We start from the raw sequence: 72,089 nt of genomic DNA, 5'->3' as shown, positions 1-72,089 counted from the left end.
TGCCTTGCAAGGTGCTTGGCAGAAGGCGGCTGGGGGGACAGGAACATGAGGCCATCCCCCTAATCAGAGCTGACTTCTGGGAAAATTAAACCCAGCAGGCCATGCGGGCCCTGAGAAGATTCCTTCCCTGCCTGGGTTGAGGTGCCTCTGGCTCTGTGCTCGTCCAGGGGGGAAGGCTCGCAGTTCTGTCAGAGGGGCAGTGGCTGACATTTTCACGGGTGCTGAGTGTGTTACTGAGGTGCATTTGGCAAAAGCAACAACAAAGGATGAGCTATTTGCAATGTTCAGTCTGCATGTCCTCTGACAGATTTCCGTGACAAGCTCTGGCTTTCAATACCATGAATGTCCAGGGAAGCAGTGACAAATACTCCAGCTCCTTCCCAGGTCATTTGAAGCCGGTTTACTGCAAAGGTAGAGTTGTCCCAGGAAGTTGCAAGGAACTCCAGGGTAAAGCTGATCCCCAAGTGTGCATTGGGGGGTGGGGTGGGAGCTAGACTTCCTCAACTTTACTATCACCTTCTGAGTTGAAGGATAGGCCCAGAGTGCTCAGTCTCTTGTACTCGCTCTCTCTCTCTCTCTCTCTTCTCTCTCTCTGTTTCTCTATCCCCCTCCCTCCTTCCCTTTTTCCCTCCCTTTTCCCCTTCCCTCTCTTCTCTCTCTCTCTCTCTGTTTCTTTCTCCCATCCCTTCCTTTCTCTCTCTCTATTGAACTTGTACCCTAAGCAGCCAGATGATAGCGCCCGGGGGTCTTCCCCACGCACCCCAATTTGTCCAGAGAGCCCTTTGAAGGCTGTCATGGGTCCGTCTCCACTTAAAAAGACCCTTTCTCAGGAGGATTTAAAGCATATGCTTGGCCAAGGCTGTCAAAATGCATCACAGAGATGGTCCCAAACTGAGCGACATGCACCCCCTGGTCCCGATCAAAGCCGGGGAGGCAGCTTCCCACTCCCTGGGGGTGGTGGTGCGGACGTGGGGGGGGGCAGCCTTGAGGACAGGCCGGCACACACACCCTCCCACACCACAGGGAGGGGCAGCGGTCCAGGCTCAAAGCTGGGAAGCCCAGGCTGGGCTGAGATGGGGCACTCACATTTAGATTCAGTCACAGCTGCTTGCACCCAAGTCTGGGGGTTGGGGCAGGCTGGAGTAGCCTCGCACGCAGATGAGGGGATGTGGATGTGGCTCACGTCCAGGAGACAGGCAGGGGACGTGAAGACCCTCAAGTCCCCACCTGAGGGCCATTCTAGCTTCCTTGCTTGGGGACCAAGCCTGGTGTCTGCCCAGGTGCCTGCTCCCTCTGGCCACAGCTGAGCCCAGAGAAGCCTGAGACCAAGAAGCCCAGAGACACACATACCTCACCCACCTCATCTAGTGGACCATGTGGAGGGAGCGTCTGAATCTACAGTAGGGTGACCCAAAATATTTCTGGGTGTTTTCCTACATAGACATCAGGCATCTCATTGCTAATGAGCATCATTGCTTATCTGAGAAAGGTGAGGACTTAGGTGGGAGGCCCAAGAAATTGGGGTCCTGGGGCTGGAGTGATAGTACAGCAGAGAGGGTTTGTTTTGCATTTAGCTGACCTGAATTCGATCCCCAGCATCCCATATAGTTCCCTGATCCCCACCAGGAGTAATCCTTGAGTGCAGAGGAGCCATGAGTAAGCCCTGAGACCTGCCAAGTGTGGCCCAAAAACCAAGAAAAAAGACTTAGGATCCCAGACTCAGCAGTGATACTCCTGTGTGGATGAGGTAACCAGGTGCCAGTGGGGTGATGCCAAATAAAAGGCTTCTGCTGTGACCACAGGACAGATAATCCCTACATCTGGGAGCAGAAACTCTAAGGGGTAAAGTCACTGGGACTGACTCTGAACACTGTCGCCATACCTGGAAGATATTCTATGTGGTTTTCTACTGGCCTTGTGGGGACATTTGCAGAAGAGGGCGCTGTATCCAGGAGAGATGTCCAGCAGCTGTATTTTGCTCTCCTGACACCCCATGAGAACTGAAGTTGTGGAGTACAGGGTGTGGAGTAGAGGGGTCATCCAGAGCCCCCTCTCAAAAGGACCTGAGCTAGCTCTGGTGACCTGTGCCTGACTGAGCAGACTGAGCGTGGAACCCCCTAATTATTGTAGAGTCCTCATCCAGCTCAGGATGGTAACTGCTAGGCAGGTGGCCAAGAGAATTTTGGGAGCTGACCCTCAGGGTCGAGTCTCAGGAGGAACTTGGAGCATATTGGGGTTTGGCTTCAATGTCTTCAGGAACAATAAAACTCTCTCTCTCTCTCTACCTCTACCTCTCTATCTCTCTCTCCCTCTCTCTCTCTACCTCTCTCTCTCTCCCTCTCTCCCTCTCTCAAGCTGTCACTTGCCACTGAGATAGCCTCAGCCAGGCTCTCCCCACCAGGGATGACAGATGAGAAAGTCTCAGATTTGTGCAGGAAGAGGCTGAGAAATCAAGCCTTCTCACACCCCACAGTGGTGTTGGGGTGGGAATTTTGATCAGAAATGAGAAAATTCATGGGGTTGAAGTGATAGTACAGTGAATAGGAACTTGCCATGCATGAGGCTGGCCTGGTTCAATTCAATTCAGTTCACTTCATATGGTCCCAAGTACCAGCAAGTATGGCCCCCAAAATAAACCAAACCAATTAAAACAAAACAAAAGTACCAATTTCTGATAAAGATGTGGAGCGCTAGGGTCCCCATCATGTCTGGAGGCAGTAACAGGTACCACCAGCATCTAAGACAGAGTTTGGCATTTTCGTGTAAAGTTAAACATATATTTAGAATGATCTAGCTAGCGCATCTCCCAGGTACTTACCCAAGAGAGCTACAAACACAAGACCTGCAAAGCCTCATCTGTGACTGGTTAGGGAAGCTTCATTCACTGCAGCAAAGACCTACAACCAACCCAAATGTTTGCCAACAGATAAAGGTGTGGCACTTTGGTGAATTGAATGCCCACTTGACAACGAAACACAACAGTGTTTCACAGTGCCATGTGGAACACACACTCTGACAGTCCGCTTACATGGCTCTTTAGGGAGCGACGAAGGGCCGCTCGTGAGAGGAGCAGGCCATCAGTCACTTAGATCCAAGGGGAGAGGGAGTAATGACTGAGCAGGAGCAGATAAGCATGTTCTGTGTGTTGTTCTGATTTAGCCTAAATTAGTTCTGTGTGTTCTGAATTGGCGTGTGACACAGGTGCACGCACTGTCATGACTCATGTGAATGTAGAGTGGACATAGGTGCAGCATCACAAGTCAACTTTGCAACTCTGATCTGGACTTAAAGACCACCCAGACATGGAGCAGTCTTCACCACAGCTACCAGGGCAGCTGGGCAGCACTGCTTTGAGGTGAAAAGACCCTTTGAAGTGAAAGACCCTTTGGTAGCCCTCTGCTGGGATCCTGTGTTAGTTCACCACCCCCCACCACACCCCCACTAGTATTACCAGCTTGGACAATCCTTGGACGTTTCTGGTGGGCTCAGCCAGGTCCTAAGAAAATAAGAGAGATCTGCTGGAGTCTGTGCCCATGACTGTGCCAGTGCCCGGTCAAGAAAGCTACATGGAATCTCCCTTCCAAATTCTGGTTACCCTTCATCCCCCCTTTCAAGGTGTCCACCTGGACTGAGCCATAAAAACAGGTTGAAAAGTCTCCAGGGCAGCTCCTCCCAGCCCAGGAACTGCCCTTCGATGACAACCCTTTTGCTAGGACCGCCCCTTTGCCCTGGCCACGCCCCCTCGATCGTGGCTCCTCCCTTGTCTATGGCTCCACCCCTTCTCATGATGACTACTGTGACTAGCACCACTAGCACTACTGTGCACTTACCTTAGGTTCATGCTCCCAGCATGGCTTTATCTTTTCCTCCTGCCAGTGTGAATGAGAACCCATTGGTTTCCACTTATTGCATACAAAGAAACTGAGTTGAACAAAATCCAGAAACATGTAAAAGCCACACCACATTGGAAGTAGCAGGATCCTGAGAACTAAGCTCGCCAAGCAGGATACAGGTCCCCCATGTGGGATTCCCCTTCCCCAAATACCCACTGTTGCATTTCCAGCAACGGTTCTCCTCCCTGGAATTCCAGGGCTTCCCCTGGGAAGGTGCAGGCCAGGACACCTTCCCCTATGATTCTTCCCGCTGCACCCCTAAACTCCTGATGAGTTCATAAAGAGAGTAATAAGCATAATGCATAAATATTATGTATAAATAGAAAATATTTATCCATATACAGGAAAGGATCTTAGAAGTTCCATGTGAGAACTCCTTGACCCCAAACCTGGATTCTCGAAATCAGCTCAATTACAATGGGGGCGTGCAGGAGTCCTATGACTGAGAGTATTTAGCAGCATCCTTGATGTACAACACACTTGCTACCTTCTGTACATCCAGTTGTGCAACAAGGATTTCTCCAGACTTTGCTATCCTGGAGTGAAGAAAGGGTCCACGTCACCAGGGGAAGATCCTCAAAAAGGAAGCCGCCTTTGTTCTGATCTATCTGTCAGTTCAATGTGACTTTGAGTGTCATAACCCTTTGTCCTTCAGGCAATGGACTCGTTTGCTTGTTCTAGAACTTGATGTAAATGGACTTAGGCGTCCACACTCTCTGGATTCTTTCACTGCGTGCATGCATGAGATTTGTCTCTGCTGCTGCTGCTCATTGCAGCCTCATTACCTGGCACTTTCCCTTGTGGGAATGTGTCCTGTAATCACTCAATTCTGTGTCAAGGGCTGCTTCAGCCCAGAACCCTTCAGCCAAGTACCCCCTCAGACCACCCCCATTCAGACCTTACTGTGCTTCACTGGAATGAATATCCCGGATGGTTGTTTTGGTGCTGGGGATCAAACCCAGAAACTCATATATGCTTGACCTGTGCTCCATAGCTGAACCCCAGCCTCAGCCCCTATGATGGTTTTTGAGAAGTTACCGGAAATCAGCTCCAAATCTTGCAATCTTTTAACTCATAACTTGAGTTTCCCCTAATGTGGACATGCCCAGTGCCCCACCACTTTGCCCACACCATGATGGGTAATATAAAACTTGTTATTGAGTCAAGAGTATATTTTACAACTTGGCATGATTCATTTACCTGCACACCTTGGGGAATCTGTCCCCCCATGGTATGAGCAACCTCTATTGCTCTTCACTTTCCAGTCTGGTTCATTACTACCTCATTGTTGGTTGTATCTCTGGCCTCAGGACATGACTTAAACCTGTTTCTTGCCCCCACCCCTGGAGTTATGCATTGAATGAATAAATGAGTGATTCTGATGGGTTTGTTTCTGTACGTGTTACATACATTTCTAACTCACAGGAGAGTGGGTTAGGAATTCACCCAGGGGCTCCTGACCAGACCCTCCAGTGGCACATGCAGCTTAGTATCTTGTCAAGCTGAGAAAAATAAATCAAAAGGAACTTATTTCTCCTTCTCATCTTCCTCATCATCTATTAATACACTGGGTTCTAGAAGCTGCTTGCAGGGCCAGTGGGGTGGCAGCAATGAACCCCACTTCAGACTCCCAACCTGCTTTGTGGGGTGGCTGGAGCTCCAGAAGGTTCTCAGGGCTTTTTGCTCTGTTGCCTTAAGAAGTAATGATTGTCATAATACTCTTCACAACACACAGAGACCATAAGTTAGGGTTCTGGGGTGAAGATACTGGCAGGCCAGTAGGCTAGGCTTCTTGAGCCTGGCAGCCTGGGACGGGTCAGCTGTAGGCATTTTTCTGCCATGAAATGGCGTTAGTGCTGGTGACCATGATTGTCACTGCAGAGCTGCGGTCATGTGTCTGATTCACCTGGTGCATGAGGCTCAGTGCTTTTAGCTGCTGGGGTTTGTTTAAGGCCAGCTCTCAAGTCTTGGCAAGCGAAGCACTGGCTTCAGATGTGAGTGATGGCACAGGGTGGGCAAGATGGGTAGGGGGTACCTGCAGGAACACACACTCATGGCCTCACATGACATTCAATTCTTTTGTCCAAAATGGAAGGAAGGTCTGATGCATGCAAGAATGCATGCATTCTGCTTACTACAGAATCACTTCCGTTGTCCCTGGCCAAACTGAGGTGTTCTGCTGGCCTCGTCTTGTTATCTAAGGATGAAGGGGACATCAGTTCTCTTGGACAGAGATGGGGGCTCAGGGACCGTCAGCAGTATGTCCATCACCCCTGCTTCCAGGTTGAGTGCCCCACCTTGCCAGGGCAGAGGACAGAGCCTCATCCTTGAAGGTTAGGGCCATGGAAGCCCAAACCACTTTAACCATAGAGTTCAGGCAGGACCTAGTAGTGGGGGGCAGGTTTTTACAGGATTTTGACTGGAACAGGGCCATGTGAGAGCTGAGAGAATTAGGGCTTAGATGAGCAGAAAGAGCCTTTACAGGGGCTCATCCAGGGGCTCTGTACGAAAGCCCATGTGGGTGATGGACAGCCCTTTCCATATCCTGAAGCTTTGTCATCTGCATGGCTTCCTGCAGGATGTTTTCCAGGCTCAGGCCTTTCAAACAAAACACAAGACCTGCCACCAAGTTAAACATTAGTATTGAGTGAATGTGTCTCAACCCAGAGTAGGGAGAGATGTGCCAGCACTGAAAGAGCCTTGGTGGATGACCTGACATTCTGGTCACCCTGGCAGTATCTCTGAAAATCTGAGAATCTGCAACTCTCCAAAGGACTATCCTACCACCTTTCCCTTCACCCTGCTGGCTACCTGCCTGATTTGCCCCCAAAAAAGGGGCCCTGAGGAGATGTATGTAGAGTGTGTGTGTGTGTGTGTGTGTGTGTGTGTGTATGCGCGTGCACGTGACGTGCAAGGCTGGCACGGGCACTCGGATCCAAGCCCAGTATCCTTCCCCTCTGTACAGCTGCCACTTCTGAGAGCTAATTGCCCAGCGGGGTTAGGATGTGACTTCTGGGCCCCATGTCAAACCACAACAGAGAATGTCTCCCTTTCATCGAGGGCTGAGGGAGCTGCCTGAGCCCGGGAGGAAGGGAGAAGCCTCACTTCAAAGGCCTCCTGGACGCGAATTCCAGCCCCGGTTTCCAGGTTTGCGTTTGGCTTCATTTCTGGGATTCACTTTGCTCCGAGGACTGAGGTTTGGTTTGTATGTGCTGGGAAGAGAATAGTTGCTTCTTTTTTCCTCTGGGTCAGAGGGTAGGATGCTAGAGACTCTTTCTATGAGACAGTCACCTCCTGACTCCTCCACCACTAGAACCCCAATGTTCACAGCAACACTATGACATGTCCCCCACAGGGTAAATGGGAACACTGAGCACTGAGTACTTTGGGGGTTGATGTCTGAGTCTTGCCAGGCTGCTGGAGAGAGGGGGCAGAATCAAGGTGCTTTGCGAGTAGTCCCTGAGTTTCTGGACTCCATTCAGCCCCCAGAGCCCCCAAAGCAAGGTTTTCATGGTCCCTGAGCAGCCCTGAAAAGAGACACAGGGATGCAGGGTAAAGTGAGAGTGGCAGTAATGAGAATGAGTCCCTTTGTCCCCTCAAGGGGCAGCACCCCAGTCTCAGGCCCCTGCCTCAAGACTTATGCCACCCTCTTCTCTTTTCCCTCTGTGGCCAGCAGCCCAGAGCTAGTAAACCAAGGTACATATCCCCCATAGTCACTCCAGAATGAGAGCCCTGAGTGCTGTAAGGGGAGGCAGAAGAGAACCCCACAGATACCCATCAACCACTCAGGCTCTCTGGGCCACTGCTTTAAGGCTTGGGGCTTGGGAGTTGTGGAAAGGACAGTGGGGAAATGAGTGTAGCTTTGCATCAACACCCCATGTGGCTGCTGTGATTCCTCTGTGTATGGCCCAATTCCACTCATGTTTTATCCCCCAATATCTGTCCCACTCAGCATCTTCTCAGGGGTCCTGTCTCTCTAGGAGAGGAGAGGAGAAGCCTTAGGGATCCAGTGCAATTGGGAGCACTGGGATGCATGCCCTGTGAAGGATGTACCGTATTAGCCGGCGTATAAAACGACTGGGCGTATAAAATGACCCCCTAATTTTGCAGTTAAAACATAGGTTTAGGCCTATATTCGCTGCATCAGACAGAACGTTCCTGTGCTGCAACTATATGTACCACAGTGAGCCAATCACAACAAGCAAAGGTTCAAAGGTTATATTGTAATAGACTTCCTCTCTGACTCTGGCCAATCTGAGCAGGCTTTTGACAGTGTAGATTTGGGTCCAGAACATTGTCTAATTTGCATGCATCAAAAGCCTGCTTGGATTGGCTGAGTTAGAGAGAGAGGTGGTCCGAGCAGCCTTGCAGTGATCGGTGCAGGATCGAGTTGGAAAATTGGTTTTGTGGCAATATTCAGACAATTATCGTTTAGCGGCATATTGAAACATTTTTCGGGATATACTCAGCGTATAAGACGACCCCCGATTTTCGGTTGACTTTTTTTGTTTCAAAAGTCGTCTTATACGACAGAAAATACAGTATGCCTCTCTGGTCTATCCAGTCTTTCTCCTCCTAAGACCAGAGACCCATGAGCCTTGGCCTACAGGCTTGTTTACTTGTTCAGGGGTTGTGAGAGGAATAAGTGGTGGTGGCAGTGCAGGCCCAGAGAGCTCAAAGGACTGTGTCTGTTTGAACTAAAGGACCCACTGGCATTCAGCTGGCCTGGAACTTGGGTCAGATCTCGCCTGCTTCAGGGGCTGGAGAAAAAGTACAGCAGATTATGTGCTTGCCTTGCATGTGGCTGAGCTGGCTTTGATCCTTGACATCTCATAAGTTCCCTGAGCATGACCAGGAGTGATTGCCGAGTGCAGAGGAAGAATAACCCTAAGCATTTCCGGGTGTGGCCCCAAACAACAAAAAATCTAGCCTGAGTCAAATTTCCCCTCTGGCTCTATCCTTTCTTCCCATCATATGGTTCTGGCTGCTCTTTATCCATTCTCCTATCCCTGAACCCCCAATCCTGACCTGGCTGAAGACTCCCCTTCACCTCCTCTGCTCTTTGCCCTCACACCCCATTCTTGTCTCCCCATGTGGGCCCCACGTGTGACACTTGCACTACAGAGTTCTGGGAGCAAGTCTTCTGACTTACACTGGAGCTTTGTGACACTCTCACCCTTAGCAGGGTGAATATTCCCATTTCGCATGTCAGCTCCAGAGAAGCCAATGCTTTGCCAACAACCCCATCTTCTCTTAATAGCGTATGTACACCTGCTTCCTATGTTGAAAGTTCCACAGCAAAGGTATGTGAATATAAGTGGGGTGCTCCATTGTCAGAAAGGAGGGGGTGATGGCCTTCCCACTCTCCAACCAAGATCCCTGGACTTGGGAAAGGGCTCAGAGCTTTAGTGTTAACTGCGCAGAATTGAAAAGAGGAAGTTTGATGAGGTCTTGCACCAAGGTCACCTCTGTCCCTTCCAGCTTAAGAGACCCTTTGCCTATTGTGGAAGCAGGGTTCAGGGTCTCACTCTGCACCTTGTTGGAGGAAGAACCCAGAGGCTACAGGAAGGGATAGCACTGGAGGGTACCCCGCCCTCTGAACAGCTGGGTCCCGACGGCGGTCCCACAGCGCCACCTAGCGCCTCCATGGGAGAACACGAGGCTTCCCGGCGCTGCGTGAGTTGTGAGCGTCTCCTGGGGCCTGGAAAGGATTGCATGTCTGGTGGCCTAGTTAGGTCTTCCCACAAAAGCCTAAAGAGGAAAAGGGGAGGTGTTCTTAATAGAAGGAAGAAGGATGCGGTTTCTTTCCAGGAGGACAAATGGGAGCTGATTCCTGGAAGGGCACAGATATTCAGGGCATCCCCTAAGTACACATTTGGCTTTTGGCGTTTGGCCTTTGTATTTTTTTGGCTTTAGCTGGAACTGCTACTTTTGCCTCCTGCTTCCATCCTCTCTCTGTCTCTCTCTCTCTCTGTGTCTGTCTGTCTCTGTCTGTCTGTCTGTCTCTCTGACTCTCTGTCTCTGTCTGTCTGTCTCTGTCTGTCTGTCTGTCTGTCTGTCTGTCTGTCTCTCTCTCTCTCTCTCTCTCTCTCTCTCTCTCTCTCTCTCTCTCTCTCTCTCTCTCTCTCTCTCTCTCTCTCTCTCTCTCCCTCTCTCTCCATATCTGCAGCCTCTCACCTGGGAAGTGCGTGCAAGTCAGACAACCAGCTTTCTCAAGAAAGACATGTATTAACCTGCTGAAAAATATCAGCTCTCTGGCTGAGAAATTCCCTGAGTCTAGATCGATAGAAAAATTAACTTGTGACAAAACACATGAATTGTGTTGATGAAATTTCAGCTCGGAGAGTGTGGCCATCTGTATTTCTTCTTTGAGGAAGTGTCTGTTTATTTCTTTTCCCCATTTTTTGATTAAGTTAGAGGTTTTTATCTTGTTAAATTCTGTTAGTAACTTGCATTTCTTGGATATTAGCCACTCATCTGATGAGTATTGGGTGAGTAATTTCTCCCATTCTGTGGGTAGTCTTTGTATCCTAGTCACTGTTTCCTTTGAGGTGCAGAAGCTTCTCAGTTTAATATAGTCCCAGTTGTTTATCTCTGCTTCCACTTGTTTTTCCTCCTTGAAGGTGTTTCCTCTTTCAAGATGTCTTTAGTCTCAATGTCATGGAGTGTTTTGCCTATGTTTTTCCTCTATATATCTTATAGTTTCAGGTCTAATATCAAGGTCCTTAATCTATCTTTTTTTTGGGGGGGGCACACCCAGCTGTGCTAAGGGGTTACTCCTGGCTGTCTGCTCAGAAATAGCTCCTGGCAGGCACGGGAGACCATGTGGGACACCGGGATTCGAACCAACCACCTATGGTCCTGGATTGGCTGCTTGCAAGGCAAACGCCGCTGTGCTATCTCTCCGGGCCCTCCTTAATCCATCTTGATTTGACCTTTGTGCATGGTGTTGGAGGTCTGAGTTTGATTTTTTGCATGACTGACAAGTTACCCCAACACAGCCAGTAAAAGAGGCCTTTCTTGCTCCACTTTGCTTTTCTTGCCTCTTCATTAAAGATTAATTGGTTGTATGTCTTGGGATCATTCTCTGAATACTTAGATCTATTCCATTGACCTAAGGGTCTGTCTGTATTCCAATAACATGCTGTTTTAATTACTATTGCTTTGTAGTACAATGTAAATTTGGGGAAAGTGATGCCTTTCATCTTCTTTTTCCTAAGGGTTGTTTTAACTATTCATGGGCATATATTATTCTGATAAATTTCAGTAGTTGATTCACTCATTTGAAGAATATCACAGGTATCCTTAGAGAGATTGCATTAAATATGTACAATGATTTGGGAAGTATTGCCATTTTAATCATGTTGATTCCCCAATCCATAAGCAAGGGTATTTGCTTTTATTTCTTTATGTCCTCTTTTATTTCTTGAAGCAGGGTTTTTTAGTTTTCTTTGTATAGGTCCTTTACCTCTTTAGTAAAGTTGACTCCAGATATTTGGGTTTCTGTGGTGCGTGCTATTGTGAATGAAATTACTTTTTTAAATGTCTATTTCTTCTCTATCTTTATTTGTTTATAAGAAGCCATTGATTTTTTTTTGTTTTGTTTTGTTTTTGGACCACACCTGGCGGTGCTCAGGTTATTCCTAACTAACTGCTCAAAAATAGGTCCTGGCAGGCACGGGGGACCATATGGGACACCGGGATTTGAACCAACCACCTTAGGTCCTGGGTCAGCTGCTTGCAAGGCAAACACTGCTGTGCTATCTCTCCGGCCCCGAAACCATTGATTTTTGCGTGTCAATTTTGTAGCCTGCCACTTTGTTATACAAATCTATTGTTTCTAGAGTACTTAGGGTTTCTAAATATAGTAAATCATCTGCAAACAGATATTTAGATGCACTTGATATCTCTTGCCTAATTTCTATGGCAAGTACTTCCAGTATTATGTTGTATAGTACTGGCAAGAGGGGCAGCCTCGGGGCCGGAGCAATGGTGCAGCGGTAGGGCGTTTGCCTTGACATGGTTGACCTAGGACAGACCGTGGTTCGATTCCCCCTGGTATCCCATATGGTCCCCCAAGCTAGGAGTGATTTTTGAGCGCATATTCAAGAGTAACCCCTAAGCGTCACCAGGTGTGACTCCCCCCAAAAAAGAGGGGACAGCCTTGTCTGTGCCAGATTTTAATGGAAAGGCTTTCAGTTTTTCTCCATTTAGTATAATATTTGCCATTGGCTTGTGGTAGATGACTTGTATATATTGAAAAAAGTTCCTTCCATTCCCATCTTGTTGAGAGTTTTTATCATCAACGGGTGTTGGTCCTTATCAAATGCTTTTTCCACATCTATTGATAGGATCATATAGTTTTACTTTTTCTTTTGTTGATATGGTGTATTATGTTGACTGATTTACATATGTTAAATCATTCTTGCATTCCTGGAATGAAAACTACTTGGTCATGGTGTATGATCTTCTTGATGAGGCACTGAATCCTATTTGCTAGGATTTTGTTAAGGATCTTTGCTTCTGCATTCATGAGGGATATTGGTCTGTAATTCTGCCTTTGTTTGTTTGTTTGTTTGTGTTTTTGTGTTTTTGTTTTTGTTTTTTTGTTTTTTTGTGCCATCTCTGTATGCTTTTGGTATCAGGGTGATGTTAGCTTCATAGAAACTATTTGGGAGTGATTCTGGTTTTGTTTGTTTGTTTGTTTTCAGTTTTCTGGAAGAGCTTGAAAATGATTGTTAATAGGTCCTCTTGAAAGGTTTGAAAGAAAATGCAAATCAATCATCTGGGCCTGGGCTTTTATTTGGGGGAAATGTTTGATTACAATTTTTATTTCCTCAATAGTTATGGGTCTGTTTAGATATGCTAGATCATCTTGATTCAACCTTGAGAGATTGAGTCCAAGAGTTTATCCATTTCTTACAGGTTCTCTTTTTTTGTGGCATAGAGTTTCTCAAAGTAATCTCTGATTACCTTTTGAATTTCTGTAATTTCTCTAGTAATCTTCCCCTTTTCATTTCTAATTTGGCTTATTAACTTTCTCTTTTCCTTTATTTGTGAATTTTTTCTGGTGGTTTATCAATCTTGGTTTGTTGTTTTTTGTTTTCAAAAATTAACTCGTTTTCTGTCACACCATTGACAGGAATTTCTATATTTCTATAAAGAGAATAGACTTAGAAGGCCTGCTAGGATGCCATTTCTTCTTAGCATGGATGGCTATTTCAAATACTCTCAAGGAATTTTCATCAGAAGATCTGCTGGGATGTTTCTCCCCTGTGTGGATTACTGGACTATTTCTTTAGAAATATTTTTGAAATTCTTGTTACAGTACTGACATTATATTTCCTTCACATATAATTGGCCTATAATTTATTCTACCTTCTGCTGTGTGTATTACAGGCCAAATATAGCCTTGATTAAATTTTTCTTTACCTGGAGAATTTCAACACCAAATTAAAGACACTTAGAGACATTTTTCTTCTTTCTGTCAGTTTTAAATTTACATTGAAAAGTCTTGGCCAGAATGTAGCATTGGGCTGTTGAAACTTTTTACCAGGTATAAAATCTGCATTTCTTTAGATATAGCCTGTCTCTTTCTCCTACTCCTTATATACAAAAAGAGTCTTTTTGCAGAAATAGAAAACCTGACAGAAAAACTTAGATCCTTGCTATCCCCAAAATTTTTACATCTGAAACTAGCTGGGCAATGTCTGCTTTGGGATGTTAAAACTAACATTCTCCCTTTTAACTCAGGACTCTTACTCAATATAGTCCTTTTCTCCAGAGCTGCATATTCCCCAGCCAGACATTAAATTTTAGAACATGCTGTTTCATCTAAGTAGATTCGTGTGATCTCTAACTCAACAGATCCAAAAAGCTAGTTTGTGGCAATTTTCATTGATCTTTTGTATTGCTTTTTGTCTTTTCAGTTTAGTACTTTCTGGTATAAACTTTATTATTTTCTGTCTGCCTATTTTTGATTCATTTTGTTGATCACTTTCTAATTTTATAATCTGTGTCATTAAGTTACTTATGTAGGCTCTTTCTTCCTTCCTGATGAATGCTTGCAAACTATAAATTTTCCTCTTAGTTCTACTTATGCTGTGTCCCAGCAATTCTGGTAATTTGTGTCTTCATTCTCGTTTGTTTCCAAGAATCTTTTGATTTCCTTTTTGATTTAATCTCTTTGACCCATTGGTGTTCAGTAATGAGCTGTTTAATTTCTAGGTGTTAAAGTTTCTCCACTGTGTCTTATTGTAATTCACTTCTACTTTCAGTGCATTAGTTCTGAAAAGGTAGTTCATATAATTTCTATCCTCTTTACTTTATGGAGATATGTTTTATGGACCAGCATGTGGTCTATCCTGGAGAATGATGTCCTCAGCAGCAGTTGCTCTGCTCTGTTGGAGAGGTTTTCCAATGAGGTTTTCATTTCACCTACCAAATTTTTTAGTCTTGTCATTTCAATTTGGAGTTTTATCATTTCTATTTTCGTATCCTCTTGATTCTTATTTATGGTTTGTTCTATTTGACCCATGCTTTCTTTGAATTTTATAAACACCCTCCACATTTCTTCTCTAAAATCCTTATCTGAGAGGCTAAATAAGTAATTGGTAATTGGTATTTTTTGGGTCATCACAGCTGGAGTCAGTATTGTTTTCCTACACATGCTTGTACAAGTTGTGCTAGGGTTCTTTAACTAAATGAAATGTGGGCAGTGAAGTGGAGCAGCTGTGCTCCCCAGGACTGGGTCTGCTCGCCTGTGTTGACATGCAGTGATCCACTGGTGGGGAAGGGGGCTCTGCCTGGTGCTGCTGGCTGGTCGGTTGGGGTCCACTCATCCATGTTCAAGTGCACACTACTTGGTGAGCCCTTCTGAGTTGGCATGCTGCTCTTCGCTGGTGTGGGAGGGGGCTCTGCTCTTCCAGGTGGTGTTCATTCATGTGCTTGGTTCCACTGAAGGGTCTGGCACCGATGTTGTGCTACTCTCGAGAAGCAGGTTCTGCTTTTGGGGGTAGATCTATGATATGCTCTGCTCCCTGGAGGTGGAAGAGGTTCTGCACTTTGGAGTGATGTTTGTCTGAGTGTCCAGTGCCTCTGGTGGGACAGGGTGGAATCCACTTTTAAGTAATTTGGGGGATTTGGGGCCACACTCAGTGGCACTCAGGAGTTATTTCTGGTTCTGCCCTCAGAAATTGCTCCTGGCAGGCTCGGATTACTATATGGGATGCCTAGAATCGAACTCAGGTTCGTCCAGGGTTGGCACCATGCAAGGTAAATGCCCTGCTGCTATGGTATTGCTTTGACCTCACTAATTAATTTTTTTGTATCATGAATGGTTTCTGAATCTTGTAAAATATTATTGATATGATATCTTTATACTTCTTTTTGTTGATATGGTATATTGCACTGATTGATTAGTTTATTGAACCATCCTTGCATCCTGAGATAAAACCACGTCATCATGGTGTATAATTTTGGTTTGAGGAAAAGTATTTAACTGTCACAAGCAAAATGTACAGAGCAAAAAGCACACGTGAGGTAAGTCAGAATCTGAGTATCAATGATGTATTCAGAAACTCAACTACAATTGCAAAGGAAATAAAAACAAGAATAAGAAAATGTGATTACATACATTTTTAACGTGTTAACACAGGAAATAAAACTACCACAAAATAATAAAAGCAATTGTGACAAGATGTTTGCACATCATTCACCTGAGGAGTTAACTTTTAAAATATACCAGTTTTAATGACGGAAAAATACCTTGAATTCACAGTTCTTAAAAGAAGATATGCAGATGGCCACAGACACATAAAAGTGTTCATTATCAGTTATTATTATGGATAACAATCACAATTTATATAGACTATTCTCATACACATGAGTTGTTATCTCAGGCAGTGAAAATTTATTTCAAAAAGGTTGGAAACAAGTGTTGGTGGAGATAGGGATAAAAATTAACTCTGGTACACTGAGAAGGGGTGTGTAAATTGATCAATTTCTATGGAAAATGCTAATAACTGGGCATAAATCCAAAGGATACTCAAATATTAATTCAAATATCTGGTCCAATATGTTTATGGCAGTATTATTCTCAATAGCAAAACATGGTATCAACCTTAATGCCCATCAGATGACAGGATAAAGAAGTTATAGCAAATGTATTCATTGAAATACTATTCTGCATTAAAAGTCAAAATTCTGGGGCTGAAGCAGTGATGCAGTGGTAGGACATTTGCCTTGCAAGCAGCTGACCTAGGACAGATCACAGTTCAGTCCCTCAACATCCCATATGGTCCTCCAAGCCAGGAGTGATTTCTGAATGCATAGCCAGGAGTAACCCTGAGCGTCACTGGGTGTGCCCCCCCCCCCAAAAAAAAAGGCCAAAATTCTGCTTTTGGGGAAAAATAGGCAGGCTTAAGGTAATTATGCTCAAATAAGTATGTGAAGTCATGAAATGATCAGAGGTCTTCATTTATATATGGAGTATATTTACCTACCTAATTCCTAGACTCATTGGAAAAAAAATCTGTTGGTTACCAAAAAAGGGAGGAAGTTAGGAAGAATGAGACAGAGGTCCTTTTTCTTTCTGGGAAGGGCACTCCACGCAAGGCTTTATCAACTGGGTTGATTGTTGGATGGTTGAATCTTGCAGCACAAGCAGGACTGGAGTTTGGGGCATCAGGGCCACACCCAGAAGTGTTCCAGGAGGACTAGACTTTGTTCCTTGTCTAAGCATTTGATTTCTGAGCTAGTGTCCACACCAGGACACGGGTCTTTTGGTGGTGGAATTTCTCTGGAACTTGGAGAAGAGCAATGATTATTAGACATTCTTAGAGATGTGGAGTTAAAGTCTTAAAATTCCAAATATTGTAAACCAGAGATGAGTAAACAAATGATAACATTTGTTTTAATTATAATTTTAATTATAAAAGTAAAATACATTAAGAACTATAACACCGATACATTTCACACGTTCTGAGGGAAATAATGCCCCCAGGAGAATGATTTATTATTGGACTAAATGCAGTTGGTAAATTTGGGGTTATTTGACTTGCTGCTTGTAAAATGGAAATCCTAGGATAAAAGCGTTATTTGAGATATCTCGTTATCACCATGATTGCTTTTAAAAATAAAACTTGAACGGACAACACACTGTTCAGAAATCAAATCCCATCCCCTGTGTACAAAAACCAAGTCCAAGATGTTCGCATTACTTCCTGCGCCGCCTTTCTCAACGAGACTACATTTCCCAGGATGCAAAGGGTGCGAGACCCGGACATGTTCCCAGCCTTTTCCGGCGCAGGTGGGCCCGTGTCATCATGGCCACCCTCAGGGCTTCGGGGTCGCTGTGGCTTCTTCTGGCGGCTTCTCGGAATGCAGAGCAGGTACGTTTCCGGGCCCGAACTCCGCTGCGGTCCAGCGCCCTGCTCCAGCCGCTGCTGGGGCCCTGCGTGGCGGGAGGGCCACGCCGTCTGCTCGGCTCCGAAACGGGTAAGTGACCTGCAGACATCTGCCGGGCTGGAGAGATACTACAGTGTTAAGGCGCTTTCCTTGGCATGCAATGCCTGTTCTGTCTGGGCATCCCCTGCACATCCCCTACCTCCAAGGAAGGAAGGGAGGGAAATCAATGTTGCTTTTTCATTTTCTGACTTGAGTAGCTAGGTAGAGAGCAACCCACTTATACCAAGCCTGAAAAGATTAATGTGTTGGATTAGATTTTTTTTTTTAGTGGGAACAGGGTCAGTAGGGGTTAGAAGGTGGAGAAATGGCAGGAATGGATGAATTGAGGTGATGAGAAGGCAGGTAGAATTAACCATCTGTTTTGATCACTTAGTTCACTTTAGCTCATTTGTTACAGCCATGGCCTATCTTTACCTATTTGGAAGGTTGTTAGAATCCTGAAAAGGTATGCAATGTATGCAGTATATATGAGACAAACTCTGTAAATGGTACCCACCACTACTGTCATTATCAATGTTACGACATTAAATACTATTTCTGTTTCTCCCACAAGGCCTTTTGGGGCAGAAATTGCCCTTGTGATATTGAATGCTTATCAGTGTGATATAGTATTATAAGGGTTTGGGTTTTGTTTTTGCTTTTTGGGTTTTTGGACCATACCCAGTGGTGCTCAGGGGTTACTCCTGGCTATGCACTCAGAAATTGCTCCTGGCTCGGGGGACCACATGGGATAGCAGGGATCGAACTCAAGCCCGTCCTGGTCAGCTGCTGTCAAGGCAAATGACCTACCGCTGTGCTATCGCTCCAGCCCCAGTATTATGTTTTGAATGAATGAGTGAAAGAATTTTATATTTTATAAATTTTATATTTTATATTTGGTTTTTGGGTCATACCCAGCAGCGCTCAGGGGTTACTCCTGGCTCTATGCTCAGAAATCGCCCCTGGCAGGCTCGGGGGACCACATGGGATGCCAGGATTCAAACCACCATCCTTCCACATGCAAGGCAAACACCTTACCTCTATCCTATCTCTCCGGCCCCCAATTTTCTAGATATTGTCCATACTGACATAGGCATTATGTAGTCATTTCTGTTAACTCTTCTATTACAAGTCTTATCAGCTTACTGTTGTTGTTGTCTTATCCATTAAACAGAGTTTGGTAACTCAGAGGTCAAGAAACCTTCATTTATGGATGAAGAAGTTCAAAATTTACTCATCAAGATGACAGGCTTGAATTTGGAGAAGATTTTTAAGCCAACTATACAACAACTGAAGCCACCAACATATAAGTTAATGACACAGGCACAGTTGGAAGAGGTACACAAAGGCAGGGATATTAGTAGAATACCTTCCTTTTTTATTTTTATTTTTATTTATTTTTTTTTTTTTTGAGGAGGGTGGGGTTTTGGGTTTTGGGGTCAAACCTGCTAGAGACTGGGATGTGGCATTATTGAACCAGGGTTGGCTTCATGTAACGCAAATACCTTTTTTTTTTTGTTTTGCTTTGATGTCACACTAGCAGTGCTGTACTCTGTGCTCCTGGCTCTGCTTTTGGAGATCACTCTTGGGCAAGACTTGGGGGATCATAATGGGTGCCAAAGATAGAACTTGGGTTTGCCATGTGCTAGGCAAGCACCCTATTTGCTATCATTCTAGCTTCCAAAATACCTTTCTTTAGAGATTTAAGCATTATTCTTGAGACACCACCAAATACTAGTAATTGGTTTTCTATAAGGACTGGTGTGGAGTATTCAAGGCACAGAACTGAGAACAGATATGTAGTCAGGGGAGAGGAATGGAGAGGAGCTAGGTCACTAGCATGCTTTTGATCACATGGATTGGTTCTGGGTAAGGAAGCAGAGCCACCTCCATTCCAAACAAGCCCATGTATCTGCCCTTTGACCTGCTTGCTCCCGTCTTTTCCCCTCAGAAACAATTTCTGCTCTGAGGCTGGAGCTTTGGTGGGATGTGGAGATCCTGCTCAACAGCATCTTGTTCCCAGATACCAGTGTCTCATGGAGACCAAGTGCCTCTTGGAAGATGCTTTGATGTATAAATAAGTGAAAATGATTCCTCTTCTAACTCACAAGTAATTACTTTTCCTAGCAAAACCCTTAGTGAACCAGTAGAATATCAGTTGATGAAAGTCTCATTTGGTCTGTCAGTGACTACTGTTCCCAGCATGGTTAGAGCCATGTGAACAGTGTTTAAGAGCCTGGGTTCCAGGGGCTGGAGAGACAATACAGTGGATAATATGTATTTCATTCCCTGCCAGCACCTCATTTGGTCCCCTGAATTTGCCAGAAGTGTAGCCAGGTGTGGCTCAGATAGCACAGTGGTAGGGGACTTGCAAGCAGCCAATCTAGGACGGACAGTGGTTCGAAGTCCGGCATCCCATATGGTCCCCCAACCCTGCCAGGAGCAATTTCTGAGCACAGAGCCAGGAGTAACCCCTGAGCGCTGCTGGGGGTGACCCAAAAACAAAACGAACAAAACTAAAAACCCCTAAGAAACCAAAAAGAGCATGGGCTCTAGAGCTGAGTTGCATGGGTTCACTCCCAGTGCTGCAGTTTTCTAGAGTCTTCCAGCAGGTCCTTTAGTGGATGTTGATAAGGAAGAAAAAAATTCTAAGTCCCCTTCAAACTTTATAAGGCAAGGACCTATTTATGTACCTTATATATTGTTTTACTTTGAGTTACCTTTTCTAAGAGCCCATTGATAAGTGAGGAGCTTAATATACTTTATCATTTGTGCAGTTTTCATCTAGAATGTGTGAGAACTCTCACACGTGACTCCTCAAGCAGCTATGGGCATTGTATGAGCCCGATAGTTCAGAATATCTGAACAGTAGCTGACATTTAGTCAGCGACCAGTAAGTGAAATTATGCTTTTCCAGACACTTTTCGTGGGCCAGCTCAGAGCATATGTTGCTGATCTCAGAATGGTTGATCTTGTAACCGGTGCTGACTTAGCCACATGACAGACAAAGGCCAGGGTCTAGGCACCTAAATCTGCTTTCACACTCTGACTCATGGCTCCAAGGTGTTCTCTCGTTCTTAGCATTTCTGATTAGTATCTGATTTGGTCAGATGATCTTTTGTTTTGTAATCTTACAACTCTCTAACATTTTGTTAGGCTACAAGACAGGCAGTTGAGGCAGCTAAAGTACAATTAAAGATGCCACCTGTTCTGGCTGAGCGAACTCCCATCAATGACGTGTTAGCAGAAGATAAGATTTTGGAAGGAACAGAGGAAAATAAGTACGTGTTTACTGATATCACATACAGCCTGCCACACCGGGTGAGTCTCTGTTGGTTCATAGATTTGAAATAGTGTGTGAGGGAGGGACCAGGTTTGACATGTGACATAACTGTTTTTGATGCTTCCAAACCACAAAGATGTAGGGTATGGGAGGAGGGTGAGAGAGAGGAGAGAGAGAGGTGAGGGGAGGAGAGGGGGGGGGAGAGGAGAGAGAGAGAAGAGAGAGAGAGAGAGAATGAGAATGAATGTGTGTGTCTCTTAAATTAGGCTCATTCCCTGACACTTTCTAGGAAGCTGGGGAGTTGTTTTCCTACAGATTGTTTTTGATGCCCCCCCTTCCACTTTCCAAAGGATTTTACTTCCTAGACTTCAGTAAGAATATAAGCTTTCCACTAATAATTTTCAGATGCCTCTGCTGCTTCTGTTGTAATTTTTAGTTCCTACCTCCTCTTGTCTTGATTGCTAGTTCTGTAAGAACACACTGACCCTTTAAAATATATCAGTCTTGGAACCAGAGGATAGTACAGTAGGTAGGGTAGTGGCTCTTTCAGTCTGTAACAGTATCTGGAAGATGTCAGGTGCCAGTTCAGTGGTACAGACAGTGGGTAGACTTCAGAGGAAGATGATCCCAAGTATGGGATTCATCATATGGAAGAATGAAGAAAGCAGAGACAGGATGTGTGTGCATATGACATTTTTGTTGTCCCTTTTGTGTGAGAGTGTGTGTGCATGTGCACACGCGCGTCATCTATCATATTCTTGTCCCCTGATAGTATGGTTCTGAACAAGACCCACGTTCTTGGTTTATCCTTTTTATCCCAGGGACTTTATAAATGTTGGTTCTAGAATAATGGCTAAGACTATGATGATGAAATGCACAGTTTGTAAAGATCTTAGAACAAGTTTTTCCTCAGTGGATAGGTAGTCTAAAATCAGCCTTTTTAAAACGAACATATTTTGTATTGAAACCACTTTTTTTATTTTTCCCTTTTTGGGGCCACACTCGGTGACACTGAGGGGTTACTCCTGGCTATGCGCTCAGAAATCACTCCTAGCTTGGGGGACCATATGGGACGCTGGGCGATCGAACTGCAGTTCATCCTAGGCTAGCACCAGCAAGGCAGACACCTTACTGCTCCGGCCCCTAAAGCCACTTTTGACCATGACTGGCACTTAGTGAAAACTTTTATATGAAATATTAATGATAATCAGTGGTACAGTAGTGATTAGGACAGGAAGCACCAATCTGTCCCAATCATTGAAATTTAAGATGATCAGTGAAATCACTTGACATTGTTGATTGCAAATTTTCGTATAATGGAGCTTTTTTGGACACTGGAATTAAAAAGAGGTCCTCACAAACTCAGACTTGATTGTGGTTTCTAATGCAGGAACGTTTCATCGTTGTCAGAGAGCCAAGTGGCACACTCCGCAAAGCCACCTGGGAAGAACGGGACCGGATGATACAAATCTATTTCCCAAAAAAAGGTCGTAGAGTTTTAACACCAGTAATTTTCAGGGAAGAAAATATCAAGGTAAGTAAGTTGGTTAGTTAGTGGTAATGGTTTCTGGTTTGAACCAATTAGCTTTAGTGGTACTTGGCATTTTGACAAAAACATAAACTTTCTTAATGATGATACAAGTAAGATTACCTGTCCTGTAGTTGCCTTAGCTGGGCTTGGTGTCCAGGAATGGAAACTATGAAGCCTCTGTTGTCTCTTGGTGCCTCCTCATGTGTGCACTGGAGGCTGGACGTGGAGGGGCAGGACTGCACAGGGTCAGGGCAAATCCAAACTACGTGCTGAGCCTACGTGGTTCCAACCTCTGCCTTTGTTTCAGAACATGTACAGCCAGGACCGGCATGCTGATGTTCTCCACCTCTGTGTTGCCCAGTTTGAGCCAGATTCTACTGAATACATTAAAGTGAGTCTACTATATAGTCTCTAAAATATGAACTTAAGTATTGTTGTGGGTAGGATTTTAATCTAGCACAATGAATTTGGTCATGTTTTGATACAGGGGAGAAAGGAAATGCTTGAATATCTTTTAATATGCTGCATTCTGTTAAGTTTTGTGGTATGGAGTAGAGAGGATGGACCTGTCAAAGCTTGCCTTCCAGAGATGACTGGGAAAGTGGGGGGAGAGGCATGCAACTCGTTCCACTGTGGTCTAACATATTAGGCACAAAGGGATTACAAACTGCTCACAGAAAAGACTTCATGGGGGTGTTTCAAGAGAGTTCTAGAAGGGTCAGGGAAGGTAATAGTACCTTCTTGGGCAGTATGCTTGCTAATAAATGTATTTATTAACATTGCTTTGTATTTTGTTTCTGAAAATGGCATTTTCTGTGGACAGTTTCATCATCAGACCTATGAAGATATTGATAAACATGGAAAGTATGACCTGTTGCGTTCAACAAGACACTTCGGTGGTATGGTGTGGTATCTTGTAAATAAGAAAAGGATCGATGGTTTACTGATTGACCAGATTCAGAGAGATTTGTAAGTATGAATTTAGTAAGCAGAGTAATTTTTAATACCATCTCAATAAATCTATATTTCAGTGTATATATATTTTGTGGGGTGGTGGGCTCCTGATGTTGCTCAGAAAGTCCCAAGTGACCCTTAAGAGCCATTCTCAGCCAGCCATACAAACCAAGGATACAGCACCTGTTGATGCTTGAGGATGAAACCAGAGTCAGCTAAATGCAAAGCATGCACCCGCATCCCTCAGGCACTCCTAGGTAGTCCCTCCCTGTCCTCAGCTCCACTGAGTGCAGTTCCTATTAAAGTCCACATTCTACGAAATGTCCTTGCATGGCTCCAAAGTCTAACTACAGAAGTAGGTGTAGTAATTATGTCCATCATTTGTCTGTTGGGGGTCCTGATTCACAGTCCTCCCTCCCTGTAAGTTAATGACCTATGCACATGAGGTAAGACATTTGGGTCCTGATGGTCCTGTGGATACAAAGAAGCAAAGTCCATATTTGGGACATGTCAGTTTTTATAGGAATAGCATTCATAAAGGCAGTTGGTTTCCATATGACCCAGGTTTGTAGAGCAAGAAAATACTTTTGGTAACCCCATAGAAGCAAGGAGCCTGGGGGTGGCGACTTGCAAAGCACTAGCAGCGATATTGCCTGTGAATCAATTTGTCTAGTTTCTCAAATATAATCATTCTGACACTGTTAAAGAAATGGTAACATTTTTGTGTAAAAAAATTAAACTCAAAAGTACATCCCTTTAACAGTTAAAGTGCATCAAAGCGGGCCCGGAGAGATAGCACAGAGGTGTTTGCCTTGCAAGCAGCCGATCCAGGACCAAAGGTGGTTGGTTCAAATCCCGGTGTCCCATATGGTCCCCCGTGCCTGCCAGGAGCTATTTCTGAGCAGACAGCCAGGAGTAACCCCTGAGCACCGCCGGGTGTGACCCAAAATCCCCCCCCCCAAAAAAGAGTTAAAGTGCATCAAAGCATATTAATGTGTAATATTTATTATCCCATCTAAGCTTGACCTCTGTTTACTGAAGTTGTTTTTAGGGAGGGAATGTACAAGTACATTCTTGGAGGAAATCTTGCTGCAAATCTTCTGCTGGACAGTAGGGGGCGCACACCCTCACCAACTTAAACCCAGCCCAGAATTGGGATTCTGCCTGGATTTCAAACTTAATTTCTTCTGTTGACTTTAAATTGAGATCCTTCTAAAATCTTATTGAATATGTAAATTTACTTGCTTTTAATTTTCAAATATGAGTTTTGGGTAAAGCTAAATAGTTTTATGTGAAGCAAGCTTTATACTCTCGTACAAAGGCATTGAAGCTTCAAGTATGATTCTAATTTATGGAAACCTAGTCAAGCTTTCTAGAGGGCCAGATGCCAACGTTTAGAAGAAAATTTTTATTTGGGGAGGGTTTTTTTTTTATTTGATTTTATTAGGCTACAATAAAGCACATACCTTTGTTTCGTTTTGGGTCCCACAGAGCAAATGCTCAGGTATTACTCCTGTTCTGTACTCTGGTGGTGCTCAGGGAACCAAATGAGATGCAGGGGATTGAACCTGGTTGGCCACATACAAGGCAAGAGCCTTACCCACTGGACTATCACTTCAGCCCTAGCACATAGTTTTATAACAAACATTTGTGAATGATATGTTCTGGAAAATTTGACTTGTGTTGTCTGTGGTCCTGAGATGCCATTAGGGGTAATGAGGCTTGTATCAAACAAGAACATTTCTCTAACTTCCCGTGACTTCAGAATTTCTTCCCCTTTCCATTGTCTCCACATGTGTGTACTCCAGGTCAGAGACAGGAAGCAGGGAAGGTTTATGAGTGATCACATTAGAGAAAACACTGAGGTATTGTGCACAACTTGAAGCCAGTCGCTTACAATATGTACAATAGAGATAGAACCTCAAGAGCACAAGCATTTGGACAGGATACTTTTAAGGTCACTCTAGTGCAGGGCTTGAACCTGGGTGTCCTGCAATGCAAGCCTGCCCTCAGCCCTTTGAGCTCTGAGTGATTCATTGGTGGAGGAACAGGAGACATTTTAGTGTTACATTAGTGTTAGAAAAAGTGGGGACTCATAATCTTGTTCTGGTGCCCTCACAGGCCATTGTGGATTACTGCAGCAGTGCTTTCATTCTGTCTCATGTGCAACTGCATTTAATTTGTAGGGTGCTTATGCCACCAGGGGCCTCTGAAGAAGGTGGCTAGGGAGACCTCCCCTTAAATGCTGGGGTGGCCTCTTAGAGACCTTTATTCTTATAAATTCCCAGTGAAAATCTGTTATCCGAGTTATCCTTGCTCACAAGTAACACTGAATGAAGGGACATTCCTACTCTCTGCTGAAGTGTGGCTTAAGGAAATGTGTCACCTTTAGGAAGAGCAGGCGATTCAGTCTCCAAAGTAAGAATATGGCCACATTTAGAATATATTCACTTTCACCAACTGGACACTCCTATGTCAACTCAGTTGATATAAAGCCCAGATTATCCAATTTTACTGAAAATGCCTTTGAAGATATAAAACTGAAGCCCTTTAAAACTGGGCTCAAGTAAAGTCTGAAATACCAGTTAGTTGTCTATTGGCATATACATACAGCTCTGATAGTACTGTGACACATGGCCCAGGCACACTCCCCCATCATCTTCCTCAGTGACAATGAGCTCTGTCTGTTGCTCTAGAATCGATGATGCCACCAGCTTGGTGCAGCTGTACCACATCCTCTACCCGGATGGCCAGTCAGCCCAGGAAACTAAGGCACAGGCTGCTGAGGGATTGCACCTAATTAAGGTAACGGGGAATAACCGAAGCGGATCACCTTTAGTGGTAACGAGGGTTGAGTATGGAACACTAGGGGGCTTGAGCATCACGTGCTTGAGCCCTTCCATTTCTTCAGCCTATCAGGGGTCTCAAACTCAATTTACCTAGGGGCCGCAGGAGGCAAAGTCAGGGTGATCCTTGAGTGCAAAGTCAGTAGTAAGCCTTGAACATTGGGGGGTGTGACCCAAACAACTAAAAGAAAACAAAAAGATTCCTCTAGGGCAGGGTCACAAAATGTTTGGGCCATGAGTTTGAGACCCCTGGCTAGATATTAAAGAAGAAGGGGTTGAGGCAGGCGTGAGATCAAAGTGGGAATACCAGAAATCTAGGTACATGGGTAGAAGCCGTTTAGTCCTTTGCAGCAAAGGAATTACTGTCAAGGCAAGTAGAGGATGAGGTGGTGCTTGAACCCAGTGCAGTCTCCAGCTGCATCACAATCACATTCTTGCCCACGTGTCTAGGAAGGTAGAGGCTGGTGCTTAGTTATGACCAGGCCTCAGTTGCTCTGGATTTGGAACTGCATGCCTGTTAAAGCCAGGGGGCTGCACGACCTGATCTGTAAAAGATTCCATGCCAAGAATTTCAGGATGGGATATCACTGTGATAAACCTTGTGGCTTTATCCTAGTGTCACTTCATGCAGACTGCAAGGTGTTACCAGGCTCATTGAGGAGAGGGCCAGCAGTTTTGAGCTCTCAGGTGGGAGGAGAATGATTCTGACTCGATGTGATAGGCCATATAAAGCAGACGTTTTTGAGAAAAGTATTTGTTACAGTGAAAAATTACTTAGTGCTTTTTATTAGTTAATCTTCCCAGGTTCTGTGTCGGACCTAATGGATTTCATTTTGCTCTAGCAGGAGGTACTGATTTTCCTTTTTATATATGAAAACAAGCCAAGAGATGATAGAATATATTAAGGAATGGTTGGATACTGTATTTTGTGTATTTTACTAAAGTAAACATGAAACTTTGATTTTTAACTGAGCCTGAAAACTTTACATAGTATATATAAGCTTACAACTTTTTTTTTTAAACAGGTCTTTGCAAAAACAGAAGCACAGAAGGGACCATATATAGAATTAACACTGCAAACTTATCAAGAGGCGCTCATTAGCCATTCTGCAGCTTCCTAAAAAATATTTTTAAAATAAATTTCATTTTACTAAAGCTATGGATTTGAAGATCTTTGTAAAGTTTTTGTTCTTAAAATTTCACAAAATGGGCCCAGAGAGATAGCACAGCGGCGTTTGCCTTGCAAGCGGCCGATCCAGGACCAAAGGTGGTTGGTTCGAATCCCGGTGTCCCATATGGTCCCCCGTGCCTGCCAGGAGCTATTTCTGAGCAGACAGCCAGGAGTAACCTCTGAGCATCGACGGGTATGTCCCCCCCCCCAAAAAAAAAAATATTTCACAAAATGCTTCTTATAGAAATAAGAAAAACTATTACTACATTATTTTGCTAGGTTACAGGAATTGGTAATGAAGGTCTATAATGACAGTTCAGTATTTTAAAAAAAGTATTAACACTTTTCATGTTAACAAATTAGCCAGTGGCTCAGCCTAATGAGGCCGAAACTAAGATTTCAGATGAGGCATCTAGAGCAAGGTCAGTACTGGACAAACCGGACAAACCCATGAGAATCAGAACTCTACAATGAGGAAAACAATGCAGTGAGAATAAGAAAAAAGACTTAGAGAATCATATAGATTTCAGTTCTAAGAATTGTGATAGTATTTCAAAAGGTGACTTGTACAGAAAACATGTAGGTTAATCACTAGATTGAGTCTTCTAAAAGTAGGAGCCTATTTTCATTACTCAGAAAGGAAGCTCTGACGTATCTTCATTAATTTAAGAGTTTATGAGATTATGATAATGACAATATGAAAAAAAATTAAGCTCATGTCTGTTTAGTTTAACAAGGAAACAGGGATTTGGATACTGCTCATAACTACTATGAAGAATCTCCCTCCCAATTGTCCAGAGTGTTCACATATAAAAACTTTAGGAGTTTCTCAAAGTCCAAAGCACTGTGGTTGGTGTGATGATCAGATCTAGCCATAATGATCTATTCAGTCGGGTAAATGGGAAATATTACTTTCAGTCATCCGAAATATCTTCATCCAGGTTGATATCTGTTGTGTCAATATCTTCTAGTTCCAAATTATCCAAATCTTCTTCCAGTTCAAGTAAATTCTGCAAGGCAAAAGAAAGGGTAAGTTATATAGTACTATGTTAAGATTATGTGTTTCATGAGGCAGATTAAAACCTCAAGAGTCCAGTCACACTGTACTCATTTCATAGGCCCCACCCTGAACCTGATAACATCACTCAAAATGCCAGGCACATTCTCACAGACACACGTTTCACAGACATTCTTGGGGAGGAGCTGGAGTCCAGTGGGAAGTGTGGCTCTGAAAGCGGTACCTTTTCATCCTTTTTGGCTGATTGTGAGGTCTCAATGATAAGAGTGGGAGAAGTAGGTTTCCCAACCAGTTCCTGAAAGGCCAAGTAAAGATAATTATGAACACAGGAATCTGACGTTTCCTCCCAAGGGAACAAGCTCAAGATTAGAAGAAAGAGTATGTAAGCCAGATCCCCAGACTATCTGGTGTAGTCCACTGACCTGTTGAGCTGCAGTTCTTGAAGGCTGGAAGCCTTTTGCCTCTTCTATGACATTTCTCTCTTCATTTGGCTATCAGAAAATAAAGCCATCATGAAATAGTCATCTGTGAATTTGACCCAGATCCCACAACGTAGCTCTTAAGGGAACAGTTAGGGCTATAGTACAGATCAGAACCTGAAATCACGGCTGCCTAGTCCCCTGTGCCCTCTGCTGTGACAGTGAAGGAGGCCTGGCCCTAGCCACTCACCGTGACCAGTGGGTACTGTTTGGCAGGCAACAAATCTGCATGTGTTTCCTTCACCCACTCTTCCACTACAAAGGCTTCTTTTAATCCAGGGAAGAGGTTTTCATACTCAGTTGGATCAGCCAAGGATTCTGCTGCCTTCTGATTGACTTTTGAGAGGCTTTCTCGCCAGAGTTTCACCACCCTGTTAGATTCCAAGGAACCAAAAGAGGAATGAATAAATATGCTCTGCTTTTAGCGGAAACTGTTTCTTACACAGTTAAAAGCCCACCTTGAAACCTGACTGGGTAAGTAAGTCCGGGCCAGGAAGGCAGCTTCAGGCAACCGTCCAGTTCTAATCAAGAGCTCCAGGCAAGCATCAAGCCTAAAGATGAAAAAGGCACTGTTACCCAGTGGTATTTCATGTATAAATGCCACATGAAATAAAACATGGATTTAGTGTAGCTAAGACAGCATTCCTCCCACACACACCCACCTCATGCCTGTCACTGAGCCGTTAACTTGTCATCACCCACCCACGTGTTTCCTGATCAGAGAGAGAGAAGACAGCTGCTGTGAGCATTTTCAATCACCTTCGTCATTTAATGATACTTAAGAAAAATCTACAAAGGCTTTTTAAGGCCAACGATGGCCAGATAGATAGGCCATGCAAGGTCCACAGGAGATCTGGAAGCAGAAATGTTTTCTGAGTGGTGACATTCACGCAAAAGGCCACCAACATGCTCTCCTGAGCAGTACGAGATCAAAAGTGCCAGTAGGAAAATATTCACATCTTATTTTTAAATTCCTATTGTTTCTGTGTTTTATAAAGAGGATAGTGTCTTTTAGAATTCAGAATTTTTAATTTTAGAAAAGTACCATATAGTATATCCCCAAACATCTTCAGCATGAAATTATAAATGTTAATATTTGGAAATAATACATTACTTCTAAATGCAATAAAGCATTCCAAATTCCAAAAGTAATTCATATTAGGACTGCAGAATAAAGGTCAATTTAGCTATAACATACAAAAGCTTTTCAAGAGATTTTTGGATATTGGAGACAAAGATAGCACAGGGTTAAGTCACTTGCATGAGGCCAACCCTAGTTCAATCCCTGGCACTGTCAGGAGTAATCCTGAGCACTGCCAGGTATAACCATCCCCCACCAAATAAAAGATTTTTGAACTTTTGATTTGGATAAGGAATCACAGGCCTACTATTACTAAATGCACATAAACTTAAAAATACATGCACTGGGATATATGGAGCTAAAGTTCATAATATAGTCAAATAATGTTGATCTGGTTCACACTACTAGGCTTAAAAAATAAAACTTATGCTAATTTACTAGTGGATTAAACTAGTGGCATCCTCATTAACAAATGAGAAGAACTCGATTTGAGTAAAATTTGCCATTCTGGAACCAACTAGAATGCCATAATAGCTTCCTGAATTCTAATGTAAAAGGCTTCAACTAGGAAGTGTCAGGGCTCAGAGAAAAGTTTACCTGTCTCCTGATTAAGAAAGGCTGCATAGGGTGGGAGCGAAAGCATAGCAGGTAGGGTTTTTGATTGTACACGACTGACCTGGTTTTGATCCCGGCAACCCATATGGTCCCCACAAGCCTGCCAGGAGTGATTTCTGAGTACACAGCCAGCAGTAATCCCTGATTGCTCCTGGGTACTCCCCCTGTGCCCCCCAAAAGACAGGCTGCAGAGTTAGACTGACAACATCCTTGTGAAGGTGCCAGCCAACAGTACTACCTTCTGCCTGCCCAGTAGCCAGAATCAGTGGTGACTTGAGTGCTTTTCTACCCCATTCCTAAGTCAGAGGTTAACTGACCTAACTGCTATGAGTTAATGTGCACTGTCTAGATCTGGAGTCTGCAACCCGCGGTTCTTTTGAAGCTTTGCCACAGCTCCAACAGCAGGGCCGATAGTAGGGGGCACGGAGCGGCATCACTTAAATATTTTAATTGGCTATTAATTTGCACAAATACATGTTTTACATTGTTAAGTGAAAAGTTCTTTTTTTCTTCAGAGCCACACTAACCTGCACGATCCTGTATTTAGCATTAAGATAAGAAACAATGTATGCAGTGCTATATTTGTCTTAAATGCCTTGATGGTTTTGCGGCTCCCAGGTTTTTTTTTCCTTCGGAAAAAAAGAGTCCAAGTGGTTCTTTATGTCTTTAAGGTTGCCGACTCGGTCTAGACTAAGTTCATACTTACTTGCCCTGTAAAAAGTAGCTCATGAAGGCCACGTTATTCTTGCCATCTCTCTCTGCACCCTCGGCCAGCTTGTTCACCATACTGGCATTTCCTGAAGCAGTGGCCAGAAGTAACAGACCCCCATAGTCCTGTGCGTGGTGGAGGCATTCCTGAGCCAGGCCAAACTGACATTTACTAATGGCAAGTTCCGCAAGCTGTTTCCACTTCTGTTCTGACTGTGAAGAAGCATTTCTCAGTTAAAATATCTTGAAATAATAAACATCTGGATCTACAACATAATTTTTGTCTGTTAACCTGAGCATTACTTTTCTACCAATAAAGATACTTTTTGTTTTGTTTTGGGGGAACCACACTTGGTGCTCAGGGATTACATCTGACTATATGGGATACTGAGGATCATAACTGAGGTAGGCTGTGTGTAAGACAAATGCTGTACTATTACTCCAGTCCTAATAGAAGTATTTCTGTATATTACGATATGAGGCTCTTAAATTTGGCTCTTAAAATCAAAAAAAGAAAATAGATGAGGAAATGGAAATTACTCGTATATAAAATTTACATAATTTTAATGATGCATAAATAACCCATTTGCTATATTTATATTCTGTAAGTATATTGTGTAAATAAAAGTTAAACCATCTAGGAGTTTTTTGTTTTGTTTTGAGGCTATACCCAGAGAAACTTAGGGGTTACTCCTGGCTCTGTACTCAGGAATTACTCCTGGTGGTGTTTAGAGGACCATAAGGGATGCTCAAACTTGGGTCTGCTGCATACAAGGCAAGCATTCAACACACAATCTAGGAGGTTTCAAGTAATTACATTGCAATTATTTTAATAAGTGATTTAACACCATCTTTTGAAAAGAGGATAGTTATTTATGTCCCTAAGTATTTACAAACATCTGTCATTTATAGCTTATCAAAATTCAAATGTTATACAATCTGGATCTTAATAAAGTTAAAATTTATTTTACACATGTGAAATGAATTTGCTAGATGTACTACACTGAAATTATAGTTGTGAGTCCTCAGTATACAAAGATCCATAAGATCCATAAAAACGTCATTAATCTGTCTAGCAGCAGCTAGCACAATCGGTAAAACCAGTATCTGTCCTACTGGTTGGGGATATGGGAAAGTGATAGTTCTGTCTGCATTCAGAGTCCTAAGAGTAATTTGTCAAATGTCTTCCATCTCTTCTTCTCTTCCAAGAGAGTCCATATAAGATATGAAAATACTTTTTCTTAAATGAGAATGCTAAGAAACGCTTCAATACAATCCACTTAACATAGCATAACACATTTTTAAAAGGACAAAGAGGCAAACACCTCACAAATAAGTCACCAATTTTCATTTCAGAAAACGTCAACAACTTTACACTAAACACAGAGGTAGTTGGTAGTTAAGACCTTTCTATCAGTTATGAAAATTTATATCTTAGCACATACCTCTGCTTCCACTGCCAACTGGTACGCAATTTTTAATTCTCGAAGTTGAAGAGCAAGTTCAAAGCGATGCTCAGGGTCTGTAGATACAGTAAGAGCTTGCTGCTTGAAGCCCTAAAATGAAAATGCACATAGACTTCTTTATGTGTGTGTATATGAAAACACATGTCTACCTATATGTGCATATACATGCACAGGACCAATCATCCACTTGCTGTTTGTTTTTCTTTTTTTGGTTTTGGGGCCACACCCATTTGATGCTCAGGGGTTACTCCTGGCTATGTGCTCAGAAATCGCCCCTGACTTGGGGGGACCATATGGGACGCTGGGGGATCGAACCGAGGTCCTTCCCTGGCTAGCGTTTGCAAGGCAGACACCTTAACTCTAGTGCCACCTCACCGCCCCCCCCCCCCCGTTTTTTCATCCACTTGCTTTTAAAACTAAGAATTGACCTTGACAGAGATGCCCCACTGCTTAACATGCTGATGGCACCACGTACCACTTGTGGCTCACACTTGGCTGTGGCTTAATTAATACTAATTGCAGTGGCTGCCTCTATGTGTTAAATCAAGAAGAGTAACATAAGACTCTTTAAGTAACATAACACGCTTTAATGAGGAAACAGAAAAATAAAGGGGCCATTAACTGCTAAGAACAAATCTGGTAAATACAACAGCAAATCCTGTTGTTTTCTAATGAGTACAAGATGACCAATGTGAGATAAAATTAATTAACAATTGGGCCAGCGAGATAGCATGGAGGTAGTGTGTTTGTCTTCCATGCAGAAGGATGGTGGTTTGAATCCTGGCATCCCATATGGTCCAAGGGCGATTTCTGAGCGTAGAGCCAGGAGTAACCCCTGAGCGCTGCCGAGTTTGACCCAAAAACCAAAAAAAAAAAAAAAAAAAAAGATTAACAATCAGAAATGGGAAAGCAAAATGTTAAAAATGAAAAGGACCTTGGAAAGCCTGAACAAGAAACAGAACAAGGGGCCAGAGTGATAACACAGCAGTAGGGTGTTTGCCTTTTATACTGCTGACCCGGGATGGACCTGGGTTAGATCCCTAGCATCCCATATGGTCCTCCAAGCTTGCCAGGAGCAATTTCTCAACACAGAGTTAGTAGTAACTCCCGAGCTCTGCTGGGTGTAGTCCAAAAGCCCTCCCACCCCAAAATAGAAACAGAACAGGATAAAGGCAAGAACCATTTCAAACAAGCCAGAGACAGAATCAGAGAGGAGGCTCTGGATGAGGAACACATGGGGCAAGTGTTGGGTCCCCTCCCTGCAAGTACAAGCTCCCTGCCACAACACAGCAAGGGGTGTCCCCCACAACTACCAAGCCACAGGTAGTATAAAGAAAAGGCAGCACAAAAAATACAGATTCTAATAAAATGAAAAAGGGTCTACAGAAGGGGGGGTAGACAATCAAACCACAACTTTGAAAGGGTAATACCAACTGCAGTGAGATGAGTAAGGAGCAACATTCACAGAAAAATTCCAACTCCAGGAAATTAGCAGTAATTGGGAAGAAATGTGGTTTCTCAAATTCACACTAACATTCTTTCCAATTTCTGGTTAAAAAAAAAAAAGCAAAAAAAACTTGGAGCCAGAGAGATAGCATAAAGGTAAAGTGTTTTTGCCTTGCATGCAGAAGGATGGTGGTTCGAATCCTGGCATCCTATATGGTCCCCCAAGCCTGCCAGGAGCGATTTCTGAACATAGAGCCAGGAGTAACCCCTGAGCTGGGTGTGACCCCAAAAAACAAAACCCCAAAAAGAAAAACTGAGAAAGAAAAACAATAGGGGAAAAACCCTCTTACCTGCTTTTCTAGAAAGTGTGCTACTCTGGTCCTCTGCTCCTTTGGAATAGTAGGAAGGACCTTGTCAGCCATGCCAAAGTCCCGCCGCATGACAGCAGTCTGGTACTCCAGCACTGACACCAGCAGGGAGTAGCTGACAATGTTGAGCTCTTTATCCCCCAGGTAAAGCCTGTTGTCTTTGGGAATATATCCCAATAGGTACATCGTCCTGGAAGAAAGAAAGAACGAACTTGTTTTAGAAGGCCAACTCCATAGACGTTTCCTATCCTCCTTCCTCTGCTCTCCTAAACACTTTCTCTCCTATTGATTTACATGTTTCCACCTGACTCATGGGATTTGGTTAAGAGGTGTGAAGCTATGAAAACACTGAAACATCAGGTGCACCACGGCCATTGGCCAATAAATAGATTTGGTTTTAAAAACACACCCTGCAGGATGCTTAAGGCAAACGCATAGACTACCTGTCTAGGTGGGCAATGGTGACGATTTCTCCTCCAACGTAATAATTGAGTCTGTTCACCGAACTTGTGTAAATGAAGCAATCGCCTACCCACAGTCCTGTTTTCACAATCTCCTGAATCTCACCAAGAACCTACAGCAAGAAAATGAAGACTTATTAGTCACTTTATTTTGCATTAGAAAGCCTGTCACTAACAGAAAATTGCATTCAATTGGGGGGATATGGTAGAACAAAGAATGCAGAATAAAACCCAGTGCACAATGAATGCAAGGCAAAATTGAACTTCATGGAATTTCTATCTTTATTCTTCATCGAAGAACATATTCCTAGAAGGGCATTTGGGATATAAAATTTCACCATTATGTCAAAGCTGTCATCTAAGTGTGAAGTGCCCTCCTAACAGATAGAAATGTTTTCTAGTCTTTGTCAAAGCTGTCATCTAAGTGTGAAGTGCCCTCCTAACAGATAGAAATGTTTTCTAGTCTTCCAAGATAGCTCATTGCTGATTTATTTTTCCCATCTAGCTCAAATCATTCTGACGGAACACCTAATTTCTTTACTGAGCATCATCTAAATCTGCATACAAGTTTTCTTAACCCAAAGCACATGTTTTTTTTGTTTTGTTTTGTTTTGTTTTCACATAAATACTTTTAGACTCTGATCTCTGAGTCGTATTGTTTTTTGTTTTTTGGGTCACACACGGCAGCGCACAGGGTTCCTCCTGGCTGGACCATATGGGATGCCGGAATTCAAACCACCGTCCTCCTGCATGCAAGGCAAAGGCCCTATCTTCATGCTATCTCTCCGGTCCCTGAGCCAAGTTTTTAATGGTCCCTTTTCAATAGAACCCCTTAAACTCGTTTTCCCAAACCTAACTCACACTGTTAATATGAGAAAAATGCTGTGATTCAAATATACCTCATTTAAACACAAAGAGAAATTTGTGCCACTACAATTACCTCAAAGGCATCTTCAATGCCATCTTCAGTAACTCCCTCATGTGTTTCCTGTGCCGCCAAGACTTTTTCCGACAGATACTTAAGGATAAAAAATGACTCCTCGGTGGCAATACATACAAGCTCTCCAGAGTCAGACCAGAAAATCTGCAATGTGACAAACCGAAACAGAGACAAATGATTTCTGAGTGGCTCTGACAAACTGCACTTGCTTTGTTTCTTATAAGATATATCTACGTATATTAAAATGATGAGTATCATTTAACAATTCTGTGCAGTGCATATATACAGGCATTACAGATTCTTTTATGCAGCTGGGGTGAAAGGAAGAAAGCTGTCAGAAACTCAGAGAAGCAATCAAGTCCCTACAGCAACCAAATAATAGTGTCTCTTAACCCCTTTCTTCTTTCATGATCAAGCATACCAAATCTTTATTTTATTTAATATCACCTTTTCCTGTGAAATGTTCATGCCAGAGGTACTACCTAAGTTTGCACATGTATATACCTATGCTGGGTGTACATGCTATGAACATGAGGGTGAATTCTCTATACTTCATCTGCATACTTATGGTTTGGCACCTCTTAGGAAGCTTTGTTTTGCACTCCCCCAACCCCCACAGGGCACTGTCTTCAGTTAGAAGCTCTGTTTTAGAAACAGAGCCAGGAACACTGAAAGGTGGATTTGTGTCCAAACATGATTTCCGAACAAAAACTGTCAAAGCTGCTGGCAGTTTTAAAGGTAGAAAACTCTGTCATTGAAATTGGTTTAAATAGTCATTAGCAGGTAGGGTATTAACATTCTGAATGGAGAGAACTGCTCAGGCCTTGGCAAGACAAGAGCTCTGACTTCTGTTCAGAGTAAGCTTCCTTCCATTCAGTCCAAAACCATTTTCAATATAATAGTGCTTAGCATTTAGTAGACATGTTTCAACTTTTCAAAATAGCCTCCAACTACCATCTCATTCAAATAGCACAATTCTGACTGTGAACAAGACCAATGTACTGTATTCAAGTCAATAAAACAGAAGCAGTGGGCACAAGGACACTTCCTAGCCTTAATGAACCAGCACTCTCACCAACAACAGCATTCCAATGATAATGGAAAAACTCACATGTTTGGGCTGAATTTCAATTCTGCGTATGAGCTCTGTATTGTCCCAATCATAGAAAGCTAAGCCATTCACAGACCTGACTCCCAACAAGAAGCCTCCATAGATGCCTATGTAGAACAAAAAAAGATTTGTTTAGATCTTTTGAACCATTACAAAGCTCCTGAAAATGTATCAAACAGAAATAGCACTCACTTTCAGCCCCAAAATCTGGCTTAAATGATTTTTTTTCCTTAAAGTTCTTAAATATTTTTACAACACTGCTGCTCTCTCTGATTGCATATCTGAGAGGAAAAAAAGGCAAACATAGCATGTCATATACCAAATCATAACTAAACATAAAGTTATAAATTACAAAGTTACAAATACCTTCAAATACATTTTATTAGTAAGTCATGAAAAAATACAGTATTAGAAAATTCAGTATTTCCCTCTTAAGTGTGTGAGTTCCTTACAACTAGATAATTAATGGCGTTGATGGTACCACACAAATTATTTTAAAAACTGAAAAGGGGCAAAGTGATAAAACAAGTAAGTAAAGCACTTGCCTTGCATGTGGCAGACTTAAGTTCAATTCCTTATATCCTATATGGACCTCTGAGTCTGCCAGAAATGATCCCTTAGAGCAGAGCCAGTAGGAAGCCCCAAAACAAAAGCAAAACAACTAAAAAGAACTAAAGGACCCCATGTCTGTCAATAAATAAATGATTACATCAACGGATATATTCATACAAAAATATACCATTGGGTTAAAAAAACAGCACTAAATATGGATGAATCTAAAAACATTATGTAGCACAAAAGAGGTCAGAACTAAAGAGCATATAACAGCAAACATCTATATGAAAGTAAAGAAGCTGACTTCAACATGGTGATGAAACACATTCATTTTTCTTTGAAGCCAAAGTAGGGAGAAGGTACTGACTGCTGATGGAAATTAGGATCTGGGAGGTGATAAAAATGTTCAGTACCTCAACATTGCAGGTGGGTAGAGACTATATACACCTGTCCAAATTCATTAAAATATCATACTGAAAAAAAGTGCACTTATTTTGTATAAATCAGATCTCAATAAAAGTGACTTTAAAATAAAGTTGTTTAGTGGGACCAGAGCGATATTACAGTGCATTTGCTTTGCACCTGGTCAATACATGGCATTCCATGTAGTCCTTCGAGCACCACCAGGAATAATTTCTGAATGCAGAGCCAGGAGTAACCCCTGAGCATCAATGGGTATGGCCTCAAAACTAAAAAATAGGGCCCGGAGAGATAGCACAGCGGCGTTTGCCTTGCAAGCGGCCAATCCAGGACCAAAGGTGGTTGGTTCGAGTCCGGGTGTCCCATATGGTCCCCCGTGCCTGCCAGGAGCTATTTCTGAGCAGACAGCCAGGAGTAACCCCTGAGCACCGCTGGGTGTGGCCCCAAAACAAAACAAAACAAAACAAAACAAAAAAAACTAAAAAATAAAATAAAGCCTTTTAAAAGTGACTCCTTCCTCAACCACAATGGGCAACAACTTAGAAGACTCAGTCTGATCAGGCCTTGAAGATGAGATGTGACAGTGCCTGGATCTGAGAATGTGAGAAAGTGACTGGACAGGGGCTTTGCTCAAGTCAGGAAGGACACTGGAGAGGGCCGTGGCTGGACACAGCAGGGGATAAGGTGCTATGAGAGGATAGAACTAGTGAAAGGGTGAAGTTCTCACAAGTGAGAACACTGGTAAAAGAACAACAGAGAACCCTTTTTGTTTTTGTTTTTGGGTCACACCCGGCAGCGCTCAGGGGTTACTCTTGGCTCTACACTCAGGAATCGCTCCTGGCAGGCTCAGGGGACATATGGGATGCCGGGATTCAAACCACCATCCTTCTGCAAGGAAGGCAAATGCCTTACCTCCATGCTATCTCTCTGGCCCCACAGCAGAAAACCTTTAATGGTACTGACTAAAGAGAGTTATTCCTGACCTGCTTTAATGATGCACCAGGGCAGTAGGACCCTCAGGAGAGACGGGGAGAAAGGGACTGAGTAAGTATTTCTGAAAAGGGGCCAGTAGGCCAAATATGTTTGGGAACATGTTTTTCTACAAGAAATTGCAAACATTTATGGTATAAAAAGATCAAAATAATTTCTGGCTTCCTGGTGAACTTTATAAAGTTTTATAAGGAAAATAAAATCAAACATCTTATATAACACAGAGACTCCAGTAGCTGTGGCTGAGGGTAGGGGCAATACAACATATGGGGAAAACTAAGAAAATTGAAAATATGTTCATTGTCTTTTTTTTTTTTTGGCAGGATGGGGGTGTTGGGTCATATCTGACAATGTTCAGAGATCACTCCTGATAGTATCTGAGGGACCATATGCAGTGCCAGAGATCAAAGTGGGGTTGACTACTTATTTATGGGGTTACCACCTTAATTAACCCCTGTACTACCTCTCCAGTCCTCCCAAACATGCCTCAGTACTCGGAACTCACTAGATATCAACAGACCCAAACTTACTCTGAAGAATCGTGGGCCCATGCAAATTCCTGGGCAGACCCAAAGCTCTTGTTCCTCAATGCCATTGCTGTGTAGATGATGTATTCACCATCACCACACACCACAACAAACCTAGAAATCACAGAAGCCAGGGAAGTATACAGAACAAATAAAAAGGACAAGTTAGGAAACAATGAATGATTTACCTTTATGACAAAATATTCAAATAACAAATACTATTTCAGTTGACTGTTATTTTTGTTTTAGTTATATATTTGACTACAGAGCTAGACATAAATATTCCACTCCACAATCCCTAAGCAAATTAATTCCTCTAGTATTTATTAAGCACCAAGATGTCTAGCCCTTTACTCATTACATATACATCATTATCACTAGCTTATTGCAAGATTATCTTTGTTTAAAAACTGGTCATTAAAATAATTAATAACTTATTCCAGTTTCTAATGACTGTTATTTATATATGAGTAAAAACAGAATGCTACACAGCCAAATTTTCTCACATAAAACTCTCTTTGAAATTCTAATTTAGAAAGCTGTTATTGGATGCTATTACATTTGCCTGAGGCAAAATGCAAAACTCAGGGGAAAATGTTTTATTATGATATTAAAGGAAAAATATAAAGTGCTCTTAGCTTCATAAAAAATTATATCACAAATATTTATAGACATCAAAGCAGCATTCTTCAGTTATCTACTTTGTGTCTTTCAATACTCAGGCATCATTATAAAGTGCCCAGATCAACTGTAAAATCATTAAAATTTTTTTTTAATTCATTGCATAAAACTTTTCTTTCATGTAAGTTTGACACTTCCAAAATCTTAAAACAAAATGAATTGATGGCTCAATTACTGATTTAAAAAAAAAGCCAATTTACTACTAACTCCAAAGGACACATACTCCAGGTTGAGCTTTCCTTATTAAAAGCAAGGAACATATTTAGAGAATACCTACTACTAAGTCTCGAGATAAAACCAGTCCTTACCTCAAAGGAGGAATGGGAAACAAACTCGAATGTGCTTAGAGTAGGAGTACAGATGAATTAAAAAGAAAACATAAAGAAGCAAACCTCAACATTTCTCCCAGAAAGGGACCAAAGAGGATAATGTACTTTATATCCTGTGCCAACTCAATAATCTGTCATGACTGCCCTCAGCTGTGTTGAGAAAGGACAAGTGCAGGTGGAGTGCCCACCAGAGGGCAGATGTAGCACAGCTGCTGCTGTAAACCTGCTCTCATGCATGCACACAGAAGCTTGGAAAGAGATTCAGTAACAGCTTACCGCCCGTTAGGATTGTGCTGAATAGTTTGAGGGTAGATTTCACAACTGCCCATGTCCTTCACTGCCAGTGGCAATCTCTCCCCATCTTTAATTTCAGCATCTCCCATTGCTTTCAGATTAGCCTGCTGGACCTCTGAATGTTTGGCCCAAATTATCTTTCCATTGGCATCCATGGACATAGCTGGCTCCTCCCGACCCAGCTGGAATAACAAATGGCTCTTAGTGATGATGAAAACAGAAATAAAGGCACAATAACAACAAAAAGCCAACAAACTATGTCTATTTAAGCAATGTCAATTGTCATTTCTTTTCTCCAGCCTTTTACAGTTGAGTGCTTAATTGGTAGTGCTGAACAAAAGAAGTACAATTTAATAATGTATGACTTGGAAGATGATGCATACATGCAAGGTGGACACGTTGGGCCTACATCCATCTAACCTGAGAGGGAGGCTAGTTAAAAGATTACCTTGACAATGATGCTCCCTTCATCATAACCCAAAGCAACGTTGTTGGACCCCCTCAGACTGGCCACACACCACACCCGCTCCATGCCATAGTTCAATGTGCTTTCTAGGCGGTACGTGCTTGAATGCCAAATGCGCACAGTTCCTACAAAGAACAACATAAATGTCTTCTTTTGATCTGAGCATCCAACAGTGTGCCAGGGGAACCAGCCACATGAAATCTTTATATCCAAACAGAAAACACTTCCTAGCTAAATTTTTTTTTCAAAAACCAATAGTCTATAGTAATATTATAAACCAATGTAAATTAATACTGATATTTGTAAGAAACTAGCCACCCACAGAATGGGAGAAACTATTCACCCAATACCCATCAGATAAGGGGCTAATATCGTAGATATACAAGGTACTAACAAAACTTAACAAGAAAAAAACATCTAACTCCATCAAAAAATGGGGAGAAGAAATGAACAGGAATTTCTTCCTCAAAGAAGAAATATAAATGGCAAAAAGGCACATGAAAAAATGCTCCACATCACTAATCATCAGGGACATGCAAATCAAAACAACAATGAGGTACCATCTCACACCACAAAGACTGGCATACATCACAAAAATCAAGAATAATCAGTGCTGGTGGGGATGTGGGGAGAAAGGAACTCTCATTCACTGCCATTTGGGAATGCCGTCTAGTAGGGAAAACAATATGTAGATTCCTCAAAAAAACTGGAAATTGAGCTCCCATTCAGCTATTATACCACTCCTAGGGATAAACTCTGGGAGAACAAAAACACATTAGAAAAATGCCTTCTGCACATCTATATTTATTGCAGCGTTATTTACAATAGACAGAATCTGGAAACAACCCAGATGCCCTTCAACAGATGAGCGGCTAAAGAAATTGTGGTGTATATACACACAATGCAGCCATCAGGAAAAAATGAAATCATGAAATTTTCATAGACATAGATGGACATGCAAACTGTTATGCTGAGTGAAATAAGTCAGGGAGAGAGACACAGAACAGTCTCAGTTATCTATGGGATTTAAGAAAAATAAAAGACATTATTATAGTAATACACATAAACAATAGAAATGAGGGCTGGAAGTACAGGCCCATGATATGAATCTTACCACAAAGAGTGGTCAGTGCTATTAGAGAAATATCTACACTAACAACTATCATGATAATGGCTAATAGAATGCTTGCTGCCTGTCTTGAATACAGGCAGGGGGTGGGGGAGGAGGAAGATGGGTGATGGGAAGGTTGCACTGGTGAAGAAGAATGTTCTTTTTTTATAACTGAAACCCAACTACAAACATGTTTTAATCATGGTGCTTAAAGATATTATTAAACAATAATTATTATAAGTAATTATTAAACAATAATGATAATAATAATATCTTTTCAAAACAAAAAATGATATTTGTAAGAAGCTGAAACTGAGATGTGATTCTAAATGTGAAAGAGTAATAGGATTTCCTTGGTTCAGTGATTCTATATGCTAGATGCTTCAGACATGTGATTTCTTCCCATCCTTTTACTAAAATCCTACTGGGGCTTAGAGGATATGTATTCTCCTATTCCATCATTTACCAAGAAGTACAAAATTTATGAAGAGGCAAAGCAAGAAAGTGACCCCCGAGTTAAGAATTCAAAACATAGGCTCTTCTAGGACTTGTCACTAGGACTTCAGGAGATGTTCCTGTGACTCAAAGAATATTAGAATAATAAAGGCGGTGATATCCTTTTATCCTTTTATAGATGTTATCTACTTAAAAAACAACAACAACAATACCAGGCTAGAGATACTACAGAATCTCTACAAGTGCTATATTACAGCACTTGCTTTGCATGTGTATAAAGAGAGTCAATCCCCAGCATCCCATATGGACTCCCAACCATCATTAGGAATGATTCCTGAGAGCAGAGGCAGGAGTAACCTCCGAGCAACATCAAGAGCAACCCCCCAAAAAAACCAAAACAAAAACTTAATATCACTGAAAACTCCAATTTACAATGCAAAAGTACTACCTGATTTTGTAATACCTGCAGTAATTATAAGCAAAGAATAAAACACAACTTTAATTTACCATCTTCTGAGCCTGTAATGATGATTGGCAATTCAGGATGAAAACTGGCACATGATACATTCTGAGCATGCCCCTCCAGTGTCTGCACACATGTTTTGTTCTGTAATCAAGACACAGAAACCACTTTTATTATTAGTGAGGGGTAAAAAGTAAGCTGGCCTTTATTTCCCATGCAGAGATAAAATATCAGTTACAGAACAACTGAAATAGAATTCAATACAGAAAATCTACAGAATGATATTGGTATATATTTTCACAATTTGATAACCAGACAATGCAGATTATCAGATTTAAAGAAAATAACATGCAGCTTAAAAGATCTGGTTTCCATCGAACATTTTCACTAAAAATTAATAAACCCTCTTCAATAGTTTCATTATGCATTTAAATGTAATTTGACTAAGTTTCTAAGAAACTTCCAGTTTTATATGCCTCGTTTTTGAACAGCTTGTGGAAATTTTGAGAATAACAAAAGAAAATATAATGAAATCTTGGACCTAGAAGAGCATAGAAACAAAATACAAAAGTTGTTAATTTAAAAAAAATGGTCAGCCCTAAGTACCCAAACCAATGTCAATGACAATAGAATGAAGAGATCCAAACTACAACAAGCTATACGCAAAAGGGACCTGTTACACTAGCAGTTGGGGGGCTATGGGTGGAGTTGTATGGGATGCAAGCTGGGAAGAGTGGCTGAAGAAGGTCAACACTGGTGGTGGGAATGGCCCTAATTTTCCGTCACTATGTAACTGAATTACAGCTGTGAAAGACTTGTAATTCACACTGGTCTCAATAAAAGAATTTATTTTAAAAAGTTGTTATTTTTAAGGGCCAGATATCACAGGGGTAAGGCATTTGCCTTGCACACAACGGATTTGAACAGATGGTGGCTTTAATCCCAGCAACCCATATGGTCCCCCGAGCCTGCCAGGAGTGACTTCTGAGCACAAAGCCAGGAGTAATCCCTGAGCACGGCCAAATGTGACCCAAAAACTAAAAAAAAGTTATTTTATTAATCTATACTTTAAAATGATTGCATCATAGCTATGCCAGAAAACAATCAATTATTTTCTAGCTTTCAAATATAAATAGTCTGCTAATAAAGACACTAGAGGATGGGGCCGGAAAGATAGCATGGAGATAAGGTGTTTGCCTTGCATGCAGGACAGTGGTTCGAATCCCAACATCCCATATGGTCCCCCGAGCCTGCCAGGATTGATTTCTGAGTATAGAGCAGGAGTAACCCTGACTGCTGCCGGTTGTGACCCCAAAACCAAAAAAAAAAAAAAAAAAAAAAAAAAATATATATATATATATATATATATATATATATATATATATACACACACACACACACACACTAGAGGATATAAGAATTTATTTTAAATAGAATGTTAAAATTTGACCTACGATGTGAAAGGGAAACATGATGGCATTTTACCTTTATATATATATATATATATATACATACGTATATGTGTGTATATTGGTTTTGGGGTCCTCTCTTGAGCTGGAGGCTAGCTCTAGCCGGCATGGGGTTTGGGGAGACCTCATGTGGAAGGCCTTCTCCCTAACTTGGGTGCGCTGGGAGCCTTGATAGGCCCCCCAGCCTTCCCCTCTTCTGCCCCCGGCCTCCAGGCCTTCTGGAGTGGCAGCCCAGGTGGCCAGACAAGGTGGGTGTCGAGGGGTCCCTCCTGGATGGGGTCCCAAGCTTTCCCCGCCCTTCCCCCCAGCTCTAGGGTGGGAAGGGCACAGGGTGTAGGGCGGGCAGATCCTGGTTTCTGGCTCTCTGTCGATCCTCTCGAGCTGGAGGCTAGCTCTAGCAGGCATGGGGTTTGGGGAGACCCCATGTGGAAGGCCTTCTCCCTAACTTGGGTGTGCTGGGAGCCTTGATAGGTCCCTAGCCTTCCCCTCTTCTGCCCCCGGCCTCCAAGCCTTCTGGGATTCCAGAAGGATCTTATTTGTATGTATAGTGTCTACATATGTATGCAGACATATGTATGTCTACAGTCTACATATGGAAAACCGTGCAGGGGGGCTAGCGCCCCCTCGCGCACTGCATGTATTAAGAGTATTCCTTATCTTTATGTTATGTGTTGCGTATCCAGAATGTCCATTTTGTATTCTGCCCTTTCCCACATCCCTACAAAGCTCATTTTTACTCCTTAAATCTCTCAGCCCCCCCAAACATCACTAACCCACATTACTCTTTTTTTTGGGGGGGGGGGGGTTTGGCCACACCCGGCAGTGCTCAGGGGTTACTCCTGGCTGTCTGCTCAGAAATAGCTCCTGACAGGCATGGGGGACCATATGGGACACCGGGATTCGAACCAACCACCTCTGGTCCTGGATCCGCTGCTTGCAAGGCAAACACCACTGTGCTATCTCTCCGGGCCCCACATTACTCTTTTTAACTTCAGTACTGCACAATCCTAATCACAGACCAAAACCGTACATTGTGTGTTACAACCCCAAACTGTTTCAAAAGACATAAAATGGACACATATTTCTTTAGAATATTTTGTGTTTTTTCTCTGACAGCTATAAGTCTTCCTAAATATTCTCTTATACACTGACGATTCTAACCACTTTTTATCTTCTCTTTTTGAGCTGTTCAACAAGGAATTTTGGTGAAAAGAGTCCCCCAGTTTAATGCTTATGATTGAACCATGTCATGGGGATTGTTGGACTTGTTCTTATGACCCCCATATGCGCAAATAATGCCACGTGGCATTGCTCCTTTTTTGCATAGGCACATTAAAATGGGAAAACACTATACATACAAATAAGATCCTATCTAATAGAGATTGGAACACACAAATCTTGTAGTGCAACGGGACCTTACACCCTGAACATTGACATAATGACCGGGAACAGGCCTCAGAAGAAAGGGCATTTTCCATTCACCCCTGAACCATGGAAGCCATCCACAAAACATACAGGTTTGTCTATAACATCACCTGGAAGCAATCCTCTACCACGGAAGACCCTACCACTGCTCAGACATCGACCTGCTCAAAAGAGACTTCCCTTAACACTGAGAAGACTTAATAACAACAAAGACCTGCTTACAGGACAGGGCTCCCTGCATTGCCCTTTAATGGTGAGGTGAAACGAGAGGACGCTCCACATCCTGACTTCAATGTAGGATATACAGATTCCAGGATCTTTAATACAGAAACATGATACCAACAACAGAGACTGTGAAAAATAAAAGTGTGTTGGCACTACAGACAATGTCTTGGATTGGACGATCTAGCTTGCCTGGAGCCTAGAGTTGGTCTTATGCCAGGAAACTTCAGGAGTAGGGTCTCTTTGTATTTAGGCCAAGGTTATTCCTTTCCATGCGCCTCATATTTTGGTGGGCCTATGCAAACAACAATTGCCACTCTAACACTGTCTTTACTGTGCTCCTTTGACTCTAATCCTTAAAAAAAAAACACTTAAAATTTGAGGTTAACTGGGCCCAGAGAGATAGCACAGCTGCGTTTGCCTTGCAAGCAGCGGATCCAGAACCAAAGGTGGTTGGTTCGAATCCCGGTGTCCCATATGGTCCACCGTGCCTGCCAGGAGCTATTTCTGAGCAGACAGCCAGGAGTAACCCCTGAGCAACGCCAGGTGTGGCCCAAAAACCAAAAAAAAAAAAAATTTTTTGAGGTTAACTTAAGCCAATATGCATGTACATGGAAATGTAAAAAATACTATGCCTCTTATGTTTAAGGAGTTACGTAAGTTTTATGGCTTTAGATTGCCTTGTGTGCTGTTAAGAAATATTATGTGTTACAATCTGGGGACTTGAGGGACAAAGTAATTGTACATGGATTCTGTGTTATTTATCTTAATGTTCTTTGGCTGAAAGTTCAAAGTTAAGATATCAGCAAGGGGACTTCTTCTGAGAATTATGTTATGGGTGATTGTCCTTCCACTTTACCCTGTCCTCTTTCTTTGCATCTTTGTTCTCATAATTAAAAAAAAATTAAAAAAAATAATTTATTTTAAATAGAATGTTAAAATTTGACCTACGATGTGAAAGGAAAACATAATGACATTTTACCTTTATATATATATATATATGTATACATACATATATGTGTTTATATTGGTTTTGGGGTCACACCCAGTGATGCTCAGGGGTTACTTCTGGCTATGCGATCAGAAACTGCTCTTGGCTTGGAGGACCTTATGAGATGCCAGGGGATCAGATGGCGGTCCATCCTAAGTTAATGCACACACACCCTGCGCCACCGTTCTGGCCCCTTTACCTTTATATATTACACAAGCACTTGTTTTCTTTTTTTTTTTTTGTGAAAGCACATGTCAGCAGTAATCAGGGGGCCAAGTGGTCATGCAAAGGACAGAGCCTACACCTCAGTTCCTGCTTTGCACTTCAGCCCACTAAGCTCTTTCCAGTCTTATTTTAGTTGTTATGGAAAATCTGGGTCCATAGTTTAGATTCACAGTATTTAGTTTTAAATATTATATAGCCTTTACTTATGATGCAGTGAATAAAATTCAACCAGGAACTGTAAAAGCCTCTCTATGACAAATGGGAAATAAGATTCTGAAAGATTTGTACCTGATAATCCCATATTTTGACAAGACGATCATCAGCCCCTGAAATGAGGTAGGGTTTGTCTCCACCACTGTAGTAATCAATACAGTTCACACCTTTCTCATGTCCCTCCAGAGTGAAGTTTGGGGAAGAAGAGCCAAGCTGCCACACCTACAAGGAACAGGAGCACTTGTAGATCAGAAGGCCCCAAATATGGTTGCTTGAGTAATCAGACTTTACCCTAAATCGGTATGGTATCAGATTTCACCTTAACCACTCTGGATAGGCTCTTTTCCCCAATCTATTCTCTATCCATGAGGATGGCTCTTTCTTCCCAATAGAGACTGTGTTACTAGTGAGCTTCCCTCTCTCTCTACATTGTGGAAAGATCCCAGACCTGTCTTTTGTCTCTCTCCAGCCTGGTTTGGATTATTTCCTGCAACATGGGTCTGTTCCAGATCTGCTTTCCCTCTTCCCTCAGGATCAGGATGTGAGGATTTATCCACACTTCCACATCATGGTCATATACCACACATAGTGTCAGAGTCCGCAGAGAGAAGCCAAAGTTTGTTTGTTCTATCCAATAGTGTCCTTTTGTTCTTTCTCTGTTACAGACTTTTGGAGAGCAGAATTATTATAGCTTTCTCTAAAAATTTGAGATTCCAAGCTCTAACCCTAGCAATTATAATTCAATAGTTCTACAAAGATGCCCAGAAGCTTAAGTTTTTAATAGACCGCCTAAGTGACATAGGTGACGCTAAGAGAAATTTTATCTTAAGGTCACACATGATTTTACAAGAAACTTAACATAAGTCTAATAAAGTATACTTAGTGAGATAAGAAGAAAAAAAAACAGACATTATTGTAGCCCACTACTACACCTTATAGTCACCATGTACTTATTATAAAGGAGGTCCACAGAGAGCATAAAAACAATAAAGATTTACCACTTACTGCATACTATACTTTATTCTGAGCTAAAGACAAGGTGATTGTTCTCAAGATATACCTAACTTAGTGAAGAAAATTTACAACTAACTTAATAGTTTCCAACTTATGTCAAAATATTGTAATTCAATGATAGGGTGAGAAAAAGTAAAGCCCAAATCCAAACTTAGTCAGACATAATGCTTAATAATTCAGATATATAACCTCCTAATCTTAAAAGAAAATTAATATAAGATGTAAGCAAACATGTGGGAGCAAAGTTAATACAATAATCAAATTTAAATATTGTAATATATAATACATATATAACACAAGAACTGGAGTTTAAAAAAATGAACATGATTATACTCACTGCAACTCACACAGGATATGGGGCCCAGTGCTGCCTGTTATTGAGACGTGGATAAAAAAGGCTGCCCCAAATATCAAAACTTAGGGAGATAAATATGTAGAGACCTTTACTATTACTTAATATGAAAAAGGTTAACACAAAGCAAAAAGCTGTGGAAGGGAAAGGATCAGAATGACTGCTTCATCTAGAGGTGAAAGGAATGTCTGAAAAGAGCTTTTCAGAGAAAATAATTGTGTTGAGCGTTGAAAGATGAGCAGCTGTCCAGAAGATATGAAAAGGGAAAATAAAGTTCTGCAGGAAGAAGAGCTAAATGAGATAAGGGTCTGTGACACCTACTGTCATCTCTAGAGAAGGTAAATGGAGCAGGCCAACAGAAAAGGTCTCATGTCTGCTGGCAGTACTTTGGGAGAACCAGAGCATTCCAAATTAAGATGTTTGCATTTGAGCCAGAGCAATAGCACAGTAGTAACAGGGGTCCTCAAACTTTTTAAACAGGGGGCCAGTTCACTGTCCCTCGGACCATTGGAGGGTCTGACTATAGTAAAAACAAAACTATGAACGAATTCTTATACACACTGCATATATCTTATTTTGCAATGAAGAAACAAAACAGATACAAATACAATATGTGGCCCGTGGGCCATAGTTTGAGGACCACTGGTGGTAAGTCATTTGCCTTGTGCGTGGCCAACACAGGATGGACCCAGTTCAAATCCCGGCATCCCATATGCGCCTTGAGCCTGCCAGGAGCGACTTCTGCATGCAGAGCTAGGAGTAATCTCTGAGCACCGCAGGGTGTGACCCCAAAACCACCACCCCCAATAAAAAGATGTTTGGACTATTTTTATCCTCAGATTGGAAACTGACCAGATGAAATTTAAATGTTACAAAAAGAAGCAGCAAGGATAAATGAAGTAAGAGAAAGAAAATGGTGGCATGTAAAAGACATTAATAATTAGCAGAGGTCAACAGTATATACTCAAAGGAGAAAAAGAATAATTTAAGTCAGAGAAGATACTGTCGTTTTCCTTACCCTGGTCTACAGAGGCTCATATCGTACAATATATTATCTCCACAAGAAAAAAGACTCACATGCCAGAGTGTTTTTCTAAACAGGACACATCACTGATCAAAATGGAAAATTCTAGTTTGACTGCAAAATGAGCTTTATAAAGAAACTTCCAAAACAGGAATAACTTGCTGGCAATTCATTGTAAGATATTGGAAATAAAAGTACTTCACCAATAATCATAACAGATACAGATAACCTACCTTAATGGTCCTGTCCAAAGATGCACTGGCAAACTGATTATTATCTTTGGGGTTAATAACAATCTGCATAACATAATGGGTGTGTCCTTCAAACACTTGTGAGCAAGACCATTTTTTATCCCAGTCCCAGAGTTTAATAAGCATGTCATCTAGGGCAAAAGAAAAATCTCAAGTTAACTGACGTTTTTATTTCTTTCACACAGAAGAAAAAAGAAGGGTCTTTGTCACATTCAATGCAACACAAACCATATATTTTATGACTGATAAAAAACCAAAACAACAACAAGAAAAACCAGAATCGGATAGAACAGATTTCCCTAAATCCTCTTTCTTAGAGTAATTCTCTAGAGAAGACTGGAGGTAAAAGAGTAAAGTTACTAATGGTAACAGAAATTTAATGAAATTATACTTCATGGAAGAGTTTTAAAAAGGTTTGGTGAGTTTTCCAGCATGACGAGCGTAACATAGGTCTGATTAGATGTTCAATTGTGAAGGATGATGATGATCAGGAAATAGGTATTTGCTCTTATAATACAAAACTAGTTTTAAAAAAATTATAAATTACTTTTCAATGTTTAAGTTAGAAATATTTCAAGTTGGGGTCGGAGCAATGGTAGGGCCTTGTACATGGCCGACCTGGGGTTCAATTCTCAGCATCCTATAAGGTCCCCTGAGCACTATCAGAAGTAATTCCTGAGTGCAGAGCCAGGAGTGACTCCTGAGAACCAGGAGGTATTGCCCAAAATTAAAAAACAATAAAAGAGATGTTTCAAGAAGACCTGGGGAAGTGGGTCAAGTAGTGAAGCAGAAAGACTGCTTCACAGGGACACTGTATGTGTCCCTGGGTTTAATCCTGGGCAACAAATGGACAGCCAGCACTTCCAAGGATGGCATCACAACAATTAAAAAACATTCTGAGTCATTGCCAATTCAATGTAACTTGTTTTTGGGTTTTTTTTTTTGTTTGTTTGTTTGTTTTGGGTCACACCTGGCAGCGCTTGGGGTTACTCCTGGCTCTATGCTCAGAATTCGCTCCTGGCAGGCTCAGGGGATCATATGGGATGCCGGGATTTGAACCACTGTCCTTCTGCGCCTATCTCTGTGCTATCTCTCCAGCCCCTCAATGTAACTTGTTTTAATTGCCCTCCCCGAGATGCACAGTTTTATACATAATACCAGATGCAAACTAGTTTGAATATAAAGATTTAATTAGGATCTATGGCAATTCTACAAAACCTCATTATTAGCATGTACATTAGCATTCGATTGAGCAGAAGTTTAAACATCTAGACCTTCAGATTTTTCTTGACAGGAAAAGGAGCAATTGCTAAACAAACTTAGAGGCGAGCTGATATTTCATTAGAATACATAAGCAAAATAGCATGGAGAGCACGTTAATGGAGTTGAACAGTTTAAAGGGTGCTTGGAATTAAAACTCTATTTGTAACAGCAGCTTAAAGCATTACACTTCTCACTAAATGAAAATGATGAACCCAGAGAGGTACAGAACGGAAGGGGATCATCTCTTACCACTGCTAGTTAGTATAAAAGGCTGGGTTGGATGCACAGCAATACAACGAATGTAGTCTGAGTGTGCTTCAAACATATGGACTCTCTCCAGAGTATTATAGTTGAACACTCTGATCTGCATGTCATCCTGGAAACAGAAATCCCAAAACATCAGAGTGGTTATGAAATAAATTGCTTGAAAGGTATTTATAGGTTCAAGATATAAATCCAAACTTCAAAACACTGCACTAATTAACAGAGCAAATACAGAGTAAAAATACTGCAACTAATTTGTATAATCATCATCAATTCCAAAACCAAAATCCAAGACTTACCGCTCCTGTCACAACCCAGTTTTTCCTTGCAACAAATTTTGCAGCACGAACGGGAAGGTCACACACTTCAAATGTCTTCACCAGTGTCTTTAAAATTTAAAAATATATACATAATGAGTTATGAGAGATCAAACCTGAATAAGCTGAATGCAAAGAAAATGTCCTACCCTCCATACTATAGCTCTGGACCTTCACCTCCATTCTCTTTCCATTTTGTGACCACCCCACCCAACAGGTTGACCCCTGTTATTATTTAATGGCTCCCCCTTACTATAAAACACAGATACATATGGTCCCTGGTTGAGAAACACTGATTTAAATCACAGGTTAAATTATATCCTTAAGCTTAACAGGCAAATAGAAAACCAATAGATCACTATTTTCTTCAAAAAACTTAAAATTAAGATATTTATATTAAAAAAAAAAAAGTAAGTAAACGTCCAAAAGACAAATTCCAGATCTGTAGTGCTCCAACCCTTCCCTACCCAAGCTACATTATTTTCAATTAATTCTCATCTGTTCCTGTTAATTACCCTCAAAAACCTATCCAAACAAACTTTACACAATTTCATAATGTAGAATCTGGGGCTGGAGTGATAATACAGCGGGTACAACATTTTCCTTGTATGCGGCCTATTGGGCACAATTCCCTGTACCCTATTGAAGCTACCAGTAGTGATCCTGATCACAGAGCTAAGAGCAACACTGAGCACAGATCGGTATGGCCCCCAAACAAACTAACAACAACCCCCATGCCCCCCCCCACCCCGGGCTGGAGAGATAGCATGGATTTCTGAGCATGGAGAGCCAGGAGTTTCCCCTGAGCACTGCTGGGTGTGACCCAAAAACCACAAAAAAAAATAATAATAATAATAATAAAAATAAAAATAAAAAATCCCCAAAGCAAAACAACAACAAAGTCATACTATAATAACTCATAATTAAGTGCTTAATGTCAGTATTTTATGCCAAGCATCCTGAGGGAAGAAATCCTGTTTTCCTCTGTATCCCAGATCCCAGAACAATTACTGGCAAATAATCAATGTATACTGAATATTTATTGAATGAATTATTTTTTAAAGATGTTAGTTTCTTCTTTTAAAAATTAAATCCACAAACACAAATATTCACATAGGAACAAGAGATCTTTTCTACTTTTATACAATAAACCTCCATACAAATGTTATTCATTTATTTTTATTAAAAAAAGAAGAAGCAGGGATTTATTTATTTCTCCAAGCTGCTCAGAAGGAAATTATACACCAGGCAATAGAAAACAGAATATTTCCTGCAAGATCAGAAACCAATGTTTGTCTTTGGTCTTCCATTTTGATAGAAATAGAGCTGACAGAAGGGATGGCCTAGAAAACTAGGAAGCATGAGAGTTGAGGAGAGTTATCAACAATATGTTAAACGCAAAATCAGAAATGTTTAAACATCCAAATAAAGAGAAAGATCAAAGGAGAGGAATATTAAGGCAAAAGGAATGTATAAGATAAAAATATAAAACATGAGAGGTAAAAAATCCTGAAATAAAAGAAAGTATTTATTCATCAGCTCAACAATAACTGCAAGCTCTTACTATGTATAACAGGTAATGTTATAGGTACTGGATGCAGAAGAGAACAAAGTGTTAACCTATATAAAATGTCACTAATGGGTTTGAGATCATCGTGCAGTTGTTAATATTTCATTATAGCAATATAAAAGGGTGTTTTATTATTTTTTTAAACTTTATTGATTGATTGATTGATCAATTGATTGATTTCTGGGCCACACCCGGCAGCTCTCAGGGACTACTCCTGGCTCTACACTCAAAAACCACCCCTGGCAAGCTGGGAGACAAAATGAGATGCCCAGAATTGAACCGGGTCCCTCCCAGGTCGGCCACATGTAAGGCAAACACCTTACCAGCAGTGCTATCCCTTTGGCCCCATGAGTGTTTTAACACTTACTTCTGACCTTACTCTATTTTGCCATATTAAATTCATCCAATGTGATTTTTATCTGGCATTAAAGAATTCAACTTCATTGAACATAACTGAATTATAATTCAATCTAGCAATATAATTATTATATAAGAAACATTAGTGCTAATTATGTGTTCTGCACTTTAAAAGAAAAAGATTAGGTATAGAAAACTAAAATGCAATATTTATCCAGATGAAAGAAAACCATTTGGAGTTGACCTTGATATCAGGCCTGAAACCATAAGATATATAAAACAACACATAGGTAAAACACTCCCATCACTGCATGACATTGAGACTGCAGGCATCTTCAAGGAGGAAAGAGCACTCTTCAAACAAGTGGAAGCAGAGATAAATAGATGGGACTATATTAAGCTGAGAAGCTTCTGCACCTCAAAGGAAATAATGTCTAGGATATAAAAGCCATTCACAGAATGAGAAAAACTTCACCCAATACCCATCAGATAAGGGGCTAACATCAAAATATATAGGTCCTGAAAAACTTAATCAGAAAACAAACATACGACCCCATCAAAAAATGGGGAGAAAAAAATGAACAGACACTTCCTCAAAGAAGAAATACAAATGGCCAAAAGACATATGAAAAAATGTTCCATATAACTAATCATCAGGGAGATGAAAATCAAAACAACTATAAGGTGCCATCTCAAACCAGAGACTGGAACACATCACAAAGAACAAGAACAATCAGTGCTGGCGGGGATGTGGAGAGAAAGGAACTCTCATTCACTGCTGGTGGGAAAGTCGTCTAGTCCTGCCTTTATGGAAAACACTATGGAGATTCCTCAAAAAACTGGAAATAGAGCTCCTATATGATCCCGCTATACCACTCCTAGGGATATACTCAAGAACAAAAAATACAATTCAAAAATCCCTTCCTCACACCTATATTCATTGCAGCACTCTTTACAATAGGCAGAATCTGGAAACAACCAAGATGCCCTTCAACAGATGAATGGCTAAAAAAAACTGGGGTACATATACATAATGGAATATTATGCAGCTGTCAGGAAAGATGAAGTCATGAAATTTTCCTATACATGGACGTACATGGAATCTATTATGCTGAGTAAAATAAGACAGAGGGAGAGAGACAGACACAGAATAGTTTCACTCAACTATGGATTTTAAGAAAAATTAAGGACATTATTGTAATAATGACCAGATATAATAGAGATAAGGGCCAGAAGGACCAGCTCATAATATGAAGCTCACCACAAAGAGTGATGAGTGCAGTTAGGGAAATAACTACACTAATAACTATTATGACAATCTTAATGAGTGAGAGAAGTAGAATGCCTGTCTCAAATACGGGAAAGAGGGAGAAGGGCATTGGTAGTGGGAATGTTGCACTGATGAAGGGGGGGTGTTCTATTTATGACTGAAACCCAACTATGATCATGCTTATAATCATAGTGTTAAACATTTTATAAAATAAGTAAATAAAATAAACTTTTAAGCTTGAAATAAAAAAGAAAACCAAACAAGCATAAGGCAAATAATCTATGAAATGCATATTCTTCTATGTGAAATCAAAATTATTTAGAAATACTTCCTTGAGGGACCAGAGAGATAGCACAGTAGGTAGGGCATTTCCTTGCAAGTGGTTGACCTGGGAAGGACCCAGTTTTATTCCCAGCATCCCACACAGTCCCCTGCCAGGAGCGATTTCTGAGCACAGAGCCAGGAGTAACCCCTGCAGACTGCTGGGTGTAGCCCCAAACCAATAAATTAATTCATTAAAAAAATACTTCCTTGATATAATCTACACTTTGTAAGGATGATGAAAAGTTTTCTGCATATCATTATGATGACATGGGGGAAAAATCCCATTCATAATACTGAGTGCTGAGTGCTGCCGGGTATGACCCAAAAACCAAAAAAAAGGGAAATTTTATCTTACAAACTGTCATTAGTTTCTTTGATTTAAAAGATCTAATATTAAATTAGAATTTAATATTAAAATATTATTTATTTTGAGCCCAGATAGTTTCTTCCGCAATTAACACATCACTGTTAGTTCCTCTTTGACGAAAATACTTGCATCAATTTATTTGAGAGAGCACTTGGTAGATAGGACTGGACTCTGCTAACTTTCTTCTCTTTCATTTTAAGCAGTTTAATATAGGATTTCTAATAAAGTCTTTAAAAAACTCTTACCTGTGTTTCATGATTCCAAACACACACACTTCCATTGTAAAGACTTGCCAACATCCATGGTTCTGTGGGGTGCAAATCTACACTCTTAACTCGGTCAGATCGAGCAGTTAGCTTTCTCTTGATCTCAAGTCGGAGAGGCTAAAGAAAAAGCATAAAAAAAACCCCAACAATCACTAAATCACTATGCCAACAAAATATGTGAGATTTTAACTAAAAACAATATTAACAGGAGTACAAAACAATTACTTTTACTTTGCTGAACTATAAACATTTCCAAATTAAAGCACCTATTTCACTTAGACATAAGAATTTTTTTAAAACCCACTTTTGGTCTTAGGACACCACACTCTTGCTAAGAGCAATAGTACAGCAACTAGAGCTCTTGCCTTGAACATGGCCAGCCTGGGTCAATCCCCACCAATACATGCCATCCCCCAGCACTGCTAGGAGTAATCCCTAAGCAGAAAGCCAGGTATAAGCACTGAGCATCACTGGGTATAACCCAAAAACCGAAAGAAAAAGAATTTCAAGTCTAAGACTAAGCAACCAGCTAGTTTTAAGTAAAGCTTCCAAGTCAACAATATGCATTAGTAATAACATATACTTACCACTTCATCACAGTATTTTAAAGATGCATATGCAAATGTCTAAATGTGATGGGATGATTTTTACTATTTTATCAATGTCTTTCTTTTCCTTTATGTGGCTACATCTGGCAGTATTCAAGTTTTCAATGACATTCAGGTTATTTTTGTGGGGGGGAGGGGTGGTGCTTAACACCGGCAGCATTGCTCAGGATTACTCCTGGCTCTGCGCTCAGAAGTCGCTCCTGGTAGGCTCGGGGGACCATATGGGATACCGGAATTCAAACTGGGGTCTGTCCTGTGTTGGCTGTGTGCAAGGCAAATGCCTTACCACTGTGCTATCACTCCGGCCCCTCAATGACATTCTTATGTGAAACTTTTTTTTTTAATCCCTGTGGCCCAATAAAGAATATACTTATCAGTACGAAGATGTCGGCACTTTTACGTTCTGGTACTCTGACACCAAGAGTGCAAACAGCAACAATGTGAAAAGGGCCAAATACATCTTATTAGTGAAATAGCTTGTGGAGTTCCTGAGCACTTACAGAATAAGTACATATAAAACATCTAATAATTATTAATGTCACATCATATACCTGGGCTGGGTTCAAGCACCCACCGAAAAGAGAAGGTATTCCAAAGTGTTATTATCGAAGTTTTTGTAACCCAACAATACTATGAACAATTTGGTTTGAAGGCCACACCAATGGTACAGTGCCAGAGCTTCACACTTGCAAAGCCCAGTACTCTCCTCTTGACCCTTATCTCCAAACCTCAAAACTTAACTTTTGTGTTCTTCCAGAAGCATCATGAGTGGAAAAGAAATTTGTGGTTACTTTTCATTCAAAATGAAGACTATTAGATCAGTTCAGCAGCAAATTTCCTGTGGGTAAGCAAGTAACTCACCACGCTTTTACTGGTCTTTTTATATTTCTACCAAATTTGTGTCACTGACCATCTGAAAGCTTGTACTTACTTTTTACACTTACATTCCTCACTTTCAGCAAAATCTGTCCCTTTCAGATTAAGAGATCATGGTTCTTAGTTCTTGTCTTCACTCCTATATCATTATACCTTTCTCTTCTTTTCAATGTTTGTACATTTTTCCCCCTCCCCTTATTTTTGGCCATATCTGGCAATTCAGTTCAGGGGTTACTCCTGACTCTAAACTCCTGGTATGGTGCAGAAGTATGGGATGACAGAGAGCAAATCCAGGTCAGCTATGTACAAGGCAAACGTCCTCCCTACTGTATTATCGCTCTAACGTCTATATTTTTACTTTCTAACTATTTTCTTCACAATTGCTGCTTGTTCAGGGAAGCAGAATCTTTTACTCCATTATTTCTGAATTTGTCCCATAATATATCATCACTGACTTTAACTTTTTCTGAGAGTAACAAAATCTGCAGTATTTAAGATATGCCATGCCTGAAATACAGAGCTTTTTTATGAAAGCACATGTCATATACTTCTTTTAATAACTCGACACTTAAAAATTATAAGAGTTTATATAATCTCTTACATATACAATAAGCAAGAGTATATCAACCCCAAATGTCCCAGCTGAAAAAGCAAATTCAAGAGTTCCTACTATATTTCTCACAATAGATCAGAGACTAGTTTGAATGAGATGTTTTATAAAATGTTACACAAAGAATGTTACAATGCTCATAAGGTACCCTCCTCTCAACTCTGATGCCTCCCATCTTTCAAATCCTGGATGTATTGGGGACTCAGGTAAATGCTACAGGTGATGTTTCTAATTACCCTAGGTAGCTGGAACTGTCCCTCAAGAATTCTCTAGGATTGTGATCATTCCTACTAGCTTTGCAGACACGTTCTTTTTGCTTCCTAGGGCACATGCTCATTAAAGGCAAGGTCACTACTTACCAGTAATGTTTTTTTCTCCACAACACCTTATACATTTGGGTATAGGAGTCTCAGTACAGAGAGAAGAATTGAAGTTTACAAAATTGATAGAATTCAAATTTCAGTTCTGCCACTCATTTTCAATGTAAAGAACTTCCTTTAACTCTCTTATGGAGAGATACTATTATTTACTGCTGAAGTGATATGAAAATTAAATTCTGTGCTACACACAATAGTGCCCAGCTTACCATAGTTGCTACATTAAACACTATTTATCATTTACTTTCCCAGATGCTTAATGATCTGAGACATGCAGGGCACAAGGAAAACACTCTATGGTAAAAGATCAAAGTAAATTCCGTTTCCAACCTTAAACAAATGATTTTAAATGTGCATGTGCAAGTATTTCGTGATAAAAAGGAAATATTTCAGAAACAGACAATAGTGCAGAAGGTAGGACAATACCCTGCAGAGAGCTGACCTAAGTTCATTTCCCAGCATCCCATGTGGTCTCCCAAGCCTCCGAAGAGTGAGTCCTGGGCCCAGAACCAGGAGTAAGCCCTAAGCACAGCTGAGAGTGGCCCCAAAACTAAAACAATGCACTTCAGAGGCTGGAGAGATGGTTCAACAGGCCTGGGATCAGTCGCCTACATACCACTAGAAGTAACTCCAAGCAATAAGAAAGGAATAGCCCCTAACTAGCCTCTTTTAACTGAGTAGCCTCCTTAAACCAAACACACAAACACTTACAAACACATACACACATGTAAAGATTGAGAATAAATGATGACATTAGGTAACCCCAAGGCCCTTTCCCAAAATATGGCCACTTCAAGAACCTAGAAGAGGGTAGCTGGCAGAGAATGGATGAGGAGACGTAATTCAGAGACTGGGACAAGGTGTCAGGACTCATGGGGACAGCCAAGCCCAGACGGCGTCACCCAGAGGAGTGGTCTCCAAGACACCATGGGGCACCACTGATTTCTCCACCACAACTTGCGGGGAAGAGGCCTCTGTTGTACCTCTTCCTCTGCTGCAAGGAGCCTTATTATATCTGTTTTGAAACTTTTTTAAGGTGCTCTTTGATCCAACAGAAAGATGAGGAGTTGGACCTGAAGGTCACGAAGCTCTAAGCTCTTTGACCCTTTCCTTCATACACAAAGTGCTTACTGTTGTAAAGATCAAACACTAACTTTATATTCCACTACACCCCAATCAACATGGAGCAAGAGGGAGAAGCTCACATTCCTATCTTTACCTTTGCCTTCTGAATACTCTGGGAGTGCACAACGTTAGGGGCTTTTTTATTTTTATTCTTTTGGAGGTCAGAACGATGGCTCTGCTCTGATGAAAGGGCTGGTGCTGACGACCAACCTGAGCCAGGTGGGGCACTGGCAAGTGCAGACCATCTCGCAGGCGATTTGCACGCCCCCCTCAAGCCTTCCTCCCTTCCAGAAAACTAAGCCCGGACGGATCCCAGCGCGAGTGCAAAATCCACTTGGAACTCCATCTACTCAAGTTGCACGGTGGAGGGTCAGCACACACAAGCTCTGCAGTCCCCGTGGCCAGCAAGGGCTGGACGGGGTGGGGTGGGGTGGCGATGGTGGTTTGGGCTGAAGGATCCTGGCCCAATCCAACATGTTCAGCACGGACGCTGCAGCGGAACAGAGAGGCTGGGCAAACGCCCCACGCAGCAGAGCAAAGACCCCCCTCGGGTCCACGCACTCTGTCCCGCAACCCGAGCTTGAATCTCCCAAGGCCTAAGGCTGCGGTCGTGGCGACGCCCCCACCCCCACTAGTCCAGGATCTCCGGACCGAACCGGGCCCCGCTCCCTCCTGCAGGGTCTGAACTTACCATGGCTGCATCGGTCCCAGCCCGGGCAGCCTCACTCGCTCGCTACCGGCCACGTAGAACTGCCAGACCCACCGGCCCGGCCCGCTGACCCGCCGATTGACGTGGAACTTCCGGGATGTGAGTCTCGCGAGAGTGGGAAGTCAGAAAGAGGGCGTCTGCGCAGGCGCGGCGCCGTGACGACGCTCGCCAGGCCCCGCCCCGGTTTCCTAGGCAACGAGGTTTTCCGGGTGGTCGGCAGCTGCGACCAGGGCGACGCCGGGGGAGGCGGGGCCGGAGAGGGCGGGGCCGGAGGGGCGGGTGGAGTAGAGGCTGGAACCACAGCAGTGGTGGGAGCTTTAGTCGTCCGGGAACACGGGAAGGTGGCGGGAGGGGAGGAGTGGAGAGAGGAAGGAGACAAAGGAGGGAGAGTCGTGGTGATGTGTGTGTGTGTGTGTGTGTGTGTGTGTGTGTGTGTGTGTGTGTGTGTGTGTGTGTGTGTGAAGGGTCTTGGACTTCATGGTCAGGTCATTTGAACTTGGGAGATTTTCGTGTGTGTGTGTGTGTGTGTGTGTGTGTGTGTGTGTGTGTGTGTGTGTGTGTGTGTGTGTGTGTGTGTGTGTGTGTGTGAAGGGTCTTGGACTTCTTGGTGAGGTCATTTGAACTTGGGAGATTTTCCTCTTATTGTGACTTTCTGAGCCTCAGTTTTCCTCTCCAAAACTGCTCTGAGGTTGAATGAAACATATTTTGAAATGCTCTTCTGTTTCTACTATTCTGTCTCTCCATTTCAACACGAAGAGTAGAAAAAGTGACTCTGAAAGGATCTCAACAGTGCCAGCAGTGGAATCTTACAAGATGTAAATTGGGTGTAAAGAGTGGTGGCATAGGATGCACTGTGGGATCATTGGTGAAAGGAGGTCCACACTGGTGCCATCCTGAGAATGGCCCTGACACACCGAATATCTGAAATTCAGCCATGAAGGACTTTGTAGATCACGGTGGTTTCAATAAAATAGAATTTTAAAAAAGAATATGCAAATTGAGGTTATTAATTTCCTTTACGGATCTGTTGAAGATTATAAGGATTAGAGAAAATTTCGCAAATAGGATCTACATCTAATTCTCTTTACACGTGGGAATTACCAACAATTATTCCTGGATACTTTTGCATGTAAAAGAATATTTTCCAAAGTGACACAGTGTTAAGTAGTGCAAAATAAAATATCTTCATTCACAAGAAACTCAGTTGTGGATCTTTAAATCTCCTATACCACAATACACTCTAGAATTTATCTAGTTTATATTGAGAAGTCGAGCGCCCAGCCCCCTTTCATGCTCTCTGACAGTCTTTCTCATTATTTCTCACTACACTTAACTAGCATTCAGTTCTACAGTTGTGCACTATAAATTCATTCTCACAACCACTGCATATTAAATTTGTTCCGTATATAAAGTACAGGGTGCTTCCTGCAGATAATGCCCACAAACATTGTGTTACGGTTCTGCTTAAAAGAAATTTTAAGGAAATAGGATTCTCAAATATAAGCTAATACATAAAATAATGCTGATGTATTTGTGTATATTCCTATGTGTGCCACTGTAGTCTTAAAAAATGTCTTTACTCCAGTTTAGAGGAGACTGGAAGGTTAGGAAAATAGCTCTGGGGAAAGAAAAGTATGAAAAAGCTTAGCAAATGGGTAAAGGATTTCCCAAGAGTTGATTGCAATTGATCAACAGATCTTAAAGTCTTACCTGGTCAATGTCTAGATGACTGTTTTTACCCTGCTCTTTTGCTGCTGGCAGAATCTCAAATAGAAATTCAGCATCAGTAGCCTTTATCCACCATTCCCTTCCATATCTTTGTATGAAGTTGATGGAATGAAAATTCTGAGTCTGTCGGTCTTTGTAAAATAATGTACATTTCATCAGCAAAGTGATGAGTAGGAACATGAAAAAGAACCTCATTTCTTCGAGGGGATTAATGTCTGTAAGTAGGAAGGGCAAGTTATGCACAGATAATTCAATTCTGGGTGGAATTTTAGTCTTGAGAGTGAAGCATAATAAAATACTCAGGACTAAATATCCAGCCAACATATTTTGTATTAAAAATAACATGGTTCATAAGGGAGGCCAATTCTGAGTGAATCTTGAAGAGCAGAGAAGAGTATTTAAAGACCATAAAAGGTTTCTTTTGCCTGAAGAATGGTATTCAATTTTATTTTTTTTATTTTCTTTATTTAAAGAAAATGCATCACATAGTTGACATAACTGATCATAATACATTTGTTTCAAGATGACAGAAAGCAAAGTTATTTTAAAAATAGAAAAAATATGGAAGAAAAGAAAAAGTTCAGTAGCAAGTATATTTGTGAAAATTATTGTATCTCCAATAAAGTGGTTAATATAGTAGCAGACGGTTTAGTACTTTTTTTTTTAAAGATAAGAGATAAAAAAATCACAAAAAGGTGTGTGGTGTGAGTGTGTGGGTGGGAGCAGTTGTTTACATAGACAAAGCAAAATATGGGAGAAATAGGAAAATATTTTGGCCTAAAAGGGAGACCTTTTAGGGAAACCTTACCCATGAAGTATCTTGGCATAAGACAAATTCCAGGCATACTAAATTGTCCAGCCCCAAAGTCTTTCTCTGTCAGTAAAACTCTTCACAATCACAGTTGTTGCTGTCAGTTTCTGTAGTTAGAGAGCCTGATTTCTGTACAGATCCTATCAGGATGATGACACAAAATGTCTTTTGGTTTCATCTCATCATTAGGTGGCAATGTGGAGAACCCTGCCCTGAAAGCAGGTTGTTGCTATTACCAAGTCATCAGGGTGTCATAAAAACCCTCTCTGGAGTAAGTCCCAGGGCAGCAGTAGGACCTTCCCTGGTAGAAGTTTAATTCCCGGTGATGGTGTATAAAACCGTGGTTGTTTCCATAGATGGTATCCAAGGTCAGGGTTGAGTGGTCAATGTCCATTCTTCTGAAGCCTAAGTCAAGTCACTATGACAAGTGTTCAGAGTGTTAAGTCCCCCCACTACAGTGTAAAATTTATGTATTCCTATCTCCATTAGATAAGAACTTGTTTGCACATGTAAGATTCCTTCATTTTAATGTGTCTATGCAAAAAGGAACAATGCCACAAGGTATTGCTGTTGCATATGGGGCAGAGTTAACAAGCCCAGCAATCCCTATAACCTAGTTCTAACATGAACTCTAAATACTAGCAAAGCTTAGCTACTAGAATTCACTACTAAACAGATCCCCCAAAATGGGGAAAATTGTAGTTACATAAGATATTCAGTAAGGGTTATACCTATTAAGAAAATACTTCTAAAGAAGTATTCAAAGGAGATATACATGTCCCCTTTAAGTCTTTTGAAATAGTCTTGGAAAGGGGGAAAATCCAGAGAACAGCTTCAGCCTGGTCTTGTGGAGTCTAAAAAATGGCTCTCAATAATCACATATCAGGAAATGTCCTCAATTGGGTGGCTTCTCAGAAACGAAGTCTGGTAGCAAGCAAAATTACACAGTGAAGGGAGGTGAGGCTAAAGGGGCTGTCTAGAGCAAATCAACAGCAGCAGAGTATCAACTTCTTCTCAGGCTAAGAATCTACCTTTTTACTTTGGGAGCTGGTTGACGGCTGGCTGGGGTGGGGGCAATGCTTTGCTTTATTAGGAGTTAGGAACTAAGGGTAGAAAGGGTTAAATAGGGAGAAATAACAGATGGGAGGTGAAAGAGTGAAGGATTAGAAAAGAATTTGTAAGGTGGTAAGCAAAGTGAGGAAGGAGGGGTTATATATGACAAGGGGAAGGACAATATATGACATAGACATTATATGTATTATAGATGGACATTAGACAAACATTGAGATGGCCAACACACATAGACAGACACTGAGGATCTATCTATGAGTTACAGTTGAAAAGCTGACCCAGGTGAAAGGGGACAGCACGCTTAAAAATTATAAAGTCAGAAAGTCAGATGGAAAGGTTTAACATTTTCTAGACCAATCATGATTGGTGATGTAAACTACTGAAGAAAGGCTTTGTGGGTTAGATTGTGCATAGAGAAGTCTTAAAAACAATCATAATTTTCAAGTCTAGAAAACTAAGTGATATGGTAATGAGCACTGGAAGAGGAGTCTACACCATGAAATATTGTCAAGTGGGTCTTGAACATCCAGGTTTTTTTTTACTAAAAATATTATAAAATTATAAGCATTATGGTATAATGGTAAACTACTTACAATTGAACAGATTACAATAGCATTCAGTGAATGAGCTCTGTAACAGGAGTTCATGGCATGCAGTTGCATATTCTATTGCTATCTTTGGACATGACCATTAGATTATATTAGCAGACATAATCAAGTAGAAAATGAATAGATTGAATTTTTTGTGACATTATCATAATGAGCCCTGTTAATATAGTATAGCATTGCAATGTGGAACTGGGGTGACCAACCTATATCTACAAGTACCACTGTGGACAAAAAAGATAAAAATGTTTTTATAGATATAGTAAAATTAAGACATTTAAACAACTTATAGGGAGCACTGTAGTGGTAGTCCAAATACTTCCAAACGCACTCCACACCCTTTACTGTGGATAAAGCATTAGAACATTATTAGAGATATCTATAAAGAGTAGTTGTTGGTCACCTGCTCAAAATAAATAGCTTGTTCTTAATGGGAGAGTTTAAGGAAATTATTGGTAGAAAGGGCTATTTGCCATTATATTGTGTAGGGTTGTTGATGTTACAATTGAAGATTGGATTTGTGTAATTGCTCTTTAAGTAGTCATTTAGGGTTGGTTTAGTTAGCACAAATATTATGAGTTCTTTTTTGTCTGAGTGTAGGATCATGCATAGGCCTCTCCATTAAAGGGGGTGATTCAAAAGGCCTGCCAGATGCTGAATTTTCCTGACGCAGATAACTCGTTCACCCCAAGAAATGTTTAACTAGAAGGCCCGCTGTGGAAGATTTTGCCCCTGTGTGGATCACTGGAAATATTTTTGAGATTCGTGTTATGGTACTGACATCATATTAACTTTACATTATTCGGCCTTAATAATTAATTCTCCATATTGCTGATATTCACTGGGAAAATATAGCCTTGATTAAAACCCCTTTACTGGATAATATTTAGCACCAAATCAAAGACAATATTTTTCTCTTTTCTTCAAAGTGCCCTGGCAGCCTTGGTTTCTGGGATGCAAGGGCATAGCCAGAATGCAGATACTGGGCTATTGACATTTCCCAGAAAATGAGAGCTACACCTTAGTGGATTTAGCTCTTTCTTTCACTTGACTTCTAAAATAATAGAGGCCATCCCAGTGAAGATAGTATTCCTAGATTTTTTTCTACTTCTCATTAATCCCTGATTTTGCATCTGAAGTTAGTTTGCAAAGAGCAAACTTTGAGTTATGACCTTCTCCTTCGTAACTCAGAATTTTTACTGCTTATACCCATATCTTGATGTATTGTTTATTGTTAAGCTCTGCTTTGTAATGTAATTTTAAACATTCTTATCAATATCTATGACTGGCTTTTACTCCCTAGCTTGGAGATTACATTTGTAACATGCTTGCCAGAATTTGTTTCCCCAATCATTCACTGTGTGATATCATTTTCTTCATATTTCGTCGTCCATATATCCATTCTCCTCAAAGAGAACTCAGAAGAAGCCCTCTAATGCATCTGGACCCCAAGAGCTAGTCCATGAGATCTGGCAGACCAAAGTTATCTTAAAATATGTGAGAATGTTTTTAGCCCTCCCAAGCATGTAAATGAGAGTTCTGCTGGGGAGTGGACTCGTAATTGAAAGTTTCTTTTTTTCAGTACTTTGAATATGTCATTCCACTCTTTTCTTGCCTGGATTGTTCCAAATGGAGGATCTTGTTTGATTCTTATATTGTTTCCTTTATAGTTGAGGGTTTTTTTCTCCCTTCTTTTAAGAGTCAACCTCTTTCTTTGTTTTTGCCATTTGGATTACCAAATTCTTGGTATTGTTCTGTTAGGGTCTATTTTGTTTGGCACTCTTTTTGCCTCTTGTATTTGCCTCTTTCTAAAGGGTGGGGAAGTTCTCTGCTATTATCTCCCACACTACTTGTTCTTCCTCTTTCCTATTTTCTTCCCCTTCTGAAATTCCTATAATTTGGAGATTATTTCTCTTGTCTTTGTTAATTAATTACCCTACGCTTCCAAGGTTTTGTCTCTCCTTTTTTTTTTTTTGACTTCTTTATCCCAGCTGGCTTGTAATTTGTCTTCAAGCTAGTTTATGCGATTCTCCACCTGTATAATTCTACTATTATGGCTTGCTATCAGTCCATTTGTATAGGATTCTCTTATCTTTTGAAAGAGTTCTTCTTTGAGTTGGTTGAATTGTTCATCTATAAATTTCTTAATTTCTCAGGCTAGTGACTCCTTAATTTCCAATGCTAAACCATTAAGTGTTGATTTTAGGTCCTCATCTATAAGGTTCAGGTGTTTGGGTGAACTTGGAGATTTGCCAGGATTTCTATCCATATCCCCTTATTAGATGTCTTCTTTAGCTTCCTCATTGAACTTTGAATTTAGTGGTCTGGAGTGCTGTGTTTCTCAGGCTGTTGAAAGAAGTGCTAGATCTAATATACTAGGAAGTCTATGATATAAATGGAAATGACTTCACAAGGATGTGCTAATGTCCATGTGGTTTGAGAAAATAAGGACTGATGGGAAGGAAAGAAGGATGTTGGGAAAACCCCCAAAAAACAGCCCCTTTTGTTTGATGGAAGAAATTAAGGAGTGAGGTTCCCTATTTCCTCCCTGGCACCAACCTGGTTGACCCCAAAGGGCAGATGAACAGTGGTGACCCTGGAACCCAGAAGAAGACTGAGGGAAGGATGGAGAGGAGAAGAAGCCCAGTTCGTTTGAACTTGGTAGAGGGGATTAGGACTGGAGCCTCCCTGTTCCCCACCCAGACACATGCTTCACTATCCCCAGGGAACAAAGACTCAGCAATGGCGCTGGGATCCGGAAAGATGGGAAAGACCCAAAAAGAAGCCCGGTTTGCATTTGGTGGAAGGGATTAAGGAGTGAGGGTCCCTATTCCCTCCCCGGCACCAACCTGGCTGTCCCAAAGTGAAGATGAACAGTGATGGCCCTGGAACTCAGAAGGAGTGGTATTCAATTTTAGATGAGTGAGATGAAGGCTAAAACAAGCCAACATATAGATGTTCTTAAATACGGGGAAAAAAACCAAAACAAAACAAAACCTTAGCTTTGATTCAGTAAGCAAATAGAAATGATTGAGCGAGAAAATAAATATTTTCAACCTGTTCCCAAAATACTTAAATTTTGTTATTTATAGAAAAAGTTTTGGCATACAAGTTTAAGGGACATGGGTATGGAAACAGCAAAATTATTATTGAGTATCCTAATGAGCTCACCTTGGAATGTGAATTTTTTTTGTATGTAGTACTAAAACATGTTTTTCCACTGTATAGATGAGAAATCTAGCTTGTAATGGGCTAAAATCCTCATGTCAAACTATTGAAGAACGAGTTACAGTTCTAAGATGTGATCCCAACCCATCTCCAAAAGAAGTGCTGCTTTTACTGGACTATGATTTCTTTTTCCCTGAGAAGTTAAAATCAACAACGTAAATTTTAATTTAATTTACAAGTAAAGTTTAATTATTATTAGTTCAGGAACTTAGAGGCATACTATTACTTATGTTTAGAAGCTAATGAACCTATAGGGATATATTTAATTAGAAGAAGTGGAGCCAGAAGTGATGATACCAGAAGGAAAAAATTAAAGATTAAAATTAAAAATTATATCAAGACTATGTCCTTGAAGGAAAAATAAAAATAAAAGAGAACCTGAAGGGTTCTTAGCAGTAGGCCTTAGGGAACATAAAGAAGGGAAATGATTGCCAATGAGTTAAACAGGTATGATAACAAACAGCTTTTGAAAAAAGGCATTTTAAGTTATGCAATGCTAGGAAAACAAGTTTTCAGGAGACTAAATAATGTTGATAGAGAAGTGGAGGAAATACAGACCAAAAGAATATTGATTAAAAAAAAAAGGTCTGGGGCCGGAGAGGTGGCGCCAGAGGTAAGATGTCCACCTTGCAAGCGCTAGCCAAGGAAGGACTGAGGTTCAATCCCCTGGCATGGTCCACCCAAGCCAGGGGCAATTTCTGAGCGCTTAGCCAGGAGTAACCCCTGAGCATCAAATGTGTGTGGCCCAAAACAAACAAAACAAAACAAAACAAAAAAAGGTCCATATGGTTGCCTCATTGAATTTCTCAAATGTGGAGTGAAATTGACATTATGCTCTTATTAATCTTCCAAATGTAACTAAATGGACTTCTATAATATGAGCAGTATCATGGCAGACAAATGTCAAGAAGGTATATGAAGGGGATTCTAAGGGGAAGAAAGTGAGAATTATAAAAATAATTTTACATGTTTGAGACCACAGAAAGAAGACTGAGAAATGGGACTAGTGTGAAAGCTAAATGAGGCTCATATCCGGAAGCATCTTTATTGCCAAATTCCAGGGTTCTGGACTTTATTCTGAAGGCTCTAGGGAACCATTGGAGAATGTTAAGTAGGGTAATCTTCATGGTCCATTACTGATTTATCTTTGCATACCACTTTCCTTATTTTAAAGGAAATGTTAAGGTTTTCAACTGAATTTTTGCATAAAGTGGTTAAAAATGGGTTTTGATCACAGTCACATTACAACCATCAGCAGTGAGCTGTTGTCTAAGGATGAAGTTGATAGTTGCCTAACATTTAGAGGTAAACTTCAAAAGCATTGATCAACTTTATATTGTCCCAATTTAAAATTTTAACATCTGTTCCTGGGCTAGAGTGATAGTACAGGTGATGGTACAGTGGATAGGGTGCATACCTTGCATGTGGCAGATTCAGGTTCAATCCCTGTCTTCCCATATGGACCCCCAAACACTGCCAAGATTAATTCCTGAAGTGCAGAGCCAGGAGTACACCTGACCATTACTGAGTGTGGGGAAAAAATTAACATTTATTCAAACGAAATATCTTCATAGGAATTTGATGTGAAATTTGAGATGGAGATAACTCTTGCTTACTTGAAGACTATTTAAATGTTATATTGTGTTTTGGATGCATATAATTTCACCCTTTAAAAAACACATTAACTCTTAAAAAGTATAAAGAATAAATAAATTGGTATAGAAAAAAAACACATTAACTTCATGTCTCTCTAATATGAACCAGTAGAAGAAGCATACTTCAAAGTGAATCTTGAAGTGAAAGAAGTGACTTCATAGATGGGATGTAAATTGTAAATATGACTGTAGAGCTGGAATTTTTGTCATTTAGTGATCTCCATAGTGTCCCACTTTGTTTGGAAATTCTCCCAGTTTTTGGCTCCTGGGTTGTTTTGATTTTTTTTTTTTTTTTTGGTTTTTCAGGCCACACCCTTTTGATGCTCAGGGGTTACTCCTGGCTAAACACTCAGAAATTGCCCCTGGCTTGGGGAGACCATATGGGATGCCGGGGGCCAGGGGATTGAACCGTGGTCCTTCCTTGGCTAGCGTTTGCAAGGCAGACACCTTACCTCTAGCGCCACCTCGATGGCCCCTGGCTCCTGGGTTGTTAAGGCCACTTCATGGTAAGTTAAGACTGGCAGAGCTCCAGTGTAGATAAAGACCTTTGAATTAGTTCTCATATATTTCAATTGGTTTCCTTTGAATTAGTCCTCATATGTTAACTAACATTTTCTTTGGTTTTATTTCCTTATTGCCTTTTTATCTGGCTTCCCCCACTCTCCTTGGGGGTGAGACTTTTTTTGTGATCTCAATAAATGCTACTCAGGAGACCTGAGCTGTAAGCTGCCATCTAGGCTTGTGGTTCCACGTGGTTCCACCCATCTGGCTTGTGGGTAAACAGCTTGCAATGTGCATTTCTTGCCTGCTAAAACCTTCATGTCTGTGTGGATAATTTATTGCGGGGAATTGCTACCAAACCAGCTTCTCCTATCTTACCCATGTAGGGGACATGGGATTCCCCTTGCCCCTCTGCGGACTGTGGAACACTCAACCTGCCATTCAACACTCCAGTAAATTCTTATTTCAGAGCTATCTTGTAGAGTGACCTCTTCAAGCTCTTAAAAATGATTTATTTACCTCTTTTTATTTTATTTTATTAATTATTTATATCACTAAAATAGTTTATTAGTTCTAAAACATGCAAATAATGCTCGGTAGCATGAACAACAGGTATGGTTCTCCATTCTGGTTGAATGAAGTGAAGGCAATGGCTACAAGGTGTTATAAATAGAGACTTGCTTTATTTAATCCATCGAATGCAGTGACTCTTATGGCTTGTTTTACAGCATGCTTTGTTTTTTCCTGGGAACTTCTGTCAATTGGCAAAATTTTGTTGGTTTTATTGTGATTGAAGCAACATTGAATAGACCCTCAAATCATGGGACTTAAGGCAAGCAGTTAGGTGTCTATGAGGAGACTAAGAAAGGCCCATGTGTCCTTCGTGTATTAGACATCCTGTGTACATTCTCTATCAACAAACACATTTTCCCAAAGTTTTATAAAGCTTTACATAGGAAAGCTAGTAAGTTTAGAACAATTATTTTTCCTTAAGAATTAAGTCCTTGCAGAATATTATTGTAAGCCAGGGACTCCTGTTGCAGTGCTTACTGTAGCAAGTCAGCCCCTGAAGAGGTTGACTGATGGAGGGATGGAGGATGAGGTCTTTCCCTTCCAGCTCGGAGCACGCGTCTGCCACCCTGTCTAGCCTACGGTTCTGAGGTGAAACAGCGGGTGAACAGCTCGCAGACAGTCAGGCTCGTGGAGATAATAGCTTTATTTGGTGGACAAGACTGAAGTCCAAAGACTCAGCCGCAGTTCCAGCCAAAAAGCCCTGGCCTTCCACAGACTCTTGTTTTTATCCACCAGAATCAGGTACCACCCAATGGTGGGATCAGATACCAACCAATGGTGGAAGCAGAATCAGGTACTACCCTAGGGTGGGGGCAGAATGCCAGGTCACACCCTAGGGAAGGGCACAATCACCAATCAGTTTAGGGTGAGTAACATAGTAATCCCCTAAAATATTTACATACACAACACTTACTATCAATATGTTCTAATGCTTTAATTTTATTAGGTATAAAATAACTCTTCAGCTTCTTTGCCCACAGTGGTTCTTGGAGATATAGGGTGGACACCCTACTTTTGCAATTCAGTGTTCAGTCATATTAGATACCATATACAGTGCTCATTATGACAATGCCTTGATAAAATACTCCAATTTACCCATTACCTTTTGAGTATGTCTTTTACTAGACCATGGAGACTACTTACTACTGCATGCCACAGACGTATGTTACAGGTCCCACTCATAGAATATGTTTTTGCAAATTACTATTATCCCTTTTCCTTTTTCTCTTTTTCCTTTTTTCTTATTCTTTCCTTCTCTTCTTTCTTCTTCTCTTCAATTTAACCTATATTACTATTATATCAGAAAGCCATGCTGTCAG

General features: G+C 41.4%; 2 protein-coding genes across 2 annotated transcripts; one reads left to right on the top strand and one right to left on the bottom strand.

Moving 5' to 3' along the window:
• The first annotated feature begins 17,211 nt into the window (after positions 1 to 17,211).
• MRPS22 (mitochondrial ribosomal protein S22) lies at positions 17,212 to 27,108 on the top strand. The gene is made up of 8 exons (XM_049775877.1): positions 17,212 to 17,390; positions 18,514 to 18,677; positions 20,496 to 20,660; positions 22,013 to 22,156; positions 22,461 to 22,544; positions 22,977 to 23,122; positions 25,804 to 25,912; positions 26,979 to 27,108. Exons 1-8 carry the CDS (start codon positions 17,219 to 17,221, stop codon positions 27,072 to 27,074), a joined length of 1,080 nt encoding a protein of 359 aa, XP_049631834.1. The 5' UTR covers positions 17,212 to 17,218; the 3' UTR covers positions 27,075 to 27,108.
• A 676-nt stretch (positions 27,109 to 27,784) lies between these two features.
• On the bottom strand, positions 27,785 to 60,681 carry COPB2 (COPI coat complex subunit beta 2). Its single transcript, XM_049775826.1, has 22 exons — positions 60,581 to 60,681; positions 56,273 to 56,410; positions 52,122 to 52,208; positions 51,808 to 51,934; positions 50,278 to 50,426; positions 47,730 to 47,876; positions 43,154 to 43,253; positions 41,062 to 41,204; positions 40,596 to 40,795; positions 39,313 to 39,423; positions 37,010 to 37,098; positions 36,818 to 36,924; positions 35,707 to 35,850; positions 34,749 to 34,879; positions 34,288 to 34,495; positions 32,471 to 32,581; positions 31,024 to 31,238; positions 29,080 to 29,172; positions 28,812 to 28,992; positions 28,565 to 28,633; positions 28,366 to 28,437; positions 27,785 to 28,134 (listed from the first exon to the last, which is right to left on the bottom strand). The coding sequence occupies exons 1-22, from the start codon at positions 60,581 to 60,583 to the stop codon at positions 28,039 to 28,041; spliced, it is 2,721 nt and encodes a 906-aa protein (XP_049631783.1). The 5' UTR covers positions 60,584 to 60,681; the 3' UTR covers positions 27,785 to 28,038.
• Between the last annotated feature and the right edge of the window lie 11,408 nt (positions 60,682 to 72,089).

The sequence above is a fragment of the Suncus etruscus genome, chromosome 6 (assembly GCF_024139225.1).
Source record: "Suncus etruscus isolate mSunEtr1 chromosome 6, mSunEtr1.pri.cur, whole genome shotgun sequence".
In the NCBI taxonomy this organism is placed as follows: Eukaryota; Metazoa; Chordata; class Mammalia; order Eulipotyphla; family Soricidae; genus Suncus; species Suncus etruscus.
This window is presented reverse-complemented; position numbering and strand designations above follow the sequence as displayed.

Bases quoted from the DNA above. Each gene is read 5' to 3' on its own strand.
- MRPS22 (XM_049775877.1), top strand. From the start codon at position 17,219: ATGGCCACCCTCAGGGCTTCGGGGTCGCTGTGGCTTCTTCTGGCGGCT. The intron at 22,157-22,460 runs GTAAGTAAGTTG...CCTTTGTTTCAG, and splicing joins TCAGGGAAGAAAATATCAAG to AACATGTACAGCCAGGACCG. The intron at 23,123-25,803 runs GTAAGTATGAAT...CTGTTGCTCTAG, and splicing joins GACCAGATTCAGAGAGATTT to AATCGATGATGCCACCAGCT.
- COPB2 (XM_049775826.1), bottom strand. The intron at 47,877-50,277 runs GTAGGTTATCTG...TGTTCCTTGTAG, and splicing joins CTTTGGACAGGACCATTAAG to GTGTGGCAGCTTGGCTCTTC. The intron at 43,254-47,729 runs GTACAAATCTTT...TCTTGATTACAG, and splicing joins TCAAAATATGGGATTATCAG to AACAAAACATGTGTGCAGAC.